Source organism: Hemitrygon akajei, chromosome 6 (genome assembly GCF_048418815.1).
Source record: "Hemitrygon akajei chromosome 6, sHemAka1.3, whole genome shotgun sequence".
Taxonomy (NCBI): Eukaryota; Metazoa; Chordata; class Chondrichthyes; order Myliobatiformes; family Dasyatidae; genus Hemitrygon; species Hemitrygon akajei.
The window spans coordinates 117,209,762-117,281,850 of NC_133129.1; the positions used below are offsets into that span (position 1 = coordinate 117,209,762).

At 49.8% G+C, this 72,089-nt stretch overlaps 1 protein-coding gene across 2 annotated transcripts; it reads right to left on the reverse strand.

The window, feature by feature from the left end:
- Positions 1 to 7,041: 7,041 nt before the first annotated feature.
- On the reverse strand, positions 7,042 to 51,937 carry LOC140729407 (CD151 antigen-like). Of its 2 annotated transcripts, none has more exons than XM_073049113.1 (8): positions 51,810 to 51,937; positions 27,888 to 27,992; positions 23,672 to 23,863; positions 16,299 to 16,373; positions 14,920 to 15,024; positions 13,727 to 13,885; positions 11,475 to 11,561; positions 7,042 to 7,903 (listed from the first exon to the last, which is right to left on the reverse strand). In XM_073049113.1, the coding sequence occupies exons 2-8, from the start codon at positions 27,969 to 27,971 to the stop codon at positions 7,841 to 7,843; spliced, it is 765 nt and encodes a 254-aa protein (XP_072905214.1). In that variant the 5' UTR covers positions 27,972 to 27,992; positions 51,810 to 51,937; the 3' UTR covers positions 7,042 to 7,840. The 2 variants fall into 2 exon arrangements, with proteins under 2 accessions (XP_072905214.1, XP_072905216.1); XM_073049115.1 differs by lacking the exon at positions 51,810 to 51,937 and adding an exon at positions 28,106 to 28,236.
- Positions 51,938 to 72,089: the final 20,152 nt, after the last annotated feature.

Genomic DNA, 72,089 nt, shown 5'->3' on the forward strand with positions numbered 1-72,089 from the left:
GTTTAAGGAGGAACACCAGAGGAGTGAGCTCCAACGATTTTTGTGCACGAACTGTTAACTTTAATAAGAGTGGCACCTTTGTCTTTTCTATTTTGTTTCTCTACTAACCACACAACAAAATAAGAGTTATAAAGTGTAATCATTTAATCGCTTATTGTGTGCTGTCTGACATTCGCGTTGTGAGTTTGTACTGGGGTACATTACACAGCCTCCACACAAACTGGAATGCCCGATTTGGTGGGACTGAAAGCTGATCCCCCTAGCCGAATGTGCGGGCAAGCCTATTGGGCTACAATTATGTTTATTTTTTTAAATCATGATTTCTCACAGAACCCTGGGTATCTGTGGAACACGGTAAAGGAAACCCAGCTCTAAGTGGCAGTGGAGGCTTGGCAGCCTAAGTGGCCTATTTCTTAGACCCAAGATAATTTAAGCAGAATTAGGCCATTCAGCCCGGAGTCTGCTCCGCCATTCCATCATGGCTGATTTTTTTTATCCCTCTCAACCCCATGCTCCTGCCTCCCTGCCTTAACAGTTGACACCCTGTCTAATCAACAACTTATCAGCCTCCACTTTAAATATACTCAATGACCTGGCCTCCACAGACATCTGTGGCAACGAATTGCACAGATTCACCACCCTCTAGCTAAAGGAATTCCAAAGGGATGTCCTTTATTTGGAGGTTGTGTCCTCTGGTCCTAGATTCCCCCACATGGAAAACATCCTCTCCACATCCACTCTATCTAGGCCTTTCAATATTCAATAGAGAGCCCCTCATTCTTCTAAACTCTATTGAGCACAGGCTCGGAGCCATCGAATGCTCCTCATACCTTAACCCTTTCATTCCTGGGATCATTCTTGTGTAACGCCTCTGGACCCTCTCCAAAGCCAGCATAACCCTTCTTAAAGGGCCCAAACCTGCTCACAATACTCGAAGTGTGGTCTGACCAGTGCCTTGTAGAGTCTCAACATTACATCCTTGCTTTTATGTTCTAGTCCTCTCAAAGTGAATGCCAACGTTGCATTTGCCCTGCTCACCACGACTCAACCTGCAAGTTGACCCTCGAAAGTCTCCCAGGTTTCTTTGCACCTCTGATTTCTGAATTTCTCCCCTTTTCAAAAAATAGTCTACGTCTTTATTCCTTCCACCAAAGTGCATGACCATACACTATATTCCATCTGCTACTTTCTTGCCCGTTCTAATTTGTCCAAGTCATGCTGCAGACTCCATTTTCTCAACACTACCTGCCCCTCCATCATTCGCAAACTTGGCCACAAAACCATCAATTCTGTCTTTCAAATCATTGATGTATAACGTGAAAAGAAATGGTTCCAACACCAGCCACTGTGGAACACCACTAGACCCCTGCAGCCAATCAGGAAAAAAACCATTTATTCCCATTCTTTGCCTCCTGCCAATCTTCTATTCAAGCCAGTATCTTTCCTGTAATACCATGGGCTCTTAACTCGTTAAGCAGTCTCACGTGCGGCACCTTATCAAAGTCTTTCTGAAAATCCAAGTAAACAACATCCACTGACTCTCTTTCGTCTACCCTGCCTGTTATTTTCTCAAAGAATTCCAACAGATTCGTCAGGCAAGATTTCCCCTTAAGTAAATCATACTGACTTTGCTTTATTTATCATTAGTCTCCAAGCATCCCAAAACCTCATCCTTAATAATGGACTCCAACATCTTCCCAGCCACTGAAGTCAGGATAACTGGCCTATAATTTTCTTTCTTCTGCCTTGCTCCCTTTCATAATTCTTGGAAGATCATTACTAATGCCTCCACAATCACTTTAGTTACCTCCTTTAGAACCCTGGGGTGTGGTCCATCTGGCCTGGGGTGACCTAACTAACCTCAGAGCTTTCAGCTTCCCAAGTACCTTTTCCTTAGCAACTGCACTCATTTCCACTCCCAATTCTCTCAAATTTTTGGCAGATTGTTAGTATCTTCCACGTTGAAGACTCATGCAAAATACTTAATAAGTTCATCCACCATTTTTCTTGTCCCCCATTACTACCTCTCCGGCATAGTCCAATATCCACTCTCACCTCTCTTTTACCTTTACTGATTCGAGTAAAGCTCACTTCCAGTGGAACTTGTTCTTTTTAAATGGCTCCTGTCTTGCCTCTCTCTCTCACTTACTACCAGCTCTGTCCAGGCTTTACACCAAGGGTCTGAACTACAAGAGATAAATAAAGAGTAAACCCATTGGAAAATGTTACTGAGAGTGCCTGTGATGAGTAAGTGTGTGGTGTCTCTGTGTGTGTCTATGTGCGAGGGAGCAAAAGTAGAAGATTGCATTTGTGCATAGAGTTGACGACATATACCTGTTATGTGATTTAGTAAGTGTGGAAATTATCTGGAGTATTTCCCAGAAAGCAGTTTTGAGAACTCAGTGGCCCTGCTCAAGCTGACCAGTATACGGTGTACAACACACACACAATGCTGGAGTGACTCAGCAGGCCAGGTGGCCATCTATGGAAAAGAGTAAAGAGTCGACATTTTGGGCCAAGATCCTTCATCCAGGGGCTGCCTGGCCTGCTGAGTTCCTCCAGCATTGTGTGTGTGTGTTGCTCTGGATTTCCAGCATCCTGCAGATTTTCTCGTGTGAGTATGCAGGGTGTCCTGAGGAAGGGTCTCAGCCTGAAACGTTTGCTGTTCTCCCTTTCTACAGATGCTGCCTGTCCTGCAGCTTTGTGTATGTGTTATTCTGGGTGTTCAGCACCTGAAGAATCTCCTGCGATTCACCCTCAATATCTTCATGTACAGAGTTTACTTAGACTCTGATACATCAGTAAGCATGGCCAGGAAAGCTGTCTCAGTCCCCTCCTCCTCCCCATAGGAGCAGTGTTGGTGATTCCCACAGATGACACACATCTCAGCTAAGCCTGATGATATAGCACCTGACCTTCTCTGACGTCTCGCGTTGGTGATTCCCACAGATGACACACATCTCAGCTAAGCCTGATGATATAGCACCTGACCTTCTCTGACGTCTCGCGTTGGTGATTCCCACAGATGACACACATCTCAGCTAAGCCTGATGATATAGCACCTGACCTTCTCTGACGTCTCGTCTGGCTGCAATAAGCAAATAGTTGTGCAACAATTTCCTAAAACTCAATGAAGATAAAACTGAAACATTTTTGGTTGGTCCCAAAGCCAAAAGAGAGATAAATGTCTTGATAAGCATAGGTATTTGGTTGCGCTTGTAAAATCTGCAGGAACAAGGCTGGGAGTTATCCCTGAGCCAAATTTGAATTTTAAATCCCATAGACTTGCATCGCAGAGCAGCACTTTTATACTTGAGAAATATTGCAAAGGTATGTCAGTTTCTGTCACATAACGATGCTGAGAAACTCATTCAGGTCTTTACATCAAATAGACTAGGTTACTGTAATGCACTTTGTACTGGCCTTCCAAAGTAATCAAAATTCAGCTCATTCAGAACACCATTGTTAGACTTTTAACTAAAACCAGGAATTCGACCATGTCTTCCTGTCACTTTTAGAATGATCTTTAAAGCTTCCGATGGTCTGGGACGGGAGTACATCACAGAGTCACTTTTGTCGAGCTCTCGGGTCTTGTTCCTTCAGTCTCTTAAGTTTAAACAATCTCCCTCAAAAGATAAATTGCAGGGCAGCTTTTCTGAACTATGCTCCTAAACTGTGGAATTGTATACCTAAAACTATAGGGGATACAGGCTCAGCTGACATGTTAAACGCCAGCTCAAAACCGATTTAAACCGTGTCCTGACGAAGGGTCTCGGCCCGAAACATCGATAGCGCTTCTCCCTACAGATGCTGCCTGGCCTGCTGTGTTCCACCAGCATTTTGTGTGTGTTGCTCAAAACAGATTTAACTTGTCTTTCAGTCTCATGTGCACTTTATGCCATTGTAAAGCCTCTTGAACTACACCGTCTGCACGAAAAGTGCTGGAGAAATCAGTTGTTACTGTTGGGAGAGGGGGAACGAGAATCAAAGCAGGGGAAGGAGAGGGGGAGGTAGAGGGTGGAGAAAGGGGGAGTGGAAAGTGGAGAAGGAACAGGAGGGGGAGGAGAGTGAACTCTGAAATAAGTGCAAAGTTTGGAAATCCTGGTAGGCTGGGTAGCATCCATGGAGAGAAGAAACAGGGAACTGTACAGAGTGATGCTCTTGTCTGTCTGTCATTCGGACAATGAACTCGTTATCAGTTGAAGTAACACTGAACTGAGCTTTGCCATCCACAAAACATTCCCAGGTGCTCTCCCTGCCCAAATCACAACTCCCCATTTTGTCTGCTGATTTCATGGGGCCTTTCTGGCAATGTGGAGAGAGCAACCGGAGGCATTTCACTGTTGTTGTCTGGTTGGCATGAGACGTTATCTCCCCGACTTGCGTTCACAGGTGGTGTCTCACAGGCCTCTTTGCACACGAGGATGGCAGCTCCAGGTGGAAGGCCTGTACTCTCCAACAGCTACCGAGACACCGGCACCCTGTGGTCCTTCCCCTCCATAATCCCGTTATCTGTGGAAGGCCTGTACTCTCCAACACCCACTGCTCAGCCACCGCGACACTGGCACCCTGTGGTCCATCCCCTCCATAATCCCGTTATCTGTGGAAGGCCTGTACTCTCCAACACCCACTGCTCAGCTACCGAGACACCGGCACCCTGTGGTCCATCCCTTCCATAATCCCGTTATCTGTGGAAGGCCTGTACTCTCCAACACCCACCGCGACACTGGCACCCTGTGGTCCATCCCCTCCATAATCCCGTTATCTGTGCAGATGTTTCATGCAGGGTTTGGAGAAGATTTGGTGTGGCCTCAACTGTGGGCAATTGCTAACCCTCGACAGAGAGTACAGCTCAGACACACAACAATGTGGAGGAAGCAGGCTGAGCCGCGGTAAATCCATGGTTTGAAAGAGGAGTCCAGCTCAGAAAAAGGCCCTTTAACCCACCATATCACTGACAACCGATGCACCCCTCTACACTGATCCCATTTATCCACGTTAGTTTGCCTTCAAGTGGTTGTCCAAATCCTTTAGGGATATTGTGAAAGCCTCCGTTGGCCCCTCAGGCAGAGCTTTCCTGAATACAACCATCCCGGATCCGGGTGGAAAACTCCCCTCGCATCACCCTAAACCGATGGAGGCACAAGGTGGTGGAACTGGTCCAACAAACCACCAGCTGGAGGAACTCAGCAGGCCAAACAGTGTCTGTGTGCGGGTGGCGGGGGGAGAGGAACAATCAAAGCCACCCTCTCCCCCACCCCCACACATACAGACACTGCCCGACCCTCTGTGTTCCTCCAGCTGGTTGTTACTTCGTCTTAAACCAATGCCTTGGACAAGATTGTTATCCACACCAGCTATCCCCTCAGAATTCTCCACTCCAACACTGTCCAATCTCTCAGAACAGAAAGAATCACAAAGTTACACAGCACAGAAACAGTCTTTCCTGTCCAATTCATCTATACCGACCAAGGGCTCTCCCTAAGCTGGGGCTATAGGCCCAGCGACCTTAAAAATTTCCTATCCAGGTACCTGTCTAAATGTCTTTTAATTGTACTCTGTTCACCACCCCCTCTGGCAGCTCACGTCACATACTCACCTCCCTGTACGAAAAGTTGCTCCATTAAATCTCTGTCCTTTTACCTTAAACCTATGCCCTCCAATTTGAGGCTCCCCTATCCTGGCAAAAGGACTGTGACCATTCACCTACGCTTACATGATTTTATACAAGGATCCCAGTTAGCCTCTCCAGCGCCAGGCAGCAATGACCAAAGAATTGATTGTGGACGTCAGGAAGGGGAAGTCAAGGGAGCACGCCAATCCTCAACGAGGGATCGGCAGTGGAAAGGGTGAGCAGTTCCGAGTTTCTGAAGACGCGTCCTAGGCCCAACATATCGATGCAGTTACAGAGAAGGTACGACAGTGAATACATTTCATTAGGAGTTTTGAGGTGATTTGGTATGTCAACAAAGGCTCTCGTAAATACAGATGTGTTGTGGATAGCATTCTAACTGGTTGCATCACCGCGAGGTACGGAGGGGCCACTGCGCAGGATCGGAAAAAGCTGCAGGAAGTTGACAACTCAGCCAGCTCCATCATGGGCACCAGCCTCCCCAGTGTCCAGGACATCTTGCGAAGGTGACACCTCAAAAGGCAGCATTCATCGTTCAGGACCCCCATCCCCGAACACCTATGCTCCATCCGGCAGAAAAAGCAGCATCTCCCGGCAGCCACCCACTCCAATTCCAACATGTCAGTCCATGGCCTCTCAGGCTGGAGCAGCAACAGTTTGTATTCAGTCTGGCTCGCCTCCAACCTGATGGCATGAACATCGGTTTCTCAAATGTCCGGTAATTTCACCCCCCCCCCCCCCCACACCATTCCCCATTCCCATTTCCCTCCCTCACCTTATCTCCTTCCCTGCCCACCACCTCCCTCTGGTGCTCCTCACCTTCCTTCCATGGTTTTCAACCCTCTCCTATCAGATTCCCCCTTCTCCAGTCTTTATCCCTTTCACCAATCAACTTCCCAGCTCTTTACTTCATCCCTCCCCCCTCCTGACTCCGTCTGTCACCTACCTGCCTCCCCTCACCCATCTCCTTACTCTGTCTTCCCCTCTTCCTTTCCTGAATTGCCAACTGTTGACCCTTTTCCACAGATGCTGTCTGGCCTGCTAAGATCCTCCAGCGTTTTGTGTGTGTCGCTCTGATTTCCAGCACCTGCCGATTTTCTCCTGTTTGCGATGCCCTCTGCTCATCAGGGAGGAGGAAGACACACACTCAATGATTCTTCCTGTCCGGTATCAGATTTCTGAACGGTCCACAAACCTGTGAGCATTTCCTCACCACTCTGACCTTCTTTCTGCACTAATTATCTATTTTATTTTTATTGTGATTTGGAGTTTTTATTACTGTGTGTTACAATGTATGAGTGCCGCGAAACAACACATCTCGGGCCACATGCCAGTGATGTTCAACCTGATTGGACTGTTGAACTCAGGCCGAGTCCTGTGTGCTGCAGCAAAAGGAGTGAGAGACAAGGCAGTGTTAGATCTGGTTTTATTCTCCTCAGTAAATATATATAAAAAAATACAAGGCGGGGGGCAGTGAGCTGTCCCTGTGGGCAACAGTGCTGTTACAGCTGGGTTACAGGCTCTCCACTGCCCATACTGTTCTCTGCTCCCACACTCCCAGCACAGGCAACTCGTGCTACAGCTAGGCTCTGTGTTAGTGACACACCGGTCTCTGCCAGCGTGGCCCCCACCCCCTATCCCCTCTGCCAGCCCACAGAGCAGCCTGGCACCCCTCTGCCCGCTGGCACGAGGGTTGCTACCCTGGCTGGGCTTCACCGGGAACGGCAAGCCTGAGCTGCCGCTTCTTCGCCCCCTCCCCACCCCCACTCGTCCAGGAGCTCCGAGACCACCCACCACCCACCACCCACCTGTGCTATCAACGGGAGTCAGTCCCGGGAGGGGCCGGGGATCGGCTGGTGGGGAGGGAGTGCCAGGCCCGTTCTGAGGGCATGGCCACTCCTCTTGGGTCAAGAGTTCATGGGTGAAGCGGTGTGACCCGAGGGAATCAGTAGCCTGGATCGCGGGGCCCGCTCTGGGAAGCTGTCCGGGAAGGCTGGGTTTGACCCCCAGGAGTTCAGAGCCCAGAAGAGGAGCCATCAGTTCATATCCTGGGTCCTGATCGTAACCGTGTCTTACGACTGCAGGGCAGAGGGCCGGCGCCAGGAAAGCAGAGGGAGAGTGTGGGGCCAGAAGTGGCAGGAGGAGAGCAAGGGGCTGGAGTGTGTTGGGTTTTAGGAAGGGAGGGACTTAGGAAGGTTTGCCTGGGCTTTAGTACGGAGTGTCTTCCTTGAGGCTGCGGTACAGACAGCAGGTGAAGATCATCCCGAAAATCTGCAGAGTGGACAGGAACAAGCAGTGAGAATGCACACTCCTGCCAATTCCCAATCCCTCCCCACACTCCCAATCCCTCTCTGCCAATTCCCAATCCCTCCCAACTAATTCCCAATCCCTCCCCGCCAATTCCCAATCCCTCCCCGCACTCCCAATCCCTCTCTGCCAATTCCCAATCCCTCCCAACTAATTCCCAATCCCTCCCCGCCAATTCCCAATCCCTCCCCGCCAATTCCCAATCTCTCCCCACACTCCCAATCCCTCTCTGCCAATTCCCAATCCCTCCCAACTAATTCCCAATCCCTCCCCGCCAATTCCCAATCCCTCCCCGCCAATTCCCAATCTCTCCCCGCCAATTCCCAATCCCTCCCCACACTCTCAATCCCTCTCTGCCAATTCCCAATCCCTCCCAACTAATTCCCAATCCCTCCCCGCCAATTCCCAATCCCTCCCCGCCAATTCCCAATCTCTCCCCGCCAATTCCCAATCCCTCCCCACACTCCCAATCCCCCCATCAAACCCCACCTCCACCCTTTCAGCTCCCACACATCGGGCACCATCTCCGCATGCTGCTCAGGTGCAAAGCTCTGAGTCCCAAATGACTCTCAACTCCCCATGGTTCTGCTGTGCCCACATCCCACAAACTCGTGAGACCGTGTCCGTTACACAGGGACAGACCTGTGAGACCGTGTCCGTCACACTCAGACAGACCCCTGAGATCGTGTCCGTCACACTCAGACAGACCCGTGAGACCGTGTCCGTCACAGAGACAGACCCGTAAGACCGTGTCCATCACAGAGACAGACCCCTGAGACCGTGTCCGTTACACTCAGACAGACCCGTGAGACCGCGTCCGTCACAGAGACAGACCCCTGAGACCGTGTCCGTCACACTCAGACAGACCCGGGAGACCGTGTCCGTTACACTCAGACAGACCCCTGAGACCGTGTCCGTCACAGAGACAGACCCGTGAGACCGTGTCCGTCACACTCAGACAGACCCGTGAGACCGTGTCCGTCACAGAGACAGACCCGTGAGACCGTGTCCGTTACACTCAGACAGACCCCTGAGACCGTGTCCGTCACAGAGACAGACCCGTGAGACCGTGTCCGTCACACTCAGACAGACCCCTGAGACCGTGTCCGTCACACCCAGACAGACCCGTGAGACCGTGTCCGTTACACTCAGACAGACCCGTGAGACCGTGTCCGTCACAGAGACAGACCCGTGAGACCGTGTCCGTCACACTCAGACAGACCCGTGAGACCGTGTCCGTCACAGAGACAGACTCGTGAGACCGTGTCCGTTACACTCAGACAGACCCGTGAGACCGTGTCCGTCACACCCAGACAGACCCGTGAGACCGTGTCCGTCACTCAGACAGACCCGTGAGACCGTGTCCGTCACAGAGACAGACCCGTGAGACCGTGTCCGTCACACTGAGACAGACCCGTGAGACCGTGTCCGTCACAGAGACAGACCCGTGAGACCGTGTCCGTCACACTCAGACAGACCCGTGAGACCGTGTCCGTCACAGAGACCGACCCGTGAGACCGTGTCCGTCACACCCAGACAGACCCGTGAGACCGTGTCCGTCACAGAGACAGACCCGTGAGACCGTGTCCGTCACACCCAGACAGACCCGTGAGACCGTGTCCGTCACAGAGACAGACTCGTGAGACCGTGTCCGTCACACTCAGACAGACCCGTGAGACCGTGTCCGTCACACCCAGACAGACCCGTGAGACCGTGTCCGTCACTCAGACAGACCCGTGAGACCGTGTCCGTCACAGAGACAGACCCGTGAGACCGTGTCCGTCACACTCAGACAGACCCGTGAGACCGTGTCCGTCACAGAGACAGACCCGTGAGACTGTGTCCGTCACACCCAGACAGACCCGTGAGACCGTGTCCGTCACACACAGACAGACCCGTGAGACCGTGTCCGTCACAGAGACCGACCCCTGAGACCGTGTCCGTCACAGAGACAGACCCGTGAGACCGTGTCCGTCACACTCAGACAGACCCGTGAGACCGTGTCCGTCACAGAGACAGACCCGTGAGACCGTGTCCGTCACACTCAGACAGACCCGGGAGACCGTGTCCGTCACAGAGACAGACCCGTGAGACCGTGTCCGTCACAGAGACCGACCCGTGAGACCGTGTCCGTCACACTCAGACAGACCCGTGAGACTGTGTCCGTCACAGACAGACCCCTGAGACCGTGTCCGTTACACTCAGACAGACCCGTGAGACCGTGTCCGTCACAGAGACAGACCCGTGAGACCGTGTCCGTCACACTCAGACAGACCCGTGAGACTGTGTCCGTCACAGAGACAGACCCGTGAGACCGTGTCCGTCACACTCAGACAGACCCGTGAGACCGTGTCCGTTACAGAGACAGACCCGTGAGACCGTGTCCGTTACACTCAGACAGACCCGTGAGACCGTGTCCGTCACAGAGACAGACCCGTGAGACCGTGTCCGTCACACTCAGACAGACCCGTGAGACCGTGTCCGTCACAGAGACAGACCCGTGAGACCGTGTCCGTCACACTCAGACAGACCCGTGAGACCGTGTCCGTCACAGAGACCGACCCCTGAGACCGTGTCCGTCACACTCAGACAGACCCGTGAGACCGTGTCCGTCACAGAGACAGACCCGTGAGACCGTGTCCATTACACTCAGACAGACCCGTGAGACCGTGTCCGTCACAGACAGACCCGTGAGACCGTGTCCGTCACACTCAGACAGACCCGTGAGACCGTGTCCGTCACAGAGACAGACCCGTGAGACCGTGTCCGTCACACTCAGACAGACCCGTGAGACCGTGTCCGTCACAGAGACAGACCCGTGAGACCGTGTCCGTCACACTCAGACAGACCCGTGAGACCGTGTCCGTTACAGAGACAGACCCGTGAGACCGTGTCCGTTACACTCAGACAGACCCGTGAGACCGTGTCCGTCACAGACAGACCCGTGAGACCGTGTCCGTCACACTCAGACAGACCCGTGAGACCGTGTCCGTCACACTCAGACAGACCCGTGAGACCGTGTCCGTTACAGAGACAGACCCGTGAGACCGTGTCCGTTACACTCAGACAGACCCGTGAGACCGTGTCCGTCACAGACAGACCCGTGAGACCGTGTACGTCACACTCAGACAGACCCGTGAGACCGTGTCCGTCACAGAGACAGACCCGTGAGACCGTGTCCGTCACACTCAGACAGACCCGTGAGACCGTGTCCGTCACAGAGACAGACCCGTGAGACCGTGTCCGTCACACTCAGACAGACCCGTGAGACCGTGTCCGTTACAGAGACAGACCCGTGAGACCGTGTCCGTTACACTCAGACAGACCCGTGAGACCGTGTCCGTCACAGAGACAGACCCGTGAGACCGTGTCCGTCACACTCAGTGCAGAACAAGCACAGACCCGTGCCATGCATGTCTGTAATCCTCAACTCCATAGTGTCAGACCCGTGCAGCACTGGTGCATCAGATGAGCCCCTGCAGGCACTCATGCATCACCTGCCCGCCCCCGTCACCAGCGCCAGCCGCGTCCCTACCTGGACACAGGCAATGCCGATTCCCACTGCCCCGATGATCTTCAGGTGAGCCATGATGAATCCCTCCAGCTTGGTGATACAGCCCCCCTGGAAGAGAACACAGCCCTGTGACAACATGTCCCAGTGAGGGTTCGGGGGGGAGCACTCTTATCAGAGCAGGGGCAAGGCTGTGTTGGGGAGAGCTGTCCTAGCCTCCCAAATCACAGGTCTCAAAGAAGCTCCCCTTCCAGGGACAGAAGAATGCTGGTCCACGAGCATGATGTGAGGCGGATTGTGAAAAACTGGTGGCAGAACAAGGGCAATGGGTTGTCAGCTCTGACCAGGGCCAGTGGAAGCCTATCTAAGAGATTCCAAGAGAAAATAAGGAATGATTCAGGGCCAGGTTGGGACATACACAGAGCGTTCATAGGCACGTATCTCCTCACCACAACGGGAGGCTTCTCCTGCAGTAACAGGGTAAAGTTGCAAGGGCAGGTTCGACAGAGAGAGTCCAACTGAAGCGAAGAGACTGTACAATCGACAGCTGTACAGCAGTCCACAGCCAACAGCTGGATGTCGGTAAACACCGAACAGCTGGGCACCAACCCATGGCGAGTGAGAGCTTCAACACTGCCTGCCTGCCTTCTGATTGCTGCAGGAGAGGAGTCTGTGAGTGGTCTATCACCGTGTGGCTTGCTGCGGTAGGCCGGAAGGAGTCTGTGAGTGGCCTATCACCGTGTGGCTTGCTGCGGTAGGCGGGAAGGAGTCTGTGAGTGGCCTATCACCGTGTGGCTTGCTGCGGTAGGCGGGAAGGAGTCTGTGAGTGGCCTATCACCGTGTGGCTTGCTGCGGTAGGCCGGAAGGAGTCTGTGAGTGGCCTATCACCATGTGGCTTGCTGCGGTAGGCGGGAAGGAGTCTGTGAGTGGCCTATCACCGTGTGGCTTGCTGCGGTAGGCCGGAGAGGAGTCTGTGAGTGGCCTATCACCGTGTGGCTTGCTGCGGTAGGCCGGAAGGAGTCTGTGAGTGGCCTATCACCGTGTGGCTTGCTGCGGTAGGCGGGAAGGAGTCTGTGAGTGGCCTATCACCGTGTGGCTTGCTGCGGTAGGCCGGAGAGGAGCCTGTGAGTGGCCTATCACCGTGTGGCTTGCTGCGGTAGGCCGGAGAGGAGCCTGTGAGTGGCCTATCACCATGTGGCTTGCTGCGGTAGGCCGGAGAGGAGCCTGTGAGTGGCCTATCACCGTGTGGCTTGCTGCGGTAGGCCGGAAGGAGTCTGTGAGTGGCCTATCACCGTGTGGCTTGCTGCGGTAGGCCGGAAGGAGTCTGTGAGTGGCCTATCACCATGTGGCTTGCTGCGGTAGGCCGGAAGGAGTCTGTGAGTGGCCTATCACCGTGTGGCTTGCTGCGGTAGGCCGGAAGGAGTCTGTGAGTGGCCTATCACCGTGTGGCTTGCTGCGGTAGGCCGGAAGGAGTCTGTGAGTGGCCTATCACCGTGTGGCTTGCTGCAGTAGGCCGGAAGGAGTCTGTGAGTGGCCTATCACCGTGTGGCTTGCTGCGGTAGGCGGGAAGGAGTCTGTGAGTGGCCTATCACCGTGTGGCTTGCTGCGGTAGGCCGGAAGGAGTCTGTGAGTGGCCTATCACCGTGTGGCTTGCTGCGGTAGGCCGGAGAGGAGTCTGTGAGTGGCCTATCACCGTGTGGCTTGCTGCGGTAGGCCGGAGAGGAGCCTGTGAGTGGCCTATCACCGTGTGGCTTGCTGCGGTAGGCCGGAAGGCCTCTCCGCCTCGTGTGGTGTCCCTCTCTTCTGATGAATGTCGGTGATGTTGTGGTTTTGTGTTAATGGATTGGACTATTGTGCTTTATGGACTGTGGAATTTCTTCAGACTTATGAGTTTTATATTCTGTGTTTCTTTAATCACCTGTTCTTTTTGTTTTGTTGTGTGAGGGGAGGGTGCTTGGGCTGTTCTGTTAGTTTTTTGTGTGAGGAGGGGTTGTTTTTTGGAGGAGTTTCAATGTTCCTGTTCCATTTTGTACGGGGGTGGGGTGGGTTTAGGTTTCCCTCCTAAGGTCTTTGTTTCGTGACTATCTGGAGAAGACGAATCTCAGAGTTGTGTGCGCACAGATGAAGCTTTGAACCAACAGCTGGACGCAATTGGGGGTTGATGCCAATCACCAGTGAAGACGCACTGTCGGTCGCCAGCAGCGTGTCCCGACGATGCTGAGCTCTGCCACGGACAGCGATGGGAGCCGTTGGATTCACGCTGCTGCAGTACTGACCTCCACCTTGTAGATATTGGACGGGTGGTCTCTCTTGCCACAGCCAGTGGTTCTCGTCTTGCAACAGCTGTCAGGAACGACACGACCCCCGGCGTTGGAAGATTTCACCCAAACGCTGTCATTCCAGTCCAGTGAGTTGTTGCTCCCACAGCAACGGAACTGAGGGGTAGAGGAGAGGGCAGTGAGAGGCAACGGCCTGTCTAATACCTCCTGGACCTAAACCACAGCCTTGGAATTGACACGTCACAACAGGAGGGGCTGCAACTCTCAGATACAGTGACAGGACAGATTTTATCAGGCTTACTTACAATAACCAGACCAGCAACCTGAACCACATATCTGGAGCTTCCCTCCTCCTCCCTCTCAAATCACAGCCCCTCTGCCCTCCAGCTCCTTCACTCCCACACCCACCCTCACTCTATTCCCTTCCACCCCAATCCCCTCGACTTCCAGCTGCTCTCTCCTCACCGGCCTCCCCCAACCCTTCCACAGACTGAGCAGACAAGGAGAAGCAGGTCTTTAAGGAAATATTTCATAACGTTCTACCAAGAAACAAATGGCAAAGTGATTAAGGTAAAAATAGTATCAGGCTGAAGGAGAAGTATACAGTTCTGCAAGAATTAGCGATGCCTCAGAAGAAATCAATAGAGAATTAAAAAAGAGAGGGTGTAAATAGGGAGAAGCAGCACAAGTCAGTATTCCTTCCTTAAGAGGATGAGTCTGGGGATTTAATATAAGGAAAGAAGGAAATGGAAAGATTTCCAACAAGTATTTTGTGTTTGCCCTCCTGATATAAGACTGCAAAATCATCCAAATAAAGTATAGACAATCCAGGAGCCAAAAGGGAGACATTTGAAACAATCAAGCAGGCAATAGTACTGGAAGCTGCCTGGAGGATGGTGGAAGTGAGACAGGGTGCCCCAGCTAAATGGAAAACTGGCAACCTCACATCCTAATTTGAGAAAGGAAGGAGACAGACAGTGGGAAACCACAGGCTGGTTAGTCTAACGTTAGCAAATAGGAAAATACTGGAATCCATGGTTAGGGAAGTTAGAAAACAGCAAAATTTCTAAATTTTGCTCCTATTCTCCTATTCTGCCGTGTTAAGACCCACCCTCACCCCACCCCGTGTGATGTTCAGTCCCACCCCTCACCCCACCCCACCCCATGTGATGTTCAGTCCCACCCCTCACCTCCTGCTGCAGTTTGTCGACGGCCTTGGTGATCTTCTCATTCCCTGCTACCCGGTACTTCTCAATCATCGTCACCCTCAGGTTTGTCTTCAGGTCATCACTCAGCTGTGTGGGGAAGTAGCAAGGGAGTGAGTGGGAGGTGGGCGAGGATGGGAGAGAAACAGCAATATTTGAAATTAATGCTGATCAGCAAGGCATGCCACAGTCTACTGAAACAGTAGAGTTTGTCACAAACCCAGCCTCCCCTCCATCGATCTGTCTACGTGTCCCATTGTCCCAGGAATGTAGCCATCAAGGACCCCTCCCACCCCAGAGATTCTCTCCTCTCCCCACACAAAAGATACAAAAGAACACAGACCACCAGGCTCGGGACAGCTTCTAACCCACTGTCATCAGATTCGTGAACAACCCTCTTGTACAGTAAGAAGGAATGCTGGCCTAACAATCTCACTTCGATCTTTATCATTTACCTGCACTGTACTTTTTCAATAGCTGTTACACTTTCTGTGCTGTTATTGTCTTACCATTACTCGCGTTCAATGCACTGCGTAATGATCTGATCTGCACACATGCTAAACAGGCTTCTCCCTGTACCTCAGTAAATGTGACAATAATAAACTAATACTTTGCACTTTATCCATCTTTCTGCATTGCAGTTCATAGTCTGTGCTCCCTGCGCCCCACTCTGTACCACCTCAGTGGAATGGTCTGTCTGTGACAATAAGCCTGCTCTATCAGTCCCCGCCACTAGGTGGCAGAGTGTACCGGCCCGCTCTGCCTGAGCCGGGCACTGGCTCGGAGATTCCACCTGTTGTCTGTGGTTGGGCAGTGTGCAGAAGGCAGTGGATGGGGGGGGAGAATAATGTTTTAATTTAAAATTATGTCATAAGCATGTATATAAAATTAGTTTTAAAACAAGAGAGTTAATGTTCCATGATAAAATCTGATCCAATGGACCGGTTCGGTGAACGTGACCGCGGTCAATGTGTGGAGCTGCAGGAGGCTGCTGTGTGCTGGTTGTCAGGTTCCTGCTTGAGCTTTGAGTTTTATTCCCTCTTTAGCTACCACACTGCCCTAGGAGAGTCTCGCTCAATGGGTTGGATACAAGCAAGTAAGGACATGTTGGGCACAGCACTGTGGGCCGAAGGGCCTGCATTGTGCTGTAGGGTTTCTATAAAGCAGCAGGTGCTCCTGTGAGGGCTGACATCGCGTCTCTACGCTGCTGCAGTGGGTAAGCACTATTCCTCTTGAAGCAGGGCAGAGGCATTGGGAGAGATGGAACCACTGTCACCAACTAGGTCTCTGCCCTTCTCCAGCTCCTCAGTCCTCAGGCCTTGAAGCACAGGGCCCCACGCTCCGGGAATGGGTACAGGGTTTACCTGCTGGTAATAGATGTACGCCAAGATGCCAGCCAGGATCTCCAGCAGGAAGATGAACAGCAGTAAAGCAAAATACTGGAAAGAGAGGAGAAACCGAGTTAGAGATACAGCCTCCGGTCAGAAAGACACACACCCGTGCTCCGGTGACGCACAGCTCCTACACCGTGTGGGGACAGCACACAGACTGAAACATCACACACAAATAACGCACCATACGGTACTCATCCCCGAGACCACACTGAGCACACACATCACACAGACCCGCTGAGGGAGACGTTGTACAAGCCCAACACTGGGAGTTTGCAGCACCCTTGCAACGGCACAGTGGACTGTATTGACCGTCAACACAAAGCTGGGCCGTCCGTCGATGGTTATGTTAGAAGTTATGGGGAAAATGCAGAGTCAGCCATGATCTAATTACACGGGGGGACAGGCTTGCCGTGCCGATGGCCGACACCAGCTCCTATTTCTTGAGCTCTTAAACGGATCCTCGATGAGGACAGGAATATTCTGATTCAGTTGGTGTTCGTTGCTGCTGCACACTATCGCCATGCCAATCCCGAAGCATCGCTCAATACAATGCCTATTTCCTTTTCTGACTATATTGATCGGTTAATCAGGGTGTGGGGAGCAGCAGGACAATGGGGTTGAGAGGGATGATAAAGCAGCCAATGGCAGACCAGGGTTTGATGGGCTGAATGGCCTATTTCTGTTCCTCTGCCTAATGATCTTACGGCATCAGTCATGGCGAGTGAAGCATCCTCTGGACACTGTGGGGGTTTGGGGAGAGATGGGGGCTGCAGAATCCCGGACGGGTGTCCTGCATGGACACTGCAGGGCGTTTCCTGCTTTAAATGGTCAGCGTGATGTAATTGCAGCTCGGGGCAGTCTAGAGCTGTTCTGTAAGGAGTTTGTACGTTCTCCCCGTGGGTTCCCGCCCACAGTCCAAAGACGTACCGGTGGGTTAACTGGTCATTTTAAATTGCCCTGTGATTAGGTTACGGTTAATCAGGGTTGTAGGGTTGCTGGGGTGGTGAAGTTCAAAGGACTGGTGGCCTACTCTGCTTTGTATTGCTAAATAAATAAACAAACACACAAATTAATCACCGGCCGGTTGTTGCTATGGTCACCATTCCTTCAGGTAGATATCTGCAGACAAGCCTGGCCAAAGCTGCAACTCAACCCCAGAGAGACCGAGCCCACCCTACAGTAATCACCTTCCCCCCAGCATTGTGTTTCCGACCTCTGAGTCACCGGACGGCACCGGGGGGAAATCCAGGGGGTCGAGCCTGTCTCCCGCAGAGCAAGCACTGGATGTGTCCGGCCAGTACAATTCCCAGGAATGGGAGAAGCTGCGGAGTAGCGGACGTCATGGTCAGACCCCTGCCCACCAGCAGCAGCATCTACACGAGACACTCCCTCCAGAAGCACACCTCCATCTTCAAAGCTCAGCACCATCTGGGCCAGGCTCCCATCGGACAGAGCCTGAAGCCCCACCACCAGGGTCGACAGCAGATACCCCCTTCAGCTGCTCAGCTCTTTAACCAGGCAGCACAACCCCAATCACCACCTCAGTACAGCAACACTTGGCACTCTGAAATTCGACCTCTTGTTTAACTGTGTCCCTGCTTGTATGATTTTAGATAATTTAACTGTCCCTGCCTGTAAGATTTTGGATAATTTACCTGTGCCCCTGCCTGTGAGATTTTGGATAATTCACCTGTGCCCCTGCCTGTGAGATTTTGGATAATTTACCTGTGTCCCTGCCTATGAGATTTTGAATAATTTAACTGTGTCCCTGCCTGTAAGATTTTGGATAATTTACCTGTGTCCCTGCCTGTGAGATTTTGGATAATTTACCTGTGCCCCTGCCTGTGAGATTTTGGATAATTTACCTGTGTCCCTGCCTATGAGATTTTGAATAATTTACCTGTGTCCCTGCCTGTAAGATTTTGGATAATTTACCTGTGTCCCTGCCTGTGAGATTTTGGATAATTTACCTGTGTCCCTGCCTGTGAGATTTTGGATAATTTACCTGTGCCCCTGCCTGTGAGATTTTGGATAACTTATGTTTCATTTGTGCTTTTCTTGTGAACTTTGTGTGTTGGATCTCTGTGCCCATGACACTGCAGCAAGTGATGTTTGTTCACGTGTGCGACAATCAACTCAACCAGGCTTCAGGCGTTCCCTTAGGCCGCAGAATCTTAAGCCAAGCCCAGGGCATGAATTTGAAACTGATCCCTGGTCTCTGAGAACAAACCCAGGCCTTTACCGTCAAACCCAAGGCGCCAGGCTTCAGGAACTGACTCAAGTCCTGAACAATGACGTGGTTTTCTGGCACAAACCCAGAGCTCAAGTTTCAGAAATAAATCAGACTACAGAACACAAAGATAGGCTGCCAGCCTCCTGTCGTGCCTGTTCACATTATCAAACCTCACTCTGGATCAGGTGTACAGTCCCACATGCCACACACCAGCCCACGCCCATGGTCTGAAAGGCCAGACAACAATGGCTGGGGCCATTTGAGACTGACCATGGTGGATGGGCACACGGCCAGCCCTCTCCATATCACAGCAGCGTTTCCATTTCCAAGGTAAACACACCCAGGCTGTGCAAACTTTCTCATCAGCTGGGAATGCAGCTGAGAAACTGATTCCAGAACATTCTGAATAAAACCAGGAGCACTGTACTACCCTTAGCCTGACAGGACTAATCCACAGACTGTGACCGTTCCCAAGCAGAGGGAGGTGGGGTCGGGGTGAATTAAATACATTCCCAGTGGTAGAAGATGACACTGAAGAATTTGACCGTCCCTGGCCAGGGGCCCACCGTTGTCAAGGGTGTTGCCGGGGGTTTGATGTCTGGGCTTCCAGGCAACGACAGGTCCTGCAGTGGCCAGGAAGCTCACCACCCAAATTTCAGGGCACACGGTGCTGGGGTTGCTTCGCCTGAGGTTGGCGGGGTGTTAGGGCCTGGGATTCAGAGCGCGCGGATGCCATGGCTGTTGGGCCCTGAGGATGCCAGAAGTGTTGGGGCCAGTGGGAGCTGCCGTGGCTGCGGGTGCCAGGGTCGTGGATTCCAGGGGCTTGCAGGTTCTAGGGTTTGAGCCCTGTGGATGCTGGAGGCGTCAGGGCTCGTGTCTGCTGTGCTGTAGTTGCCAAAGGCCCTCCGGTTGTCAGGACTGCTATGTGTCATGATTACCGAGTTTACAAAATCTGTCCTCACTGAGGCAGGTCCCGGCCTGTCCTACATTCCAACATCCTCCCTGCTGATTCGCGCTGTTCTCACTGACGGAACTGTGCACAATGAGGAGCAAGCACCTTGCACAACAGTCTGGCTGACAACAAACCAACCGTCTGGGTTGGAGGCTGAAGCTAGTCTCACATCCCTGACATAACCTCTGCTCCAGTCATTCCTGTCCTCACCCCTGGGTCAGAGCCAGGAGACAAAATGCAAAGCTATCCTGACCCTGAGGCCCAGCCCAAATTACCCTCATCTACAGCTTCACATCAAACTTGTCAGCATGCTTGTCCAGTTCCTCCTGCCCCATATTCACTCCGCTTCCCTTTAAATGGCCAGGACCCGCTGAGGGTTCTCCCGGTGTATTCAGAGTTCTCCAGCACCAACAGGGTTGTAGATGTAAAGCATGGAAACAGGCCTTTGGTCCGTCTAGTCCATGCCAACCATTTACACCAATCCAGTTGACCCTCATCAGCCCCTTGCAGACCCTACCCATTCACCTGCACCACGGCTCACTTACGTACTCAATGAGTACATCTTTGGGATGTGAGAGGAAACCAGAGTACGCAGGTCGTAACAGGAACGTGCAAACTCCACCCCACGTAGCGCCTGAAGTCAGGATCGAACCCGGGCCTCTGGTGCAGTGCTGGCCCCTAGGGACAGCATTAACCCAGAAGAGGGAACGTTCTCTCCCCAACAACACCAACTCTCTCTGCAGACACTTTCTCACTTGATGAACCTTTGCAACAGGTTTGGCTTTCTTATTTTAGCTTTTCCAAAAATCCTAACCTGTCACGCCGTTCATTCTCGGCCCATCTGCCTCACCCCGTGTTGTTATCTTCTCCCTAGCAGAACGTCAGTATCACTGAATTGCCCGTTAACCGAGGAGACAGGTAAGCATTAATCTTTTTAGTGTGCCTGCAGTTCTACAGACCAGACTGGATTTACCTCCCAAGGGACCAGGTGGGCTTTTAAACAATTCTGCAGCTTCAAGTTCACTTTTATCAGGCAAAGATTTCCCTTTTAGTTCCAAGTTTATTTCATTACTTGGATCCAAATTCCCCAGCTGCTGAGGTGGGATTCGAACTCAGACTGCCAGCCTATTAACCCGACCGCTACGCTCCTGTAACCTCAGGACATCGTGCCCGCAGGTTCTGCCTTAATCCCTCACTCAGCACGCCCGAGCCAAATGTGCCAACAATCAGGAGCTACAGCCTGGGCAGGCCAGTTTGCTTGTATCCCAGAACAAACATCGCCAAGAGCTGTGCCTTTGGGTCGCGGTCACTATTGCTGAGAGACACCCGTCCAAGGTGGGGCCAGCTTCCTGTCCGAGTCTGTTTCACCCACTTTCTGAGCACGAGACAGATCACCATTGGAGTGCAGGGAAGCACGGAGGGCCAGTGCGTGTGAGAACACGGGAAATCCGGGTCCTTTCAACCCCCATTCAGTAAGATCTTGTAGCTCACACCACACCCATTTCAGCCAAACTCTGCAGGATACGTTCTACTCCACGTACCCCCCGGATGGTGCACTCATGGGGTTCTGACAGCACCTCCCTGGGGCACACTGCCAAGGCTGAGTAAACAGGAAATGCTCTCACAATGAACAGCAGTGGGAGAAATGGGCAAGAGGGATGTGACCAACGGAACCCTCCCCCCCAGCCCCCAGATCGGTTCTTTTAATGTTTGTCGACCTGCTGGAGGGACATGAGATGCAAGGGTTGCCAGTGAAGACTGTACTGTACAGAAATGTCGCAGCTCTACAATGGGAAATGGAAAGGTTGAGTAATTTGACAAAACCCTGGCAAAGGAAGTTTAATGTCAGGAAGTGCATAACATCACACTTCCGTACCAGGAATCACAAGGCGGGTTCTTTTGATAGGCAGAGACGCAAGCAAGTGAAGGTCAGAGAGATCGAGGTGTTTAATGCCCGAACCACAGAAAGTGAGCAGGCAGGTCCAACAACTGATCAACATGACAAAGGATATATTGGCCTTTATTGCAAAGGGATTGGGATTTAAGAATGAGGTTTTGTTGTACAGGGTACTGGTGAGGTCACACTTAGAATATTAAACTGAATTTGGATACTCTTATCTATATAAACATTACAGTAACACTGGAAGCAGAACAGAGATGCTTCTCCAGATTCCCGGGATAAGAGGGTGTTCCTATCCAGAGAACCTAAACTTTGTTTGTCTCGCCTGGAGTTCAGAAGAATGAAGGGTGAATTTATTCATAAGATCCTAAGGGGACTTGACAAGGTAGAATGTGGAATGTTTCTATTGTGGGAGAGACATGAAGAAGGGGACATACAATAAGGTATTTAGCGCCGAGCTGCGTAGAGATCTCAGTGGGTAGTGAAACTCCGGAATTCCCAGCCTCAGGGCGGTGGGGGCCAGTTCATCAGGATATAGTCAAGCTTGGAGATACAAGTTTTGGAAGATCTAGGAATTGACAGGTATGGAAAACTGGCCCAGAGGAGTTAGCAGCAACATAGATCAGAAACGATCATTCTGAACGATGGGCAGGCCTGAGAACCTTGCTCCTGCACCTGTTCGGTTTTCTTCTTATTTTATACAAAAACTGTTTGCTCTTCTTGATAGGCCAACGTTCTAACGCCAGGAATTCACCAGGTAAATCTCAGTTCAACTGGCTCTGATATTACCTTTTCATATGTTCTCATAATACATATTAATAATTGCCCACTGAGCCTATGCCAGCCCTCATTTTGCCACACATCTACACACTAATGGGTCATTTAACCCTTTGTAGGTGGGCAGAAACCAGAGGTGCTGACGTGGTCACAGGGAGAAATGGCATACCCTCAGCGCGCCACTGAATCTGTGAGGCAGCAGCCCTTACAGTGTGCTGTCCTAAACTCTGATGCAGAGATTTGAAATGCTTATGTGGGGGAAATGAACAAACACATCGCTCAACACGTGGGCATGTTGCAGACTCGGGCTATGGATTCATCGGGGTGCAGGGGCACAGCTCAATGGCCAGACGACGAGAGGCTCAGGACGCAGTGTTGCTGTGTTGAAGGTTTCCCGACTTCCTAACATGGAGACAGCTGCAATGAGATTAGGCTATGAATAGAAGCACGCTGCTGCTTTTAGACAGAAGGGCCTTGGCAGTACACACGCTGTTTGATCTTCCCAGAGGAACTGAGACTCCGTCGTCCATGGGGAGACATCCCAGCCTCTGAGCATTCTCAGCACACACAACGGCTCCCAGGCACTGGGAAATGGACACACAAACCACAACCGCAGCGAGTGACAGTGAGAACGGGTACAGACATCTGGGCTGGATCATCGACAACACCACAGTCCACCGCGACATTTCCGTGGCCTGGTAAACCCCGGGAATAGAGAGGGGAGGAGAGACCCAGGGGCTAGGAGAGGGTGGGGAGAGTCCCATTGAGCTGTAAACTAGAACTTAGCAACTTGGAAAAGAACTGAGGAAACCAACACACTCTCCAAGTAACTCGTGTATAGCGGAGACACAAAGTGCAGACGCTGGAAACTGGATCAACAAGCAATCTGCGGGGGGGAGTCAGCAGGTCGAGCAGCATCTGTGGAAGGAATGAAATTATTGATGTTCTGGGTCAAAACCCTGCATCTGCTCCACCGCAGAGTTACTCCAGCAGATTGCATGCTCCAGATTCCAGCATCTGCAATGTCTTGTGTCAACCCTAGAGACAGGATTCTCAACCGGTTTGAGGTCTAACCCAGACCTGCTCTAGAAATGGTGACTGCTGAGCACATGCTTACTCACATACACACACAGTACCAGCTCTAGTACCCATCAGTTTAACCCCCGGTAACTCTCCACTCGCTGACACGTACGTGCTTCCTGCAGTGAGTTGCAGCCTTTCGTTGAAGTGTCTCTTTCAGGGGAGTACGGGATACCAAGAGACAGTGTTCGATACCAATGTACAGTGTCAAAGATTCCCTTGGTGGACCAGCAACGCACAATGTGAATTCACCACTGAAAACCGATCCCTAGTTTCACACTTCGGAATCCTCGCATCAGAACACCGCGCAAGGCTCAAGAAGTCCCAGACTTTCCACTTCCATTCGGGAGGAACTGGGAGCACAACCAGGCTAAAGGGCAAGAGAAGACCGAGCTCTTTACCCACTGAAGTAGGTTCTTCCTCTCCTTGAAGGTGGCGCAGCACCCGAGGATCCCAGTCAGCATGACAACTGCGCCGGCCACCACCAGGATGTAGGCGGTGGCTGCATAGATGCTGGAGGATAATAGGCTGATGTAGTCGCTCTTCTCCGCCAGGGTCCAAATGCCAACAGCCATCACCACACCCCCGGCCAGCTGCAGAGAGAGACAGAGGAATCATTCCCAACACCACCAGGGCCACCTGCCACTCTGCACCCCCTCCTTCACCACCCCAGCAGTGCAAGAACTGACGAACCCCCCCCCCCCCCCCAGAGAACAAACTCCTTGCGAAAGACCAAGGCCAGCAACAGGACCACCCTGACCGGACCAGCTCACCCCAACAGCACGATTTGCCCTTCTGTGTGGCCCGCTTAGCCCAGCAGGCAGGACCAGTGTCACCAGCAGGGTTTCAGCACAGGAGGAGCTTCCCGCCAAGACAAGACCATATGTCAAGGAGCTGGATTATTCTGCGGGTGTCCTAGACTCCCCCACTAAGGGAAACATCCTCCCCACATCCACTCTATCTGTGTCCTCTGCTCCTAGACTCCCCCACTATAGGAAACATCCTCTCCACGTCCACTCTATCTGTGCCCTCTGCTCCTAGACTCCCCCACTAAGGGAAACATCCTCCCCACATCCACTCTATCTGTGCCCTCTGCTCCTAGACTCCCCCACTATAGGAAACATCCTCTCCAAGTCCACTCTATCTGTGTCCTCTGGTCCTAGACTCCCCCACTATAGGAAACATCCTCTCCGCGTCCACTCTATCTGTGCCCTCTGCTCCTAGACTCCCCCACTAAGGGAAACATCCTCTCCACGTCCACTCTATCTGTGCCCTCTGCTCCTAGACTCCCCCACTATAGGAAACATCCTCTCCACGTCCACTCTATCTGTGCCCTCTGGTCCTAGACCCCCCCCCCACTATAGGAAACATCTTCTCCACGTCCACTCTATCTGTGCCCTCTGTTCCTAGACTCCCCCCGATATAGGAAACATCCTCTCCACGTCCACTCTCTCTGTGTCCTCTGGTCCTAGACTCCTCCACTATAGGAAACATCCTCTCCACGTCCACTCTATCTGTGTCCTCTGGTCCTAGACTCCCCCACTATAGGAAACATCCTCTCCACATCCACTCTATCTGTGTCCTCTGGTCCTAGACTCCCCCACTATAGGAAACATCCTCTCCAAGTCCACTTTATCTGTGTCCTCTGGTCCTAGACTCCCCCACTATAGGAAACATCCTCTCCACGTCCACTCTATCTGTGCCCTCTGCTCCTAGACTCCCCCACTAAGGGAAACATCCTCTCCACGTCCACTCTATCTGTGTCCTCTGGTCCTAGACTCCTCCACTATAGGAAACATCCTCTCCACGTCCACTCTATCTGTGTCCTCTGGTCCTAGACTCCCCCACTATAGGAAACATCCTCTCCGCGTCCACTCTATCTGTGTCCTCTGGTCCTAGACTCCCCCACTATAGGAAACATCCTCTCCGCGTCCACTCTATCTGTGCCCTCTGGTCCTAGACTCCCCCACTATAGGAAACATCCTCTCCACATCCACTCTATCTGTGCCCTCTGCTCCTAGACTCCCCCACTAAGGGAAACATCCTCTCCACGTTCACTCTATCTGTGCCCTCTGCTCCTAGACTCCCCCCAATATAGGAAACATCCTCTCCGCATCCACTCTATCTGTGCCCTCTGGTCCTAGACTCTCCCCAATATAGGAAACATCCTCTCCGCATCCACTCTATCTGGGCCCTCTGGTCCTAGACTCTCCCCAATATAGGAAGCATCCTCTCCGCATCCACTCTATCTGGGCCCTCTGGTCCTAGACTCCCCCCAATATAGGAAACATCCTCTCCACGTCCACTCTATCTGGGCCCTCTGGTCCTAGACTCCCCCACTATAGGAAACATCCTCTCCAAGTCCACTCTATCTGTGTCCTCTGGTCCTAGACTCCTCCACTATAGGAAACATCCTCTCCACGTCCACTCTATCTGTGTCCTCTGGTCCTAGACTCCCCCACTATAGGAAACATCCTCTCCAAGTCCACTCTATCTGTGTCCTCTGGTCCTAGACTCCCCCACTATAGGAAACATCCTCTCCACGTCCACTCTATCTGTGCCCTCTGCTCCTAGACTCCCCCCAATATAGGAAACATCCTCTCCGCGTCCACTCTATCTGTGTCCTCTGGTCCTAGACTCCCCCACTATAGGAAACATCCTCTCCACATCCACTCTATCTGTGCCCTCTGCTCCTAGACTCCCCCACTAAGGGAAACATCCTCTCCACGTTCACTCTATCTGTGCCCTCTGCTCCTAGACTCCCCCCAATATAGGAAACATCCTCTCCACACCCACTCTATCTGTGTCCTCTGGTCCTAGACTCCCCCACTATAGGAAACATCCTCTCCACATCCACTCTATCTGTGTCCTCTGGTCCTAGACTCCCCCACTATAGGAAACATCCTCTCCACGTCCACTCTATCTGTGCCCTCTGCTCCTAGACTCCCCCACTAAGGGAAACATCCTCTCCACGTCCACTCTATCTGTGTCCTCTGGTCCTAGACTCCCCCACTATAGGAAACATCCTCTCCACATCCACTCTATCTGTGCCCTCTGCTCCTAGACTCCCCCACTAAGGGAAACATCCTCTCCGCGTCCACTCTATCTGTGTCCTCTGGTCCTAGACTCCCCCACTATAGGAAACATCCTCTCCGCGTCCACTCTATCTGTGCCCTCTGCTCCTAGACTCCCCCACTATAGGAAACATCTTCTCCGCGTCCACTCTATCTGTGTCCTCTGGTCCTAGACTCTCCCCAATATAGGAAACATCCTCTCCGCATCCACTCTATCTGTGCCCTCTGGTCCTAGACTCCCCCACTATAGGAAACATCCTCTCCGCGTCCACTCTATCTGTGTCCTCTGGTCCTAGACTCTCCCCAATATAGGAAACATCCTCTCCATGTCCACTCTATTTGTGTCCTCTGGTCCTAGACTCTCCCCAATATAGGAAACATCCTCTCCACGTCCACTCTATCTGTGCCCTCTGCTCCTAGACTCCCCCCAATATAGGAAACATCCTCTCCGCATCCACTCTATCTGTGCCCTCTGGTCCTAGACTCTCCCCAATATAGGAAACATCCTCTCCACACCCACTCTATCTGTGTCCTCTGGTCCTAGACTCCCCCACTATAGGAAACATCCTCTCCACATCCACTCTATCTGTGCCCTCTCGTCCTAGACTCCCCCACTATAGGAAACATCCTCTCCACGTTCACTCTATCTGTGTCCTCTGGTCCTAGACTCCCCCATTACAGGAAACATCCTCTCCATATCTGCTCTATCTGTGGTCCTAGACTCCCCCACTATAGGAAACATCCTCTCCACACCCACTCTATCTGTGTCCTCTGGTCCTAGACTCTCCCCAATATAGGAAGCATCCTCTCCGCATCCACTCTACCTGGGCCCTCTGGTCCTAGACTCCCCCACTATAGGAAACATCCTCTCCACATCCACTCTATCTGTGTCCTCTGGTCCTAGACTCCCCCCAATATAGGAAACATCCTCCCCACATCCACTCCAATGGGTACAGGCCCAGAGCCATCAAATGCTGGTCAAATGTTAACCCTTTTGTCCCCAAACATTTCTCTCCCCTCCTCCACGTGCTCCAGCAGATCTCCCCACCTGTCCGACTGTGTTCTAGCAGGGGCCATTCCCAGACTGCCGGACTGGATCAGATCGGTGGGAGCATCTGGTGTGGATTTTGTGGAAAACCACCCCCCCACCCCCGTGCTGCCCCGGTCAGGCACGGCACAGCCTGGACCACACCGCTGAGGTCCAGGCTGACTGGCTCTCGGCAGGAGCCACTCTGGAACCCGGACATCCCCCATGTTTCACAGAATCTCTTCCCCTCCTTCCCCGCAGCCACAGTGCTCACCCCACCACCTGGTCACAGCACCCCGGGAGGGTGCCCAGGGGACAACTGGACACACCTCGACCTCACCTGCAGATTCAGAAATCAGAAGCAGTGTGAGGGACAGTGACAAACCCCTCCGGGACCCCCACCTGGGGAGAAATGACAGACCCCTTCCCAGAACCCCAGTGTGAGGAGCAGTGACAAACCCCCCCATTCCCCCAGTGAGGGGGAGTGACAGATCCCCAGCGAGATCCCAGACTTACCCAGAAGAAGAAGTTGAAGATGAAGAGCAGGTATTTGAGACAGATGGTCCCACAGGTGTCCCTCTTGTCCACGTACTCACCCATCCTCCCTCACCGATTGTTGATCTGTGGAGCGAACAAAGAAAATCAGGCACTGCTGAGCCGACAGATCTTCAGCCTCTCTCACTAGAGAGTTTACTGATATCAGCAAACAGCTTTCCACACCCCTCCTTCCGTACCGAGACGACGTGCATGGGAGAGAGAGAGGTGACGGACTCTCATCACCGATCAAAGCCTCCGTTAAGCAGCCTGAACCAAGGATTCCTTTTGCACATTTCCCGTTCTGTCTCAATGCCGTTCTGCCCCACCCACATTCCACACCACCTCCCTGCATCCACTAAACTCTCCTGCATTAAAGGGGCCATGTGACCTGCTCTGCAAACCTGAGCTAGCTGGTTAAAATAATAGGCCACCCAATTCGGACAGACACAGGCCCAGCTTCCCTCTTGGAGGGTGAGTCTTTGGAACTTTCTTCCCTCTAATCTGAATCTTTGAAGTGGAGGTAAAATCAGTTAAAAGTGAATGGATTACCAAAGCACATAAATACTACCCTGAACTCCAATTTCTTACATTGTAAATCAAAGCAACACAATAGACTCACTGAAAACCCGCACGCAAGACAAACGGCCAAAGTACAAAGAAATGTGCAAATACAGAATAATTATAATGGTAAATAAGCAATAAATGTGGAGGAGACGAGTCCATAGGTTGTGGGAACAGTTCAGTGTTGGGGTGAGTGAAGTTATTCCCTCTGGTTCAAAAGCCTGACGGTTGAGGGGTCATTCTTGAACCTGGTGGCGGGTCCTGAGCCTCTTGTATCTTCTTCCTGATGGCAGCAGTGAGAAGAGTTCACGGCCTGGGTGGTGAGGGTGCTTGCTTGCAACTGCCCTGCATGTAGTTATGCTCAGTGGTGTGGAGGCCTTCACCAGCGATGGGCTGGGCCATATGCACTGTGTTTTATGAGCTATTCCACTCAAGGGCATTGGTGTTCAATAACCAAGCAATGATACAACTTGTCAGCATACGCTCCACCGTGCATCTATAGAAGTTTATCAAAGTTTTAGATAAAATGCCAAATATTTACAAACTTTTATGGAAGCAGGGTACTGCCATGCTTTCTTTGTATGGCATTTTACGTGCTGGACCCAGGACAGATCCTTGGGAATCTAAGGTTGCTGACCCTCTCCATCTCTGATCCCCTGATGCATACTGGCCCATGGATCTCTGCTTTCCTCCTCATGAAGTCAAATATCAGATCCTTGGTCTTGCTGACATTGAGTGAGAGGTTGTTGTTATTACACCACTCAGCCAGATTTTCAATCTCCCTCCTAAATGCTCAATCATCACCACCTTTGATTCGGACAACGACAGTGATGTCATCAGCAAACAAATATGGCTTTGGAGCTGAGCCGAGCCTCACAGTCATAAGTATAAAGTGGAAGATCGGGAGCTAAGCACACTACCTTGTGGTGCACCTGTGCTGATGCCGATGGTGGAGGAGATGTTGTTGCCAATCCAGACTGACTGGGGTCTGCAAGTGAGGAAATCGAGGATCCAGTTGCACAAGGGGGTATTGAGGCCTAGGTCTTGAAATTCAGCTTAGTGATTAGATTTCAGGGGATGATGGTGTTGAATGCAGAGCTGCAGCCAATGAAATGGCACCGGCCGTTGATCTGTTATGATGGCAGGCAAATCGGAGCAGCTCCAAGTCGTTCCTCAGGCAGAAGTTGCTATGTTTCATCACCAACCTCTCAAAGCACTCTGTCCGAGTGGATGCAAGTGCTAGTGGACTATAAGAAATAGATTCTTGTCAGGCAAGGGGGTGAAGGATTACTATCAGAGGATACCAATGAGGGAGATCAGATTCCAACCAAATTAGCCGTGTTCCTACTGCATGGGAAAGCAGGGATGATGGGCCGAGTGGCCTACCCCTGGTGTTAATCCATATGTCAGATGAGCACCGTGTCAGAGCCAACCATCAGATCAACTGGGGCAAGGGGTGAGGTCAGAATTGGTTGTTGGTGTGGGGGATTGGTAATGTCACACGTTTCGAGCTCAGTGAAAAGCTTTTGTTCTGCATACCATTCAGTCAGATCGTCCCACAACACTGAGACAGTGCAAAAGGAAAAAACAGAATGCAGAAGTGTTACAGAGAGAAAGTACACTGCTGTTAGACAAGTGCAAGGGCCGTGATGAGATAACTGAGAGATCAAGAGCTCATCCTTGTTAAGTCTTATAATAACTGAGTGAACTGTCCTTGAGCCTAGTGGGGTAAATTTTCAAGCTTTTGCATTTTTTGTTTGACAGGAGAGGGGAGAAGAAAGAATGGCCAGGGTGGGAGAAGTCTGGCTGCTTTCCTGAGCTGGTAGGAAGCGTAGACGGAGTCCACGGCAGGGGGCTGGTCTACGCGGTATTCACAACTCAGTGCGACTCCTGGCCCCTCGGGCACGACAGTCGCCACACCAAACTGTGATGCATCCAGAAAGGACACTTTCTATTGAAAAGGAAACTGGGGAGAGTGATCACCAACATGCCAAATTTCCTTAGCCTTCTGAGGAAACAGAGGCACTAATTATCAAAGCACTGTACATACAGTACTGTGCAAAAGCCTTAGACACCCTAGATTTTTATCTAGTGTCAGATGGTTTTGCCTGCACAGATCTCAACGTCATCGAGGCTGTCTGGGATTAGAGAGACAGGAGCAAGCGAAACAGCCAAAGTCTGCTGAAGAACTGTGGCAAGTTCTCCAAGATGCTTGGAACAACCTACCAGTGAATTTTCTGATAAAACTGCATGACGGTGTACCTAAGAGAACTGATGCAAGTTTAAAGGCAAAGGATGGTCACAACAAATATTAATTTGATTTAGTTTTTTTTTTACTGTTTACTGCTCTTCATCGTAAATCTTTTGGTACATAAAAACTTTTCATTATAGAAAGCGTCTTTGGATTACAGAATTGTTTTTACACGTGCCTAAGTCTTTTTGCACAGTCCTGTATATGTTACCCAATGCTACATTGAAATTAATTTTCTTGTAGGCATTTGCTGAGCGAATGAAGAAATACAACAGAATTTATGAAAATACATAAACTAAAAACATCACAAGTAACTCATAACGCAAAAGACAGACGGTGTAAATAAAAAAAACACGAGACAATGAGATTTAAAGAGTCCTGCAAAGTGAGTCTGTAAGTTCAGAGTAATGATGAAAGAAATTAAGCACTCCAGTTCAGGAGCTGAGGGTTGTAGGGGATTAACTGAAGCCTGGCTGTGGCTGGGCCAAGACATCTTGCTGATGATACTGAGGTCTGAAGCAGTGCTGAAGAGACCACACCTGCAGGAAGGCAGACAGTGTCCGAGAGGCTCTACACCACACGGGTGGCCAGCAGACCTGAACTTCACGATGGGAACTTGGCCGAGCTGCAGCTGGAAGATGGGGGGTAGTGTATGGAAACCGGAGCTAGTCACTCTGTAACACAAGGAAGCACGCCCAGGTGGGCAGAGACAACAGCAAGGGAGCTAGTCACTCTGTAACACAAGGAAGCACGCCCAGGTGGGCAGAGACAACAGCAAGGGAGCTAGTCACTCTGTAACACAAGGAAGCACGCCCAGGTGGGCAGAGACAACAGCAAGGGAGCTAGTCACTCTGTAACACAAGGAAGCACGCCCAGGTGGGCAGAGACAACAGCAAGGGAGCTAGTCACTCTGTAACACAAGGAAGCACGCCCAGGTGGGCAGAGACAACAGCAAGGGAGCTAGTCACTCTGTAACACAAGGAAGCACGCCCAGGTGGGCAGAGACAACAGCAAGGGAGCTAGTCACTCTGTAACACAAGGAAGCACGCCCAGGTGGGCAGAGACAACAGCAAGGGCACTTGTAGCCTCAGCAGAGACAACAGCAAATCTTACCATCCCCGTCCCCTATGCCCACCACTGATCCCATATCCTCCCCAGCTCCCTGGTCCCACGATTTCCTAACTCCACATTCCTTTGTCCCAAAACACAGAAAACAGAAAATGCTGGAAAAATACCCAGCAACTGAGGCAACATCTGTGAGTACAGAAATGGAGTCAATGTCCAGTCAGAGAGCCTTTCTCAGAATGAAAAAGGAGCCAAACAACTTCTGGCCCTGGTGTTACCCTTTGCCTCCTTCCTCAGTTCTGACGGAGGGTCTCCAAACTGAAATGCTGACTGCTTTTCTTTCCATGGATCTGCCTGACCAGCATTTACTGCTTCGCTTTTAGATTTCCTTCACCTACATTTTTTCCGCACCCCAGTTTGTAAGGGCAAGTATTGCCCAAAGCATCAACAGTACAAAGTGCTATCTTCCTCTCGTCCATCCTGGAATTGTCTCTTTCTCCTCTTCCATTGGGCAGAAGATACTAAAACCTGAAAGCATTTACCACCAGGATAAAGGACAGTTTCCATTCTGCTGTCGTACAAATTGAATAGTTCTCTAGTACAATAAACTGAACTCAGGACCTTGCAATCTACCTTGTATGTAACGGTCCTGCATCTTACTGTCATCTGCACTGTACTTTCTCTGTAGCTGTTATACTTTATTCTGCAATCTGGTATTATTTTACCTTGGTCTCCCTCAAAGCACTGTGTAGTAATCTGATCTGTATGAACAGAACACAAAAAACGCACTTCCCACTCAGAAGAAAGGCCACCAACCGAAGATAGTGACTGGTTGCTCTGCCGATGACTTGTCCACTCGGTATTTCTGGGTTTCTATTAAACTGCACTTTGATTATTCATGGCATTTCACAAACAACTCTTATTTTAATGGAAATACAGCGTCTATAAAAAGTATTCAAACTCCTTGGAAGATTTCATGTTTTGTTGTTTTACAACATTATTACAACAGTGGATTTAATTTGGCTTTTTTGACACTGATCAACAGAAAAAAACTCATTTGCATCAAAGTGAAAACACCTTCTTCAAGTCAGTATTTAGTAGATGCACCTTTGGCAGCAATTACAGCCTTGAGTCTGTGTGGAGAGGTTTCTACCAGCTTTGCACATCTGGACACTGCATTTTCCTCCCATTCTTCTTTACAAAACTGCTCCAGCTCTGTCAGGTTGCATGGGAATCGTGAGTGAACAGCCCTTTTCAAGTCCAGCCACAAATTCTCAATTGGATTGAGGTCTGGACTCTGACTTGGCCACTCCAGGACATTAACTTTGTTATTTTTAAGCCATTCCTGTGTAGCTTTGGCTTTATGCTTGGATCACTGTTTTGCTGGAAAACAAATCTTTTCCCAAGTCGCAGTTCTCTTGCAGACGGTATGAAGTTTTCCTCCAGGATTTCCCTGTATTTTGCTGCATTCATTTTACCCTCTACCTTCACAAGCCTTCCAGGGCCTGCTGCAGTGAAGCATCCCCACAGCATGATGCAGCCACCACCAGGTTTCATGATAGGGATGGTGTGTTTTTGATGATGAGCAGTGTTTGCCTTAAGCCAAACATAGTGTTTAGTCTGATGGTCAAAAAGTTCAATTTTGGTTTCATCAGACCATAGAACCTTCTTCCAGCTGACTTCAGAGTCTCCCATATGCCTTCTGGCAATTTTCTAGCCAAGACTTCATGTGATTTTTTTCCCCCCCAACAGTGGCTTTCTCTTTGCCACTCTCCCATAAAGCTGCGACTGGTGAAGCACCTGGACAACAGTTGTTGTATGTGCAGTCTCTCTCATCTCAGCCACTGAAGCTTGTAACTCCTCCAGAGTTGTCATATGTCTCTTGGTGGCCTTCCTCATGAGTCCCCTTCTTGCACAGTCACTCAGTTTTTGAGGACGGCCTGGTCTAGGCAGATTTACAGCTGTGCCATATTCTTTTCATTTTTTGATAATTGGCTTAACTGTACTCCAAGGGATATTCAGTGACTTGGAAATTTACTTGTATCCATCTCCTGATTTGTGCTTTTCAATAACCTTTAACCTCTTCATGGTGTAGTTTTTGTCAGGATACTGACTCACCAGCAGTTGGAGCTTCCAGATCGGGGTGTATTTTTACTACAATCAATTGGAACACCTTGACTGCACACAGGTGATCTCCATTTGACTAATTATGTGACTTCTAAAACCAATTGGCTGCACCACTGATGATTTGGTGTGTCCTATTAAAGGGGGTGAATACTTATAGAACATAGAATAGTACAATATGCAATCAATTATATTGTGTTTTATATTTGTAATTTAGATCACTTTGTAGAGATCAGTTTTCACTTTGACACAAAAGAATCTTTTTATATTTAACAATGTCAAAAAAGCCAAACTAAATCCATTGTGATTCAGTGTTGTAAAACAATAAAACACGAAAACTTCCAAGGGCAGTGAGACATTTAAATCGGCAATGTAGCTAGATATCTCTGTGCAATGTAGGGGCTGTATCTGGCATGAGTAACTATGCACAGTTCCGCTGAACGAGGTGAACTTCACTCACCTTAAGAGAGGGTAAGTGTGCACATATTGTGTGTGTACAATATGTGCATATACATGCCATGTGAGAAGGCTGAGGCAGGATGCACGTGTGTAATGGTACATGCAAAGGTGTGTGTACACACGTGCCATGTGAGCAAGAGGGTCACTCACAAAGGAAAAGCTGCTAATTCACCATGTCCGCAGCTTCCAAGATACATCCATGTTGGTGACTGGAGCTTCTGTGGACCTACCACAAGCTCCCTTTAATCTTCGTCAAACTCTCAACTCTTGACAACCTTTAACCTCCAACCCCCTTTACAGAACTCCCTTGGTGACTGCTTCACCTCTTGCCCATAAGTACGAGATAGTTTCCTGCCACTCTATGCTCCCAAGCTGGGTCTCTCCTCCATGGTACAAGCCTCATAGCTTTCTGCCAGAGGGTACCTGCTCCTCACCCACAGACAAATCCATGCTTGTTTTTAAATTCTTGTACTGGCATTCACTGAGGACGGCTTCTCCCTCTCAACACCATGAGCCGTTCCAAGACAGACTATCCTGTGCAGAAACAGCCGGGCCTGCTCGGTAAGACAGACTATCCTGTGCAGAAACAGCCGGGCCTGCTCGGTAAGACAGACTATCCTGTGCAGAAACAGCCAGGCCTGCTCGGTAAGGCAGACTATCCTGTGCAGAAACAGCCGGGCCTGCTCGGTAAGGCAGACTATCCTGTGCAGAAACAGCCGGGCCTGCTCGGTAAGACAGACTATCCTGTGCAGAAACAGCCGGGCCTGCTCGGTAAGGCAGACTATCCTGTGCAGAAACAGCCAGGCCTGCTCGGTAAGGCAGACTATCCTGTGCAGAAACAGCCAGGCCTGCTCGGTAAGGCAGACTATCCTGTGCAGAAACAGCCGGGCCTGCTCGGTAAGGCAGACTATCCTGTGCAGAAACAGCCGGGCTTGCTCGGTAAGGCAGACTATCCTGTGCAGAAACAGCCGGGCCTGCTCGGTAAGGCAGACTATCCTGTGCAGAAACAGCCGGGCCTGCTCGGTAAGGCAGACTATCCTGTGCAGAAACAGCCGGGCCTGCTCGGTAAGACAGACTATCCTGTGCAGAAACAGCCGGGCCTGCTTGGTAAGGCAGACTATCCTGTGCAGAAACAGCCGGGCCTGCTCGGTAAGGCAGACTATCCTGTGCAGAAACAGCCAGGCCTGCTCGGTAAGGCAGACTATCCTGTGCAGAAACAGCCGGGCCTGCTCGGTAAGACAGGTCCACACAACGTAGCAGCAGCCTGAGAACACCAGTACTGTCACTGTAGAGGTGGAAGGATGGGTGAGTAAGTTTGCGAATGACATGAAGATTGGAGGAGTTGTGGATGGAGCTGTAGGTTCTCGAAGGTTATTAAAGGATATAGACAGGCTGCAGAGTTGGGCAGAAAAATGGCAGATGGAGTTCAATCCAGACAAGTGTGAGGTGATGCATTTTGGAAGGACAAACCAGAAGAGTGAGTACAGGATTAATGGTCAGCTACTTAAAAGTGTGGATGAACAAAGAGACCTTGGGGTTCAAATTCATACATCCCTCAAGGTTTACTAGGATTTACACGATTTACTAAGATGTTACCTGGGTTTCAGCACTTAAGTTACAGAGAAAGATTGAACAAGTTAGGTCTCTATTCATTGGAGCGTAGAAGGTTGAGGGGGGATTTGATCAAGGTATTTAAAATTTTGAGAGGGATAGATAGAGTTGACGTGAATAGGCTGTTTCCATTGAGAGTAGGGGAGATTCAAACGAGAGGACATGATTTGAGAGTTAGGGGGCAAAAGTTTAAGGGAAACATGAGGGGGTATTTCTTTACTCAGAGAGTGATAGCTGTGTGGAATGAGCTTCCTGTAGAAGTAGTAGAGGCCAGTTCAGTTGTGTCACTTAAGGTAAAATTGGATAGGTATATGGACAGGAAAGGAGTGGAGGGTTATGGGCTGAGTGCGGGAAGGTGGGACTAGGTGAGATTAAGAGTTCGGCACGGATTAGGAGGGCCGGAATGGCCTGTTTCCATGCTGTGATTGTTATATGGTTATATGGTTGCTGCACAGGTTGATAGGGTAGTTAAGAAGGCCTATGGGATGCTAGGCTTCATTAACAGGGAGATTGAGTTCAAGAGCAGAGAGGTCATGTTGCAACTCTACAAATATCTGGTGAGATCTTACTTTTGTGTTCAATTCTGGTCACCTCATTATAGGAAGGATGTAGAAGCTATGGAGAGGGTGCAGAGGAGATTTACCAGGATGTTGCCTGGATTGGAGAACAAGTCATTTGAAGCAAGGTTAGCAGAGGTGGGACTTTTCTCTTTGGAGCGTAGAAGAATGAGAGGGGACTTGATAGAGGTCTACAAGATTATGAGAGGCATAGATAGGGTGGATAGTCAGTACCTGTTTCCCAGGGCACCAATAGCAAACACCAGAGGGCATATGTACAAAATTAAGGGAGGGAAGTTTAGGGGAGACACCAGGGGTAAGTTTTTTTACACAGAGGGTTGGGAGTGCCTGGAATGACTTACCAGGGATGGTGGTGGAGGCTAAAACATTAGGGGTATTTAAGAGCCTCTTGGACAGACACATGGATGAAAGAAAACTGGAGGATTATGGGATAGTGTGGGTTTAGTGCTTTTTTAAGGATTATATGGGTCGGCACAACATGGAGGGCTGAAGGGCCTGTACTGAGCTGTCGTGTTCGATGGTTCTATGGTCACCACCACACATACAGTCATAGCTCCGACCCCACACACTGTATGTTCATTTTCTCCCTCTCGCTCCCTCCCCCCCCATCCCAGGTGGAAAACATCCTATCTGGATGCACCAATGTTGAAGTAAGTTTATGATCATAGTACGTGTACATTATGCCACCTTGGGATTCGCCTCCTTACAGGCAGCCACAAGAAACCCAAAAGAACCCATTAAAAGGACCAAACACCCAATGGAGGGAGAGGGGAACAACAGATCATGCAAACATGATCACGGGTTGGTATGGAAACTGCTGCCACACACTACAATAAACTGCAGAGAGTCGTGGACACAGGCCAGCAAATCACAGACACCAGCCTCTCCTCCATACTTCTCACTGCCCCAGAAAAACAGCCAGTACCAAAGACCCCACCCACTCCAGATTCTCTCTCCAACCCCCCCCCCCCCAATCAGGCAGGAAATGGAAAAAACCTGAAAGCACGTACCAACAGGCTCAAGGACAGCTTCTACCCCATTAAAACTATTGAACAGTTCCCTATTGTGGGCACTGGACCCCACAATCTACCTCATAAGATCCTGAACCTTATTACATCCTCCCTTACTTTCCCACCAGTAAGTCACTCATTTGGTGTGGACATCTGAGCTACCGCACTTTCTCCGTAGCTGTTACACTTTATTCTGTATTCTGTTACTGTTCTACTGTGTTCTACCTCAACACACTGTGTAATTAATTCACCTGTATCAACAGTATGTAAGTCGTGTCAATTCCAATTCACACACACTTAGCGCACCACTACTGTACCACTCTGTGTTAAAACCATTAGCCATTGGAAATGGGCTGGGCACTGCTTCTGTCCAGGAGGTCAGGGTCCCCTCTGCTAAAGGGACAACCCCACACCTTCCCCCCCCCCCCACTGACCACGCACTTTCCTCCCCCCCCCCCCCCCATTTGGACAGGCGAGCCTGGAGATCACTCTGCCTCTCGAGCCTGCTATCCAACAAGATGATGGCAGATGTGCCTGTAAACCCATCCCCGGTCCCTGGGTTATCAAAAAGCCCCATGCCTGCTCTAAAGACTCTATTCCAATGCCCTTTGAGGAAAAGGGTTAGAAAGACTCGAACACAGAGAATATTTCTCTTTGCCTCACAGTTAAATGAGTATTTTTTTTAAACATTGGCCTTCGAGTTCTAGACCAGGAGTTCCACCATCGATTCCCCCCATCTTCCTATTCTGATCCATACAACTAATCACCTGTGTCCAAGAACCAGCTTTTATTATATAGTTATCCTTACACTTTAAACTTTCTTCACAAATCGCATACAAGGTCTCTCTGTCTGTCTGCCTCCCACTTGCGTGTTTACTTTCATCGGGTGTGGTCAGACGTTCAAAACTTAGATTCTCTGTTATGGGAGGACTTGACCCTTGTTCCGTCTGAGGGTGATAAGTGGGCCAGTCACACAGTCTAACTCGAGCCCAGCGTTTCCACAGGCTGCCTGTACACAGACACAGAGTCACTTGTCGGAAGCACCAGCTGTGGTCCTATCCACCTGGGAGCAAAGCCTACCTCTTCAGTCAGCTCCCTCACCATGACTCGGTCATCCAGTTGTGGGAGGGTTATCTTTTCTTTTTCTGGTTCTCTCTGATCAGCAACGTGATGCTCAGTCCCTCAACCCTTTCAGCCAGTTACAGACGCCCTTTACGTACTGGGTTATTTTATCCCTACAAGTTCCAGGCTCACTGCACCCCATGTGGAATCACACTACTTGCCGGTCAGTAATTCACAGGGGCTCAGATCTAGCGTACGGTTTGGGATCATTCACAACCTCATCACGATTCCTAGCAATACATCAAGCCATCGTTCCCATCTCTGTTATCACCCTGTCTGCCATTCCTGAAAAGTCAAATGACAGCCTGCACATCTCCTTTGTGACTTTCCCTGTGAAATGTGCTCTCTGATCAGACAGAGTCCACCTGAGCTGGCGTCCCCCCGCCCAGCCAGGGTTTCCTGTCTGCTCTGCTGCAAAACAATCTCCTGGTTCAGAAAGCCTCTGCTTTCTGGCAGGGGTCCTATGGACATCTTTCCAGGGCTCCCTCAGTCGTGGCTGGTTTGCCAACTGCATCTCTATGCCCTTACTGGGGTTATGCTGGGCACAAATAATAAAACAGCAACAGAATTTCTCAACATCCCTGGCCAGCACCAGTCCTGTTGGATGGCTGTGATCGTGCCCTGATTTCCTTCATGCATCACCCCATGATATAACCCCGTTGTATGTCTAGTACACAGTGGTTCTACTGCCTCCCTGTGGGCCCAATTCCATTCCAGTCCCACCTCTGCTCCCTCTCTCCCTCTCCTCTGCCTCTGCTTCTGCATCTAATTTTACGAAATTGGCTCTAATAGTCCTTCCTGCACACTTGCCTCTTTGCTGCCCTTTGCTATGATCTCTGCCCACTCGTTCCCCTTTCTTTAATCACAGCAATGTCTATCATTTCCTCCACCAGCCAACATTCTGCATTGCCGCACACAACTCTGGGTGTGTTGGGGTAGATTGCTCTGCTTTTCCCCTGGGTGAAGGGCTTGCAGAGGGTGATGAGGGCAAGTGACTGGCTGGGATCACCGGGTTTCCGAGTCTGTTGTCTATGGGTGCCACTCTGACAGGCAGTTCTCCTGTTTGTGGGTACTTCCCCGCTTGATCAACTCGCTGGTCCAGTGCCTCTCATTTAACCTCATCGTCTTCCTTGACAGTTATTCCCAAAGTTGCTACCCAGTGTGTACCCACCTGCAGGGCCTTATCCCATTTACCTCTCAGCCTGCCCAGACCGCTCCCTGATTCAAGCCTGATTTTCACCCACGTCTCTCTCTGCCCGTAACTGCTCCTTCAGTCTGTCCAGTTCTGCTTGTAACACTGTCTCTCTGTTCCCTGCAGTCATCCCTTCCCCTGTAGCTCTACTATCTACACACTGTACCATTCAGATTCAGTTTATTGTCATTTAGAAACCACAAATGCAATGCAGTTAAAAAATGAGACAACGTTCCCCCAGAATGATATCACAAAAGCATATGACAAAACAGACTACACCAGAAAATCCACGTAACGTGTGGCAATCCCCAATCCAGAGTCCGGAGAGGCTGCCGCGTATTAATATTGTGCTACTGTCTTAGCGTGTTCCCCAGAAAGGAGCTCCAAATCCACCAGACAAAACAAGACTAAAAACTAAAGCTACAAGACCCGCACAAAACCACATAGTTACAACAGTGCAAACAATAGCATAATTGATAAAAAAAAGACCATGGGCACAGTAAAAATAGTCCAAGATGTTAAAGGACTGTAAGTTCAAAAGAAATCACGACAGTTTCCACAAGTCCCCAGGGTCCCGACAGACTCGTCATCCCACGCCGGCGGCAGAAGGGAGTATCCCCGCTATGGACTTCCACGGCGCCGCCCGACTCAGCCTCGCAGACGCAGCACACACCGAAAGCGACCTGAGTCCGTCGAACTTCCGAGCCGACGACCATCCCCTCCGGCACAGCTTCTCCGAGCACCATCCTCTGCCGAGCGTATTAAGACGGCCCCGCCAACGGCCATCGGCAACGCGACCCCGAGGACTGGGGGCCTGTTCTTCCCAGCAGAGTCCCGGACCTCACAGCAGCAGCAGCAATGAAGAAGGTCTTCCTGGAGATTTCCCGATGTTCCACCGTGCTCCCACGTCCGTTTTCAATCGATTATGATTGCCCACGGCACCCCACTTCACAAATAACAGATAATCAGTTCCGGAGTTCTGACATGATGTTTTTTCTCACAAGAACACATGACATAAAAGGACTGCTGAGACATCTCCCTTCCTCTCTGATAGTCAGTGTTCCTCTGGGCTCGAGCTCTTCACCCACCCGGCTTTATCCATTCCCTTCCCAAGACTACAGAGTATACACTTTGCGAATTCTCCCCTCTTCATTACTGAACCACTGACGTTGCCGTGTCCCTTTTATACAGAGAGTTAAATGTTTCTGCACTATCGCCCATCTTAGGCTTTGATTCTGAGATTTTCCCACACACAGGCACGCACAAACAATTCCCCAAACGGTTATACATGCATCTTCTGGCGCCCCAAACAGCATCTCCCACATAACCCAAAAGTTCTCACCAGTCACACTATACTTAATCCACCGAACGAGCATCCTGACAGGTCAGTAACCAGCTTTTGCAACTGTCTCGACAAACTATCCACAGCTGTCTGGTAGTTGGTCCTTTACAACACACAAAAACACACTTTTATATCTACCAGTTCAGCTTTCTGTCATGTCCTTTGATACTCCATGATCCCATGGTCATTGATCTAAACAAGCTCTAAGCTGGGTGCTACTCTCAAAAAAATAATCCCTTCCTTAGAATGCTGAAGTCCCGGCCACACTGTGGATCACAAACATCTTGCACAAGTGCCCAAACATTGTGACTGTGATCACAGCCACCAGAGAGACACTGAAGCTGGTGATCCAGGTGTCCTTATTTGGCACAACACACAGGCATCATTATCATTGTAAGACCCCTCTGAAGGCCCGAATGCCTTTGGGGGAAACTAATTAACAAAAATGTTCTAAAACCAGAGAACCAGACACCAAAACTCAATGTTGTCAGGGCTGTCTGTGAGTACACAAACACTAGATTGTCTATATGTGTGACCATGTTTGATATGCTAAATGACAACATCCATCTGGTATGCTAACTTGCACTCAAGTCACAATGGTACAAATAACTTAACCATGATAACTGGTTTGATGCAAGCTAATTAACACAACCCCACTGCCTTGCAGCATGCAGCAGCTTATGGTTTAACTTTAATCTACTGCTTGCAACTTACAAAAAACTGAAGGCTAATTGCAAGCTTCCTGAAATTATATACGTTTACAGTACCTGCTATATTCACTTAACTCCAGAACACTCGCTATCAATGCCCATTACATTTCAGACGCAGGGTAGCAATCCCACCCATCCCTCACCCTCTCGCTCAGACCTCTCTGTCCCTCTTTCTTGGCCACTCGTTTGGTGCAGTTTTCAGTGGACAACTGAGCTAACGATGAGGAATGCTATCAGAGAGTCGGGGGTGAACATTTGGCCCACTCAGTCCGTGCTGACCCCCCCCCCCACACACACACACACACCAATTTCATTTTATTCTCCCCACATTCTTCTACTCCCTCATACACTCGGGGCAATCACAGGGACCAGCAAACCTACCGACTGCACACCTTTGGAAATTGAGGAGGAGCCAGCGCCTCTGTCAGAGACACAGCACCGGAGGCTCGGACCAAACCCAGGTCTCTGGAGATGTACCAGCTGTGCGACTGGGCTGCCCTACCCAAGTAGGCCCATTTCAATGGGTAGCAGGACTCAGCAAGGCCCCTGCTATTGCAGACACCATGCTGTCACTGAGAAGTCCTACACCAGGCGAGACAGACTGGACCCACTGTGTCATTACTACAGCCATCAGCCCATGATACTGTCACCAATAGCATTGCAGCTGAAGGCTAGACCTGCCATTCCATTACTGCCAGGCGGGGAATGGAAGGAGAGAGCACTGAAGGTCTGGAGTGCACGTGAAAATGGTACTGTTACAGGCAGCACGGTGACAGCACAGTACCATTACAATGTGGCGTCAGGGTCAAGGGATGGGGCAGTGGGCTGGAACAGGTGTTGACTGCCCAGCTCCAGCCTGCTCACACCAGAGGGTAACCCGTACAGCCGGGCCATGCTGCCATGGACAGGCCCACTTCGCTTTCCCGCGAGCAGCAATCTGTGTACCAGCTTCCTGCACCGCTGGGCTGCGAGTGAGTGCAGCCTGGGGAACTACCCCCAATCCAAGCACTCCTCCAGTACAGAGAGACAGGCCGGAATGGTGGGCTGCAGTAAGTCAGGCATATTAAAGGACCACACCCCTGACTAACACTGGGAGGAGGTGACTCCCCACAAGATAAGAGCACAAGACATAGGAGCAGAATTAGGCCATTCAGCCCATCATCTTCTCCACCATCCCATCATGGCTAATCCCGGTTCCCACTCAACCTCATACACCTTCCTTCTCATCATATCCTTTGATGCTCTGACCGATCAGGAAACTATCAATTTTCACCGTAAATATACCCACGGACTTGGCCTCCACTGCAGTCTGTGGCAGAGCATTCCACAGATTCACTACTCTCTGGGTAAAAATAATTCCTCCTGACCTCTGTTCTAAAGGGTCACCCCTCAATTTTTGAGGCTGTGCCCTCCAGTTCTGGATACCCCACCACAGGAAACATCCTCTCCACATCCACCCTATCAAGTCCTTTCAACATTCAGTAGGTTTCAATGAGATCCCCCCGCCCACATTCTTCTAAATTCCAGTGAGTACAGGCCCAAAGCTGCCAAGAGCTCCTCATATGTTAACCCCTTCATTCCCAGAATCATCCTTGTGAACCTCCTCTGGAATCTCTCCAATGACAACACATCCTTTCTGAGGTATAGAGCCCAAAACTGTTGGCAATTCTCCAAGTGTGGCCTGATCAGTGTCTTATTAAAGCTCAGCATTATCTCTTTGCTTTTATATCCTATTCCTCTTGAAATAAATGCCAACATTGCATTTGCCTTCTTTATCACAGATTCAACCTGTGAATTAACACTCGGGGAGTCTTGCACGAGGACTCCTAAGTCCCTCTGCACCTCTGATGTTTGAATTTTCTTCCCATTTAGATAACAGTCCACACTGTTGTTCCTTTTATCAAAATGCATTATCAGACATTTCCCAATATTGTATTCCATCTGCCACTATTTTGCCCATTTGTTTAAGTCCTGCTCCAATCACATTGCTTCCTCAGCACGACCTACCCCTCCACCTGTCTTCGTATCATCTGCAAACTTTGCCACAAAGCCATCAATTCCATTATCCACATCACTGACAAAGCAATGTGAAAAGCAGCAGTCCCAATACTGACCCCTGAGGAACAGCACTAGTCACTGGTAACCAACCAGAAAAGGGCTCCTTTTATTCCCACTCGCTGTCTCCTGCCTGTCAGCCATTCTGCTATCCATGCCAGTATCTTTCATGTAACGCCATAGGATTTTATCTTGTTAAGCAGCCTCGTGTGTGGCACCTTATCAAATGCCTTCTGAAAATCCAAGTAAATGACATCCACTGCCTCTCCTTTGTCCATCCTGCTTCTTACTTACTCAAAGAACTCTAACAGATTTGTCGGGCAAAATTTCCCTTTGCAGAAACCGTGCTGACTTTGATTTATTTTATCATTAGTCTCCAAGCACCCCAAAACCTCATCCTTAATAATAGACTCCAACACTTTCCCAACCACTGAGGTGAGGTTAAATAGCCTATAATTTCCTTCCTCTGTTCTTATACAGTGGAGTGACATTTGCAATCTTCCATACCTTTGGAACCATGCAGTGAGTCTTGAAAGATCATGACCAATGAGTCCGTTATCTCTTCAGCAACTTCTCTCAGGACTCTGGTATGCAGTCTTATCCACCTTAAGACCTCACTCTTTTTCCTTTGTAATAGCATTGGCACTCACTCCTGCTCCCTGACACTCATGGACCTCTGACACACTGCCCGTGTCTTCCACAGTGAAGACTGATGCAAAGAACTTAATAAATTTGTCTGCCAATTTTGTCCCCCAGCATCATATCCAGTGGTCCAATATCTACTCTCACCTTCCTTTCACTCTGTATGTAACTGAAAAAACTTTTGGTACCCTGCTTTATATTATTGGCTAGTCTGCCCTCATATTTCATCTTTTCCCTCCTCATGGTTTTTTAGCTGCCTTTTGTTGGATTTTTAAAACTTCCCAAACATCCAAATTCACATTCATTTTTGCTACATTTTATGCCCTTTCCTTGGCTCTTATGCAGTCCTTAACTTCCCTTGTCATTGTCAACCACAGTTGCCTACACCAGCAACTTCTTCTGAGGGACATATCTATCCTGCGCCTTGTGAATTACTCCCAGAATCTTATGCCCTGCCATCATCCCCACTAGCATCCCCCTCCAATCCACCTGGGCAAGCTCCTCTCTCATGCCTCTGTAATTCTTTTATTCCATTGCAATACTGATACACCTGACTTATATTTCTCCCTCTCAAATTGCAGTACGAGTTCAATCATATTATGATCACTGCCTCCTGAGGGCTCTTTCACCTTAAGCTCCCTAATGAGACCTGGGTTATTACACAACACCCAATCTCAGACAGCCTTTCCCCAAGTAGGCTCAAGCACAAGCTGCTCTAAAAAGCCATCTCGTAGGCATTCAACAAATTCCCTCTCTTGTGATCCAACTCCAATCTGATTTTCCCAATCCCCTTGCATATTGAAATCCCCCATTACAATTACGACATTATCCTTACATGCCCTTTCCAGCACCTTTGCAATCTCAACCCAACATCTTGACTACTATTTGGAGGCCTCTATATAATTTGCATTTTTAACCCTTTCAGTTTCTAACTCCACCCACAAAGATTCAACATTCTCTGACCCTGTGTCAGATAGTCTATCATCTGGTCACCAAGGTGTAGGAGGGATGTGAAAGCACTGGAAAGGGGACTGAGGAGGTTCACCGGCGTGTTCTCTAGGGTGCAGTGTTTCTGTTATGAGGAAAGATCAGACAGGCTGAGACTGTTCCCTCTGGAGTGGAGCTGGTTAAGAGAGGATATGACTGAAGTGCACAGAAATAGAAGATTGCTGGAGACTTCTCTCCCTCTCAGAGAGAGAGGACAAGGATGTAGGATAAGGGGGAAGGAGTTCAGAGAGGGACCCCTTTCACTCAGAGAATGATGACTATCTGCTGGACTGGACAGTGATGGAAGCAAGGATCGGATGAGCACCAGGCACAGGCGACAATGCATGACAGGGTTAAAATGGAAGGTCACAACAGACCAGTTGGACCGAACGGCCTGTTTCCATGCTGGATTATTCTAAACTTCACTTAGCAAGGAGCAGCAGGGATACACACTGTACCTCTGGAAGATATGAGTCACCCAATCACTGCACGGCAAGGCCTCTGGCCAAGAAACTATCTGCTGGAGGAAGCATCTTAGGCAAGTGTGGGAGAGAAATTGTTACAGCAGACACTAGCGAGTGAGAGATGGTCTCACAGAACTCCTGTAGAGTTGATATATCGTGCACCGGTAAATTGGAGACACAGCCTGCTGCTGTGAGGAGAGATCAGAGAGGGGTCGGGAAGCGTGCCAGCAGAAAGTTATGGAGCACAGATTTGCTGTGCCAGTCTTGCTTTTGGCTGTTTACATCCACTTAAACTGAGGTTAAGCAGGACTTGGCAAGAAAAGGGCAACTCCAGAGATTCCAGTCGACTCCCTATACTCCCTGAGTCGCAGTCTGAATGCTCCATCTCCACAGACAGGTGATTATCGACTCAGTGGCTGCATCAGACAGCCAGACGGAGAGTTCTGGTTTCCCCGCACCCCATGCATCAGACAGCCAGACACCCCTGTCGCAAGGTAACACCAACATCGATCCACACACAGAACGAGTGTCTCCCAGGCCTGCAAACCTGGGGATGGGCAGGCCAGGCTGGGCCAAGCCGAGTGAGAGAGGGCTTGATCGAAACAAAAAGGATTTTAAAGATGTTGACTGGGTGAATGTGGAATGGGTGTTTCCTGGGGTGGGGGGGGGGGGCATAGAGAAGTGCAGCACAGAAACAAGCCCTTCCACAAGTCTAGTCCATGCTGAAACCATTTAAACTACCTCCTCCCATCGCCCTCTGTATCCATACCATTCATGTACCTATCCAAACCTCTCTTAAACATCGAAATAGAGTTTATGTTAGCAGCTCATTCCACACGCTCACAACCCTCTGCATTCTCCTTAAGCTCCTCACCTTTCACCCTTAACCCATGACCTGTGTGTAGTCCCAACCAACCTCAGTGGAAAAAGCCTGCTTGCATTTACCCTATCTATAACTCTCATCATTTTGCATACCTCTATTAAAACTCCTCTCAATCTTCTACATTCTAAAAATACAGTCCTAACCAATTCAATTGTTCCCTATAACTCAGGTCCTCCAGACCCGGTGACATCCTTGTAAATTTTCTCTACACTCTTTCAAGCGTTTTTGTGTTACAGAGCACTGGAACGTGATGGCTCGTTACATACTGCTCCCTACAGATCCACTCATTTCTTCTGTTAAGACAGTTTTACACTTTATTCTGCATCGTAATTATTTTATCTTGTTCTGCCTCAATGCACTGTCTAACGATTTGTTCTGTATGAACAGTATTTCACTGTAAGCAAGAGAAATTCTGGAGTTGCTGGAAATCCAAGGAACACACACAAAGTGCTGGAGGAACTCAGCAGGGCAGGCAGCATTGATGGAAAAGAGTAAATTGTCAACGTATCGAGCCGAGACCCTTCACCAGGACTGGAGAAGAAAAGATGAGAAGTCAGGACTAGCAGGTGGGGGCGGGGGGGGGGGGGGGAAGAAACACGAGGTGATGGGTGAAACCGGGAGGGGGAGCGGTGAAGTAAAGAGTTGGGAAGTTGATTGGTCTGGAGAAGGGGAGTCTGATAGGAGAGGACAGAAAGCCATGGGGAAAAGATTACAGGGTGAGGAGCACAAGAGGAAGGTGATGGGCTGGTGAGGAGATGAGGTGACAGAGGGAAATGGGGAGAGGGAGGGGAGCTGTGAGTCTCTTGGAATAATCTACTGTAGTGTGACCTCCTGCATATTGGTGAGACATGTCGTAGATTGGGAGACCGCTTCGCCGAGTACCCATGGTCCTGCCGCGGAAAAAGCAGGATCTCCCAGTGGCCACCCATTTTAATTCCACGTCCCAGTCCCATGGGCCAGCCTATAGCTTCCTCTATTTTCACCATGGTCCACACTCAGGTTGGAGGAGCAACACCTTGTATTCCATTTGGGTAGCCTCCAACCTGATGGCATGAACATTGATTTCTCAAACTTCTGGTAATGCCCCCCCCCCCCCTTCACCATTTCCCTCTCTCACTTATCTCCTTCCCCACCCATCACCTCCCTATGGTGCTCTTCCCCCTTTTCTTTCATCCATGGTGTCCTGTCCTCCCCTATCAGACTCCTCCTTCTCCAGCTCTGTATCTCTTTCACCAATCACTTTCCCAGCTCTCTACTTCACCCCTCCCACTTTCACCCATCGCCTGCCACCTTGTACTTCCACCCCACCCCCACCTTCTTACTCTGATTTCTCATCATTTTCCTCCAGTCCTGATGAAGGGTCTCGGCCTGAAACTCTTTTCCATAGATGCTGCCTGACCTGTTGAGTCCCTCCAGCATTTTGTGAGTTATTTTGGATTTCCAGCATCTGCAGAATTTATTGTGTTTGTGATACCCTCAGATGATACAACATGTATCTGAACATTTGAATCAAGGAATACAAGGCTATAGACCAAGTGCTGGCAACTGGGACAGGTTCTTGATGGCTGCTGTAGACAGCGTGGGCAAAAGGCCTGTTTCTGTGCTGAATACTCCGACTTCATCTAAAACTAGACAAAACTGTTAAAAATAAGGTGTATCCTATTCAACACTGAGGTGAGGTGTTCTTATTTCCCTCAAAGGGTAGAGGAAACCATCCCCCTGTGTACTCTTTAAAGTGGACCAACATCGTTTCTTGATGAGCAATGGCTGTAAAATATTACCCAGGATAGACAGGAATTTAGATTTCACCTTTACGAAAGATCAGTCATGATCTTATTGAGAGGTGGAGCAGGCTTGAGGGGTTGACTCAGGCAAGTTTTTTTCTGTTCCAGAGCAGCAGGCAAATTGACATAACGCCGGTCCATTGGACTGAGTGGAGTTCCAAATCGCTTTGTGAGAAGCAGTAAGATATTGCTTCACAGATCAGAGATTATACAAACCTACACTCACTGAAGTTCTTCACCAGAAACTGAAATCTGAACTAAAATAGAACGCAACGTCTCACTCAGTGTGTTTGAACACAGTATCGTACAGTACAGGAAGTGGCCTTTCAGATCATAATGTCTGCACCAACTATGATGCCGATTTAAACCTCGTTCCGGACAGGAACAAGACAGGCCCTTCAGAACGTAACAGTGCATCAAACTAATTCATCCAATCACACTGAGCCCCTGGTCCATACCCCTTCATTTCTCCGAAGTGCCTCTCTGAGCTTCTTAAACACGTCCATTGTACCTGTCTCCAGCACATCCCTAGCAACACATTCGAAACACCCACCACTTGGTGTAAGAACTTCCCTTTCACGTTTCCCCCCTCTGACTTTAAATGAATGCCCTCTAGTATTGGACAGTTATACGTACACCCCTTGACTCCCTGCATATCTAGGTGTCTATCACATGCCCCAACTGTGCCTGCTTTCACAATACTCCTGGCAACACGTTCAAAGCTGAGACACAGGACAGACCAACCAAACCCTAAACACACCTCTCCATACCGACAATCTCCATGTGGACGGAGCCAAGTGTGGAAGAGGACACAAATTCTTCCTGGGAAAAACATAACAATGTTTAATGGGCCCTCAGTGCTTGCTGTAATTCCCATCAGATGAGGGGGCACTTAAACCATCACAGGAACAACAGAACGACGACTGTACCGACGGTAATGGGACACGTGCACTCTTTCAGTCTTGCAACAAGGCATGAGATGTAGCATGGCATCCCTTCTACACCAGCATCTCCACTGACACACCACCCAATGGGATCTGCTGGTACTACGAAGCTGTGGATGGGCCTCAACACAAATCTGGTCGAGGGTAATTGCCCATCAGAAGCTGCTGAGTAAGTATGTGAAAGAGGCTCAGGGGCGGGGAAGAAACCAGGTAAAGAGAGCCCGTGTTGACCTGATGGGTCGAATGGCCTCCCTCAACACTGTGGGTGAGGAAGGAGCACGGGATCACCCTGGGATGGTTGGGTCAGAAGATCAGAGGCAGACCTTCTGCCATCTGTACCGTGGCTAGGGAAGAGTGGGTTGTGAAAGACCCACATTCCCCCCACCCCCAGTCTCAGACTCACTGGGCTTCGTCCAGAACAGCCCAGAGCAACACTCGGACAGAATGTGAACTCCCCAGGGTCACACACACACTGGTCAGGGAACAGATCTCCCCGGGGTCACACACACACTGGTCATGGAGCAGATCTCCCCGGGGTCACACACACTGGTCTGGGAGCAGATCTCCCCAGGGTCACACACACACTGGTCAGGGAACAGATCTCCCTGGGGTCACACACACACTGGTCAGGGAACAGATCTCCCCGGGGTCACACACACACTGGTCAGGGAGCAGATCTCCCCGGGGTCACACACACTGGTCAGGGAGCAGATCTCCCCGGGGTCACACACACACTGGTCAGGGAACAGATCTCCCCGGGGTCACACACACACTGGTCAGGGAGCAGATCTCCCCGGGGTCACACACACACTGGTCAGGGAACAGATCTCCCCGGGGTCACACACACACTGGTCATGGAGCAGATCTCCCCGGGGTCACACACACTGGTCTGGGAGCAGATCTCCCCAGGGTCACACACACACTGGTCATGGAGCAGATCTCCCCGGGGTCACACACACTGGTCAGGGAGCAGATCTCCCCAGGGTCACACACACACTGGTCTGGGAGCAGATCTCCCCGGGGTCACACACACTGGTCAGGGAGCAGATCTCCCCGGGGTCACACACACACTGGTCAGGGAGCAGATCTCCCCGGGGTCACACACACACTGGTCTGGGAGCAGATCTCCCCGGGGTCACACACACACTGGTCAGGAAGCAGATCTCCCCAGGGTCACACACACACTGGCCAGGGAGCAGATCTCCCCAGGGTCACACACACACTGGTCAGGGAGCAGATCTCCCCGGGGTCACACACACTGGTCAGGGAGCAGATCTCCCCGGGGTCACACACACTGGCCAGGGAGCAGATCTCCCCGGGGTCACACACACACTGATCAGGGAGCAGATCTCCCCGGGGTCACACACACTGGTCAGGGAGCAGATCTCCCCGGGGTCACACACACTGGTCAGGGAGCAGATCTCCCCGGGGTCACACACACTGGTCTGGGAGCAGATCTCCCCGGGGTCACACACACTGGTCAGGGAGCAGATCTCCCCGGGGTCACACACACTGGTCTGGGAGCAGATCTCCCCGGGGTCACACACACACTGGTCAGGGAGCAGATCTCCCCGGGGTCACACACACACTGGTCAGGGAGCAGATCTCCCCGGGGTCACACACACTGGTCTGGGAGCAGATCTCCCCGGGGTCACACACACTGGTCAGGGAGCAGATCTCCCCGGGGTCACACACACACTGATCAGGGAGCAGATCTCCCCGGGGTCACACACACACTGGTCAGGGAGCAGATCTCCCCGGGGTCACACACACTGGTCTGGGAGCAGATCTCCCCGGGGTCATACACACACTGATCAGGGAGCAGATCTCCCCGGGGTCACACACACACTGGTCATGGCTCAGATCTCTCCAGGGTCACACACACACTGGTCAGGGAGCAGATCTCCCCGGGGTCACACACACCAATACACCGGCTGGTTTAATACATCCACGGAGGATCCCGAATGCCAGGCATTGCACGAAACGATCCGAGCGCCAGACCCGACGAAACAAAACCGCACGCAGCGCAGCAACAGATGGGAGCCCGGAGTTTGGCGTCGCCCAGCCAAAGTTCCGATCGCCGGCGGGGGCCCACCCCCGCTCCCCACGGCGCTTACCCGAGTTCTTCGTCCGGTCCGGGGCCGCAGCGAAACTGACTGGCTGGAAAGCGAGGCGGCTGACAAAGGAGACGAGGAAGCCCAGCCCCCGGAGCCGAGCGCAGCAGGGCGGGGCAGGGAGGGGAGGGACCGGCCGCTCCGGGGCTGGCCCATCGCTGGACCCGGCCCACGGCGCCGATCCGGCCCGCCCGCCCGCCCGTGCGGAGAGGGGGCACGCTGGGGAGAAGTAGAAAAGTGGTGGAGAAAGAACATGGGGCGAGGGGGGAGGATGTTAATCGCCATTCGGGTCTTGGTCACCACCCGGCAGCCTTACAGATTGTGGATAAACTCTATTCATTCAAGTTATCTGCAAGACATACAGAATAGCACACGACTCTGGAAATGTTGTCCGGTCTGTACACAGTGTACACTCTGCGTACACAACATCACTTCCACTCTTTGAACAATGTACGTTTGCTGGGTCCCGACCCCTGAGTGTACGGGGGCCGGAGGGCCTTGGGTTCCAGTCCTTCCCCAGAGTGCCGATCTGAGTGGGAGAGGGGCCGTGTACCTGGCTCTGACTTGCCCCTCTTGGAACTGCTGTCAGTACATTATAAACAGGGCTTGAGGTTTTTTTTGGAAGCAGTTATGGTAAAATTATGAAAATGCCAACCCAAATTCAATCAATATCATCGATAAAAATCCCCACCAACAAAAAAAGATACATTTCTGTCGGAGCTGAAAATCCAGGGCAACAAACACACAATGCTGGAGGAACTTGGCAAGTCAGGCAGCATCTTTGGAAGGAAATAAACAACGTTTTGGGCTGAGTCTCTTCAACAAGACTAGCAAACTGTTTTGTTTGCCCTTTCAACCTATTACAGTATACACAAGCTGCCAATGGAAACCTTGGACAGTAGTGTCACAGGGGCGAGTAACCTTCAAAAATATGCACAGCTGTCTGACGGTAAGAAATAAACACGTTCACCCTGGTATTTTATACAATTTGGGTTTCTAGTCTGAAAGTTCGAGCCTACCCTCTGAGAAACATTGTCTTGAACAGTCAAGCAGCCTGCAGATTGCAATCACAGACAAAACTAAATTACACTGTATAAAGATCAAAAATTGAAATATCCCGAGTCCTCCTTTCAATAAAACAAAGCTGTGAAGAGTGGGAAGTTTAATTGGGATCTGTGACCGGTTCCCCCTTTACCCTGGGGATCTGTGACCAGTTCCCCCTTTACCCTGGGGATCTGCGACCGGTTCCCCCTTTACCCTGGGGATCTGCGACCAGTTCCCCCTTTACCCTGGGGATCGGTGACACTAATCCCCCTTTACCCTGGGGATCTGTGACCGGTTCCCCCTTTACCCTGGGGATCTGTGACCAGTTCCCCCTTTACCCTGGGGATCTGTGAACGTAATCCCCCTTTACCCTGGGGATCTGCGACCAGTTCCCCCTTTACCCTGGGGATCTGTGAACGTAATCCCCCTTTACCCTGGGGATCTGTGACACTAATCCCCCTTTACCCTGGGGATCGGTGACACTAATCCCCCTTTACCCTGGGGATCTGTGAACGTAATCCCCCTTTACCCTGGGGATCTGTGACCGGTTCCCCCTTTACCCTGGGGATCTGTGACCAGTTCCCCCTTTACCCTGGGGATCTGCGACCAGTTCCCCCTTTCCCATGGGGATCTGCGACCAGTTCCCCCTTTACCCTGGGGATCTGTGACCGTAATCCCCCTTTACCCTGCGGATCTGTGACACTAATCCCCCTTTACCCTGGGGATCGGTGAACGTAATCCCCCTTTACCCTGGGGATCTGTGACCGGTTCCCCCTTTACCCTGGGGATCTGTGACCGTAATCCCCCTTTACCCTGGGGATCTGTGACACTAATCCCCCTTTACCCTGGGGATCGGTGAACGTCATCCCCCTTTACCCTGGGGATCTGTGACACTAATCCCCCTTTACCCTGGGGATCGGTGAACGTAATCCCCCTTTACCCTGGAGATCTGTGACCGGTTCCCCCTTTACCCTGGGGATCTGTGACACTAATCCCCCTTTACCCTGGGGATCGGTGAACGTAATCCCCCTTTACCCTGGGGATCTGTGACCGGTTCCCCCTTTACCCTGGGGATCTGTGACACTAATCCCCCTTTACCCTGGGGATCGGTGAACGTAATCCCCCTTTACCCTGGAGATCTGTGACCGGTTCCCCCTTTACCCTGGGGATCTGTGACCAGTTCCCCCTTTCCCATGGGGATCTGTGACAGTAATCCCCCTTTACCCTGGGGATCTGTGATACTAATCCCCCTTTACGCTGGGGATCTGTGACCGGTTCCCCCTTTCCCCTGGGGATCTGCGACCGGTTCCCCCTTTCCCATGGGGATCTGTGACAGTAATCCCCTTTTACCCTGGGGATCTGTGACACTAATCCCCCTTTACCCTGGGGATCTCTGACCAGTTCCCCCTTTCCCCTGGGGATCTGCGACCGGTTCCCACTTTACCCTGGGGATCTGTGACCGGTTCCCCCTTTACCCTGGGGATCTGTGACACTAATCCCCCTTTACCCTGGGGATCTGTGACCGGTTCCCCCTTTCCCCTGGGGATCTGCGACCGGTTCCCCCTTTCCCATGGGGATCTGTGACAGTAATCCCCCTTTACCCTGGGGATCTGTGACACTAATCCCCCTTTACCCTGGGGATCTGCGACCGGTTCCCCCTTTCCCATGGGGATCTGTGACAGTAATCCCCTTTTACCCTGGGGATCTGTGACCAGTTCCCCCTTTCCCCTGGGGATCTGCGACCGGTTCCCCCTTTCCCATGGGGATCTGTGACAGTAATCCCACTTTACCCTGGGGATCTGTGACACTAATCCCCCTTTACCCTGGGGATCTGTGACCGGTTCCCCCTTTACCCTGGGGATCTGTGACACTAATCCCCCTTTACCCTGGGGATCTGTGACCGGTTCCCCCTTTCCCCTGGGGATCTGTGACCGTAATCCCCCTTTACCCTGGGGATCTGTGACCGGTTCCCCCTTTACCCTGGGGATCTGTGACCGTAATCCCCCTTTACCCTGGGGATCTGTGACACTAATCCCCCTTTACCCTGGGGATCAGTGAACGTAATCCCCCTTTACCCTGGGGATCTGTGACCGGTTCCCCCTTTACCCTGGGGATCTGTGACCGTAATCCCCCTTTACCCTGGGGATCTGTGACACTAATCCCCCTTTACCCTGGGGATCTGTGACCGGTTCCCCCTTTACCCTGGGGATCTGTGACACTAATCCCCCTTTACCCTGGGGATCTGTGACCGGTTCCCCCTTTCCCCTATGGATCTGTGACCGTAATCCCCCTTTACCCTGGGGATCTGTGACCGGTTCCCCCTTTACCCTGGGGATCGGTGACACTAATCCCCCTTTCCCCTGGGGATCTGTGACCGGTTCCCCCTTTACCCTGGGGATCTGTGACACTAATCCCCCTTTACCCTGGGGATCGGTGACCGGTTCCCCCTTTACCCTGGGGATCTGTGACCAGTTCCCCCTTTCCCCTGGGGATCTGTGACAGTAATCCCCCTTTACCCTGGGGATCTGTGACCGGTTCCCCCTTTACCCTGGGGATCTGTGACCGTAATCCCCCTTTACCCTGGGGATCTGTGACACTAATCCCCCTTTACCCTGGGGATCGGTGAACGTAATCCCCCTTTACCCTGGAGATCTGTGACCGGTTCCCCCTTTACCCTGGGGATCTGTGACCAGTTCCCCCTTTCCCATGGGGATCTGTGACAGTAATCCCCCTTTAACCTGGGGATCTGTGATACTAATCCCCCTTTACCCTGGGGATCTGTGACCGGTTCCCCCTTTCCCCTGGGGATCTGCGACCGGTTCCCCCTTTCCCATGGGGATCTGTGACAGTAATCCCCTTTTACCCTGGGGATCTGTGACACTAATCCCCCTTTACCCTGGGGATCTCTGACCAGTTCCCCCTTTCCCCTGGGGATCTGCGACCGGTTCCCCCCTTTACCCTGGGGATCTGTGACCGGTTCCCCCTTTACCCTGGGGATCTGTGACACTAATCCCCCTTTACCCTGGGGATCTGTGACCGGTTCCCCCTTTCCCCTGGGGATCTGCGACCGGTTCCCCCTTTCCCATGGGGATCTGTGACAGTAATCCCCCTTTACCCTGGGGATCTGTGACACTAATCCCCCTTTACCCTGGGGATCTGTGACCAGTTCCCCCTTTCCCCTGGGGATCTGCGACCGGTTCCCCCTTTCCCATGGGGATCTGTGACAGTAATCCCACTTTACCCTGGGGATCTGTGACACTAATCCCCCTTTACCCTGGGGATCTGTGACCGGTTCCCCCTTTACCCTGGGGATCTGTGACACTAATCCCCCTTTACCCTGGGGATCTGTGACCGGTTCCCCCTTTCCCCTGGGGATCTGTGACCGTAATCCCCCTTTACCCTGGGGATCTGTGACCGGTTCCCCCTTTACCCTGGGGATCTGTGACCGTAATCCCCCTTTACCCTGGGGATCTGTGACACTAATCCCCCTTTACCCTGGGGATCAGTGAACGTAATCCCCCTTTACCCTGGGGATCTGTGACCGGTTCCCCCTTTACCCTGGGGATCTGTGACCGTAATCCCCCTTTACCCTGGGGATCTGTGACACTAATCCCCCTTTACCCTGGGGATCGGTGAACGTAATCCCCCTTTACCCTGGGGATCTGTGACCGGTTCCCCCTTTACCCTGGGGATCTGTGAACGTAATCCCCCTTTACCCTGGGGATCTGTGACCGGTTCCCCCTTTACCCTGGGGATCGGTGACACTAATCCCCCTTTACCCTGGGGATCGGTGAACGTAATCCCCCTTTACCCTGGGGATCTGTGACCGGTTCCCCCTTTACCCTGGGGATCTGTGCAGAGCTGTGGCTGCTTTTTTGAGTCACTTTACGGACTCTGCCATTGCTGCTGTTGGATTGAATCAGTGGTGAGTGCGGGAGATCACTCTCTATCTGGGTGTATGTAAGAGCTGGATCTGAGATTCTGGTCGCACTAGCTGCCTTTGGTCACGTAGTGCAGAGCGAGGAGGGTGTAGGTGGGTCAGGAGATCTGGGCTGTTTGTTCCCGTACCTGGCCAAAGTGCCCATTCTTGGGTTTAGCGGCCTGCCCCTTCTGGGATCACAGCCGTGCCTGTCTGTCCCTGGAGAAAGAATACGCAGTACAGTATCCACAATACCGAGGGGTCTCCAGGACTGGTGGGTCTACAGGAGCACGTTCTGGATAGAGGTGACTGTGGTGTAATTGACACTGTAAATAGTGTGAATCATGAATTATTTAATAAGGCAGTGCTGTAATCACTGAATAAACATGCCTGATGTAAGGGGGAAAGAATCTGTTGCATTTTAATGTTGTTTTTACTTATGAGTGCATCTGTTGGGTTTGTTTTCCTTTGCTAAGTACAGTATCAGGGACCTATTCCCCACCCAATTTCATCAACCCAACCCACAAACTCTTCCAGCTGTTACCATCCGGGAAACGGTACCGCAGCATAAAAGCCAGGACCAACAGGCTCCTTCCACCAGGCCATCAGACGGGGATGAATTCATGCTGATATAATTGTATTTCTATGTTATATTGAGTGTTGTGTTGTTTATCTTACTGTATTTACTACAAATTACTATAATTTGCACATTGAGATGGAAACATAAAGATTTTTACTCCTCATGTATGTGAAGGATGTAAGAAATAAAGTCAATTCAGTTCACTGATTCCCCAGTGTCCATTTTAGCTGGGAATTCAATTCCATGCGAAGCAATGGGGAGGAGGTGGGAAGTGCTTGGCCAGATACAAAACTACTCTACCTAGGGGGGACCTGCTTCCAAGAGTAGCCACTGGGCACGCACCGACACCAAAGAAAGGAACTTCTCTCTGCAAAGAGCAAGCAGAACAGAATTCAGCTGAGGAATGTGTGGATGGAGAATGCGTGGTCTATGATAGAGTCGGCATGGAATGCTGAGTCTGTAGGAAGGGACAGGGTGTCGATTTGATGAAAGCTCAGCAGAAATGAGAAGACAACCATTTCATATTTTCTTATGAAATAGAGGGAAGCCATTTGGCCATCTCTAGCTCTCAGAGTATTCGCACCCCACATTAATTTTCTGTTTAACTATTTGCCTCGCATTTCCATCCGTTCTGCACTATTTGTAGCTCACTGCGCCCCGTTAACCTGCCAGCACACACGTCTTTAGGAAGTGCGGAGAAAGCAACATTGTTACAGGGAGACTGCAAACTCCACACAGTCAGCTGGCAAGGTTAGGATCGAACAGGGTCTTTGGATCCGTGCTAACCACTGGACAGCTGTGTTCACCTGTACGAGAGGCTTTGTTGTGTAATAACACGACTAGTCTTGTCTGCTGCTTTGGAGTTACATTGTTTTCCAAGAACGTCCTGGGTTTTATAGAGTTATATTAGCAGGATACATCGCAGGAGTTTGTTTTCTATTCGCCAGAGCAAGTGAGGTGGGGGGGGGGGTGGATTTGACAAGGTGCTGAAGGTAACAGACACAACTGATTCTGCAGTTGCTGGAAATCCTGAGCAACACACATGAAATCTGTAGGATCTCAGCAGGTCAGGCAGCATCCACAGAAACATCAGTCGGTGTTTTGGGTCATCAGGACCACCTGAAATGTTAACTGTCCATTTCACTCCACAGAGGCTGCTGACCGAGTAACTCCAGCATTTTGTGTGTGTGTTGTTCACACTGTGAAGCAGTTTTCTCTGGTAGGGAACCATGAACAGTGGAAGGGGTGAACCACCTTGCTATCAGAGCTGGGGAGGAGCCACTGACATTGACATATTATAATGACAGCATGATCCACATTACAAGAAGCCTGTGGATGAGAACATTTCTTCCTCAGGTCCACCTCCAAGATTCCCAGACAGTGATCAGGACTTTTGTTAGAAAGGGCATTGGGAGCTGGAATCTGCACTGCAGATAAAACCTAATCAGGTCATGGAGGACAAATTACTTCCTCTTCTTATCCTCCACAGCTCAGCCGCTTGGAGAGTCGTTCACCTCTAATCAAAGAGGCTCAAAACTAGACGTGGCTGACAGTGAACAGGGTAGGGCAGCCTGTGAAGAAACACTTGTTTGTTGGTTACTAAAACCCCATTGAAGTTGTGTGCTCAAACCCCCCCAGCACCTCCTTGCTCTGCTGTTCCCCTGCAGTATTGGAGAGTCAAACAAACACTGCCCTTACAGGAGCCATCCCTGCTGCTCACCACAGGAACAAAACCATCAGTGTGTAGATTGCTTCTTCAAGAAATCACAATGATGTCCTTTGTTTGCATCTCAATAGTTTAACTAATGTACAAACTACACTGGGGGCATGGAGCCCAAATGAGATAGAGGACGGAGGGAGGGACTGAGAAATCAAGGGGGGTGGGGTGGAGAATAGAGACAAATAGAAAGAGGCACCAGGGAGATAGAAAGAGGCAAAGAGAGATGGAGAAAAATGTAAGGGCAGGTGAACAATAAAGAGAAAGATGGAGCGGGGAGGAAGGAGAGACAGAGAGGTAGAGGTAGATGGAAAGTTCCAGACAGACAGAAATTGAGATTGATAGATTAGAAACACATTTTATATCACTCAGAATAAACCTTGCTGTTGACAGCTCCCCCCCCCTCCTTAATAACTATGTACACAGTCCTTTTAAAGTGACTAATGCCTTAGGGCAGTTCACAGAAGAATTCAACAACAATAGATCCCAACCAGATAGGGGGAAATTCAGAAGGCACAGCCAGGAGCAAGGGTTGCCCATCCTGGTTCCACCTCTCAACAGCCCACAGCTGATTGTCTCTCTCAGCACCCTTATCCCTGGATTTCCTTATTATCCAGAAATCTATTAACCTCTTTACGCAGACACAACTGTTGAGCCCCTACAGTGCTCTGAGTGAAGAAATCTCTTCTTCTCACAGTTACTCCTTGTTCAGAGATTTCTACCCTGCTGTAATTAGACTTTTAAATGGTCCCTAGTACGATAAGATGGACTCTCTACCTCATTATGATCTTGCAGTTCACTGTTCACCTGAACTACATTTTCTCTGTCACTGTTACACTTTTATTCTGCATTGTTATTGTTCTAACTTGTTCTACCTCAACCCATTGTGCAAGTGGAACAAGTGCCACACCTGCCCCTACACCCCCTCCCTCACTATTATTCAGGGCCCCAAACAGTCCTTCCAGGTGAGGTGACACTTCACTTCACGGAGTCCGTCGTGGTCATCCATAGTGTGCAGTGCTGCTGGTGTGGCCTCCTGCATAGCAGTGAATCCTGACGTACATTGGGAGGCCACTTTGCCGAGCCCTACAATCCATCCGTCAGGAAAATAGGGATCTCCCTGTTTCAATTCTACTTCCTATACCTATTACGATATGTCAATTCACGGCTTCCTCAACTGCCACGATGGGCCCACACTCAGGTTGGAGGACCAACACCCTGTATTCCGTCTGGGTAGCCTCCAACCTGATGACATTGACATCGATTTCTCAAACTTCTGGTAACTGCTTGCCCCCCACTTATCCTTCACCATTCCTCATTCCCATTTCCCTCTCTCACCTTATCTCCTTACCTGCTCATCACCTCCCTCTGGTGCACCTCCTCCTTCCCTTTCTCCCATGGCCTTCTGTCCTCTCCTACCATTCCCCCTTCTCCAGCCCTTTCTCTCTTTCACCAATCAACTTCCCAGCTCTTTACTTCACCCCTCCCCCCTCCCGGTTTCATCCATCACCTGCCACCTGGTACTTCTTCCTCCCTTCCCCCCATCTTCTTACTCTGACTACTCACCTTCCTTTCCAGTCCTGAAGAAGGGTCTCGGCCCAAAAAGTCAACCGTTCACTCTTTTCCATAGCTGCTGCCTGGCTTGCTGAGTTCCTCCAGCATTTTGTGTGTGTGTTGCTTTGGATTTCCAGCATCTGCAGATTTTCTCTTGTTTGTGACACTATGTAATGACCTGATCTGTATGAACAATATGCAAAGACAAGCTTTTCCCTGTATCTCAGTACATGTGACAATCATAAACCAATTCCATTTCTGATTTCAATACCCACTGGTTTGAGACTCCTTGACCTGGTCAAACATCCTCCCTGAATCAAACCTTTCAAACCTGTTTCAATGAGATCTCTGTTCTTCTAAACTCTGCGGAACATGGCCCCAGTTTATGTCTCACACGCCAGACCCATTACTGGGACCCATCCGGTGAACTTTCATTGTGCTCCATCTGTAGCAAGTATATCCCTTCATAGTTAACAAGACCAAAACTGCACCCAATACTCCAGGCACGGCCTCACTAATACAACTGTATTAGACTTCCCTACCCCTGTATTCAAATCATCTCTTAATAAAGGCTAACTCACCACTTGCTCTCTTAATCACCTAGTACGTGTGCATTGACCTTCCATGACGTGTGTAGGTGTGGTGGTGTTACAATTTTCCACGCTCTACCGTGCCCTCACCCACTCTGCTTATCTCCGTTCCCTTGAAGCCTCTTTGCATCTTGTCCATCCATACTTAACACAAAGTATAGTATAGTACAAAGTATAGTATCCTGAGCAAACTTGGAACTATGTAATTTGGTTCCCTCAGCCAAAGTATTAATACAGTTTGTGAATAACTGGTCCAAGCACCAGAGCCTGTGATACTTTATTAGTTTCAACCTGCCAGCCTGACTCACAAAGACGAAAAGAATGGAAACAGGCCCTCTGTTCCAACTTGCCTGACTGAGCCCTTTCCGTCTATCTGCATTTGGCCCACAAACCTCTTCTATCTTTTGTAAGTCTCCAGATACATTTACAGTGCCAGTTTTACTTACCACTGCCACTTCCTCAGGCAGTTCATTCCACATACTCACCACCTTCTGTGTGAAAAATAATTCTCCTCTCAGCACTTTTAAATCTTGCCCTCCTCACTCTAAACACGCCCCCACCCTGAAGAAAAGGCTTTGGTAGTCCCTTTTTCTATCCTTTCATGATTTTATAAACCTCTGTACGCCTTCTACACTTGAAGGGATAAAAAGCCTAAGCAGCTTTTCTTTATAACCCAAGCCCTCTAGTTCCAGTAACATCCTCATAAATCTTTGTTACTTTCCATCTTATTGAAACACTTTATATAGCAGGCAATCCAAATGTGAATCAACCAACATCTTGTACAGCTGTAACAGCAAGTTCAATGCCCTGACCGATGCAGGCCAACACCAAACTTACCACCCCGTCTACGTGCATCTCCACTTTCAGGGAACTATGTACCTGCACTACTAGATGCTGGCTAGGGCCCTGTGATTGACTGTGTAATCCAGCCCTGGTTCACCTTACCAAAATACAACTCCTAACAGTTACCTGAATTAAACTGCATCTGCCATTCCTTGGCCAACTGGCCTATTTGATCAAGATCCTTTAGTAATGGTATAACTTTTAAATTTTGTAATGAGTTGGCCGGTCAAGATGGAGCCAGCATACAATGCTTCCTCAGTCAATATCTTCCAGATAATCCTTGAAGCTATTAATTTAATTTCTCGTAAGTCTGCTTTTTATCTTGAGTGTGTTTCTGGAACTGTCAGAGCCTCCAGTTTACAGTTTGGATATTGGTTGAGCGACCTTGTGCTCTGCTGTCTCTGAGAAGGTTCCAGGAAGTGAGAGCAAATGGTCTCAAAGCAAAGAAGCTCAGAGCCAGTGATCGACTCCAGTTCCCGATTAAAGCGTTCGTTAGTCGTCCATTAAAATGTTGAGGAAGACTGAAACATTGAGGTGAATGCGGAAGATGAGTGAGGGTTCAACACCAAATACCTGCCTCGTGATCGATGCTGTAACGGATCTCCCGGCTGCCAGAGAGGGAGACAGTGTGGCAGACTGTCGCTCACTATGGCAGAGGGAAAGCCTCTGCACTTAATTGGTATCTCCCTCTCTCTCTCTCTCTCCCTCTCTTTCTCCCTCCCTGTCTCTCCCTCTCTCTCCCTCCCTGTCTCTCTCACTCTCTCTCTCTCTCTCCCTCCCTGTCTCTCTCTCTCTCTCTCCCTCCCTGTCTCTCTCCCTTCCTCTCTCTCTCTCTCTCTCCCTCCCTGTCTCTCTCACTCTCTCTCTCTCTCTCCCTCCCTGTCTCTCTCCCTCTCTCTCTCTCCCTCTCTGTCTCTCTCTCCCTTCCTCTCTCTGTCCCTCTCTCTCTCTCTCCCTCTCTCTCTCTCCCTCTCTCTCTCTCCCTGTCTCTCTCCCTGTCTCTCCCTCCCTGTCTCTCTCTCTCTCCCTCCCTGTCTCTCTCCCTCTCTCTCCCTCCCTGTCTCTCTCCCTCTCTCTCTCTCCCTCCCTGTCTCTCTCTCCCTTCCTCTCTCTCTCCCTCTCTCTCCCTTCCTCTCTCTCTCCCTCTCTCTCTCTCCCTCTCTCTCTCTCTCCCTGTCTCTCTCCCTCTCTCTCCCTCCCTGTCTCTCTCTCTCCCTCTCCCCGTCCCTCTCTCCTCTCCCTTCCCCCTTCTCTCTCTCTCTCCCTCCCTCTCTCCCTCTCCCTCTCTCCCTCTCTTTCACTCTCTCACTCTCTCCCTCTCTCTCCCTCTCTTTCACTCTCTCTCTCTCCCCTCCCTCTCTCCCTCTCTTTCAGTCTCTCTCCCCCTTTCTCACTCTCTCTCTCTTTCTCTCCCTCCCTCTCTCCCTCTAAACCCCTCTCCCTCTCTCCCCCCCCACCTTTCTCTCTCTGTGCTGTCAGATGTTGTTACTGAAGTTCTGTGATTTATTGTCCATGGACTCTTTCAGCTATTTGGTTTTTATATTTTGTGCTCCCACTCATTCTTTCTTGTTGCTGTTTGGTGAGCCTGTTAGTTTTTCATACGGGGGTGCGGTTGTTCTTGTTGCTGTTTGGTGAGCCTGTTAGTTTTTCATACGGGGGTGCGGTTGTTCTTGTTGCTGTTTGGTGAGCCTGTTAGTTTTTCATACGGGGGTGCGGTTGTTCTTGTTGCTGTTTGGTGAGCCTGTTAGTTTTTCATACGGGGGTGCGGTTGTTCTTGTTGCTGTTTGGTGAGCCTGTTAGTTTTTCATACGGGCTTCCAGTCTGTCTCCTACTGTAAGGCCAACTTTGTATCCAGTTGGCCAGCTCATCATGGATCCCCTGTATCTAACTTTATGAACTCACCTATCGTGTCATACCTCGTCAAAGGCCTTATTGAAGACAATTACTCATGAAATTCCACATTCCACCCTTTCCTCAGCTATCTTTTTTGCCACCTCTTCCCAATATGTAACTAAATTCATGAGAGATGATTTCTCATGCACAAAGCCTTGCTGTCTATCCCTAATCAGTCCTTGCTTTTCCAAATGACTGTAGATCCTGTCTCTCAGAATCTCATCCACCAAAGAGGGAGGTCTTAAGCATTGCCTTAAAGATGGAAAGAAGAGTTGAGGCTTTGTGGTATGTCAGAGATTGGGGGGGGGGGGGGGGCGGATTTACAACGGGAATACCTCAGAGCACAGAAACCTGCCAGTTGATGATGGCAGCAATGAAAAACTGGAGGGTCCAGAAGTTTAGATTTGGAGAAGCACAGGGATCTCAGGGAATGTGAGCGGGTTGCAGAGGCAGAGACATCAACCGCGTGAAGGGAAATCAGAACAAGGATGTTAATTTTAAAGGTAAGGCTTACCACAAGCCAGTTCAGAATCAGGTTTAATATCACTGGGGTACTGTATGTCATGAAATTTGTTGTTCTGTGGCAGCAGTACATAAAAACTATATTTACTGCATGTAGATCAAATAAGTAGTGCAGAAAAAGAGCCAGGAATAGTGAGGCAGTGTTTCATGGGCAGAGGGGAAGAAGCTGTTGAGTGTGTGTCTTCAGGCTCCTGTACCTCCTCCTGGGTGTTAGCCATAGGCAGAGAGCATGTCCTGGGTGACGGATGCACCTTTTGAAGGGGCCCCGGATGCTGGGGAGGCGAGTGCCCATGATGAGTTTGCAACTCTCTGCAGCTTTTTGTTGATATTGTGCAGTGGCCCTCTGTATCAGATGGTGATGCAGCCCGTTAACATTTTCTACACGGTATATCTGTAGAAATTTGCTAGAGTCTCTGGTGACGTGTCCTAGGGGGAGCGTCTGCTACTGCTGTTCAGGAGGATTTAAACTAATGTGGCAGGGGAATGGGAACAAGTGCAGAGAGACAGAGGGGTGTAAAATGAGGGTAGAAGCAAAAAGTAGTAAGGTGAAAAGTAAAAGTGGCAGGCAGGCAAATCAAGGGCAAAAATGAAAAAGGGCCACTTTTCAACATAATTGTATAAGGGCTAAGAGTGTTGTAAAAACAAGCCTGAAGGCTTTGTGTGTCAATGCGAGGAGCATTCGTAACAAGGTGGATGAATTGAATGTGCAGATAGTTATTAATGAATATGATAGAGTTGGGATCACAGAGACATGGCTCCAGGGTGACCAAGGATGGGAGCTCAGCATCCAGGGATATTCAATATTCAGGAGGGATAGACAGGAAAGAAAAGGAGGTGGGGTAGCATTGCTGGTTAGAGAGGAGATTAACACAATAGAAAGGAAGCACATTAGCCTGGAGGATGTGGAATCGATATGGGTAGAGCTGCATAACACTAAGGGGCAGAAAACGCTGGTGGGAGTTGTGTACAGGCCACATAAAGTAGTAGTGAGGTTGGGGATGGCATTAAACAGGAAATTAGAAATGTGTGCAATAAAGGAACAGTAGTTATAATGGGTGACTTCAATCTACATATAGATTGGGTGAACCACATTGGTAAGGGTGCTGAGGAAGAGGATTTCTTGGAATGTATGCGGGATGGTTTTCTGAACCAACATGTCGAGGAACCAACTAGAGAGCAGGCCATTCTAGATTAGGTATTGAGCAATGAGGAAGTGTTAGTTAGCAATCTTGTCGTGCGAGGCCCCTTGGGTAAGAGTGACCATAATATGGCAGAATTCTTCATTTAGATGGAGAGTGACATAACTAATTCAGAAACAAAGGTTCTGAATTTAAAGAAGGGTAACTTTGAAGGTATGAGACGTGAATTAGCTAAGATAGACTGGCAAATGATACTTAAAGGGTTGACGGTGGATATGCAATGGCAAGCATTTAAAGATCGCATGGATGAACTACGAAAAGTGTTCATCCCAGTTAGGCAAAAGAATAAACCAGGGAAGGTAGTGCACCCGTGGCTGACAAGGGAAATTAGGGATAGTATCAAGTCCAAGGAAGAAACATGCAGATTAGCCAGAAAAAGCAGCACACCTGAGGACTGGGAGAAATTCAGAGTCCAGCAGAGGAGGGCAAAGGGCTTAATTAGGGAAGGGAAAAAAGATTATGAGAGAAAGCTGGCAGGGAACATAAAAACTGACTGTAAAAGCTTTTATAGATATGTGAAAAGAATAAGATTGGTTAAGACAAATGTAGGTCCCTTACAGTCAGAAACAGGTGAATTAATCATGGGGAACAAGGACATGGCAGACCAATTGAATAACTACTTTGGTTCTGTCTTCACTAAAGAGGACATAAATAATCTTTCGGAAATAGTAGGGGACTGAGGGTCTAGTGAGATGGAGGAACTGAGGGAAATATATGTTAGTAGGGAAGTGGTGTTGGGTAAATTGAAGGGATTAAAGGCAGATAAATCCCCAGGGCCAGATGGTCTGCATCCCAGAGTGCTTAAGGAAGTAGCCCAAGGAATAGTGGATGCATTAGTGATAATTTTTCAAAACTCCTTAGATTCTGGATTAGTTCCTGAGGATTGGAGGGTGGCTAATGTAACCCCACCTTTTAAAAAAGGAGGGAGAGAGAAACTGGGGAATTATAGACCGGTTAGTCTGACATCAGTGGTGGGGAAAATGCTAGAGTCGGTTATCAAAGATGTGATAACAGCACATTTGGAAAGCGGTGAAATCATCAAAGTCAGCATGGATTTGTGAAAGGAAAATTATGTCTGACGAATCTTATAGAATTTTTTGAGGATGTAACTAGTAGAGTGGATAGGGGAGAGCCAGTGGATGTGGTATATTTGGATTTTCAAAAGGCTTTTGACAAGGTCCCACACAGGAGATTAGTGTGCAAACTTAAAGCACATGGTATTGGGGGTATGGTATTGATGTGGATAGAGAATTGGTTGGCAAACAGGAAGCAAAGAGTGGGAATAAACGGGACCTTTTCAGATTGGCAGACAGTGACTAGTGGGGTACTGCAAGGCTCAGTGCTGGGACCCCAGTTATTTACAATATATATTAATGATTTAGACGAGGGAATTAAATGCAGCATCTCCAAGTCTGCAGATGACATGAAGCTGGGCGGCGGTGTTAGCTGTGTGGAGGATGCTAAGAGGATGCAGGGTGACTTGGATAAATTAGGTGAGTGGGCAAATTCATGGCAGATGCAATTTAATGTGGATAAATGTGAGGTTATCCACTTTGGTTGTAAGAGCAGGAAAACAGATTATTATCTGAATGGTGGCCGATTAGGAAAAGGGGAGGTGCAACGAGACCTGGGTGTCATTGTACACTAGTCATTGAAAGTGGGCATGCAGGTACAGCAGGCGGTGAAAAAGGCAAATGGTATGTTGGCATTCATAGCAACAGGATTTGAGTACAGGAGCAGGGAGGTTCTACTACAGTTGTACAAGGCCTTGGTGAGACCGCACCTAGAATATTGTGTGCAGTTTTGGTTCCCTAATCTGAGGAAAGACTTTCTTGCCATAAAGGGAGTACAAAGAAAGTTCACCAGATTGATTCCTGGGATGGCAGGACTTTCATATGAAGAAAGACTGGATCAACTAGGCTTATACTCGCTGGAATTTAGAAGATTGAGGGGGGATCTTATTGAAACGTTTAAAATTCTAAAGGGATTGGACAGGCTAGATGCAGGAAGATTGTTTCTGATGTTGGGGGAGTCCAGAACGAGGGGTCACAGTTTAAGGATAAAGGGGAAGCCTTTTAGGACCGAGATGAGGAAAAACTTCTTCACACAGAGAGTGGTGAATCTGTGGAATTCTCTGCCACAGGAAACAGTTGAGGCCAGTTCATTGGCTATATTTAAGAGGGAGTTAGATATGGCCCTTGTGGCTAAAGGAATCAGGGGGTATGGAGAGAAAGCAGGTACAGGGCTCTGAGTTGGATGATCAGCCATGAACATACTGAATGGCGGTGCAGGCTCGAAGGGCCGAATGGCCTACTCCTGCACCTATTTTCTATATTTCTATGTCAAATCTCCTCAAACTCCAAATAAAATTCAACCACTGCAATGCCTTCTTTGTAATTGCGTCAATATGTTGTGTCCAGGATAGATATTCAGAGATGTTGACACCCAGAAATTTGGAACTGCTCACCCTTTCCACTGCTGATCCCTCGTTGAGAACTGATGTGTGCTCCCTTGACTTCCCCTTCCTGACGTCCACAATCAATTCCTTGGTCTTACTGACATTGAGTTCAAGGTTGTTGTTGTGACACCACTCAACCAGCAGATTTATCTCGCTCCTGTACGCCTCTTTGTCACCAACTGAAGTTCTGCCGACAATGGTTGTATCATTGGCAAACTTGTAGAGGGTGTTTGAGCTGTGCCTGGCCACACAATAGCGGGTGTAGAGAGAGAGTGCATGCATTGCATAGGAGTTGATCAGCTGCAAGAAGATGTCATTTCAAATCCACACTGACTCCAATCTCCTGATGAGGAAGTCAAGGATCTGGTCGCAGAGGGAGGTACAGAGGCCCAGGTTTTGCAGCTTTTTGATTAGTACTGAGTATATGATGGTGTTGAACACTGAGCTGAAATTGATAAGCAGCACCCCTTGATCTTTCCCCTTACTGGTTTTTCACCTGGCACCTTCCCCTCCCCCCACCTTCTTTATAGGGCCCCTGCCCCCTCCTTCTTCAGTCCTGACGAAGGGTCTTGGCCCGAAACGTTGACTGCTCGTTTCAACAGATGCTGAGTTCCTCCAGCATGTTGTGCATGTCGCTTTGACCCCAGTATCTGCAGAGTATTTTGTGTTTTGATAAGCAGCAGCCTGATGTAGGTATTGCTGTTGCTCAGGCAGCCTAAGGCCAATTAGAGAGCCAATGAGATTGCACCTGCTGTACACCTGTTGTGGCAATAGGCAAACTGTAGTGGGCCCAGGTCCTGGCTTAGGCAGGGGGTGATTCTGGCCATGACCAAGCTCTCAAACACTTCATCACAAGCACACGTGAGCACAACTCGGTGATGGTCATTGAGGAAGCTCACCCTGCTCTTCTTGGGCACTGGTATGATTGACGCCTCTTTGAAGCAGGTGGGAACCTCCAACTGCAGTATTGAGAGACTGAAGATGTTCCAACCAGCTGGTTGGCATAGGTTTGTAGTGGCCTACCGGGTACCCGATTGGGTCCTGATGCCTTGCGAGGTTCACCCTCCTGAAAGACGTTCTGCCAACGGCCTCTGAGACAGAGATAACAGGGTGACCAGCTGCTGCAGGGATTCCCACAGCTGTAGTTTTACCCTCCCTTTCAAAGCCTGCAGAAAAAGCATTGAATTCATCTGGGAGTGAAGCATCACAGCCATTTGTGATATTAGGTTTTGCCTTGCAGACAAAAAGCAAGAAAAACATATTATGCATACATTATACAAAATGATACAAGAAAGAACATTCTATAACCTGCCCTGGGCCCAGCACATCGAAGCAATCATGAGGACTGCAGGCTTTACTTTCTTAGGAGGTTAAGGAGGTTCAGCTTGTCACCCAACACTCTAACAAACTTGTACAGATGTACTGTTGGAAGTATCCTGTCGGGTTGCATCATGGTCTGCTACAGAATTTCAAATACACTGGAACGTAGTGGACTCAACGTAATACATCACGCACACCCCTCCCCTCCATCGGTAGTATCTACAGGAGGCACTGCCTCAAAAGAGCAGCACCCATCTTCAAAGATCCTCACCATCCAGGCCAAGCCATCTTCTCAGCTACCATCAAGCAGGAGGTACAGAAGCCTGAAGCCCCACACCACCGGGTGAAAGAACAGCTACTTTCTCAACCATTCAGTCCTTGGGCCAACTAGCAGAACCCCAATCACAATAGTTTAGTAACACTATGTCCGCTTTTCACTAAAATGTTTTCTGTTCCAATCATGTTCTTTCTTGTAAAAATTATGCATAGTTTACATTTAATTAGTTTTTACTTGCGCCAGTGATGCTGCTACTACTGTTTTTCATTGCACCTCCACATACGTGTACTCGAGCATGTGACAATAAACCTGACTTGGACTTTGAGAATTGTAGTGCAAAGTGGTCACAGTGTTAAACTGTAGTGATCAGGGTCATGCAGGGTGACTCAAGATCTGAATGACTGAAGGAAGTAGCTGGTCCTGAACCTGGTGATATGGGGCTTCAGCCTTCAGTATCTCCAGCCTGACCTGATGGCAGCAGAGAAGATGTCATGCACTGGATTTGATGATAGATGTTGCCTCCTGTAGATATTTCTCTTGTATTCACACTAATCCTTTTCAGTTTGACATCTCCTGGGCACTTGCTTCTCCCAGCATCTTCGATTAGATCTCTGCCATTGTTTCCATTCTCCTGCTTCCTTCTGCATCCGCTCACTTGGCCAAATCTTTGCTGATATATCCACAACAGTCCATATAACCATATAACAATTACAGCACAGAAACAGGCCATCTCAGCCCTTCTAGTCCGTGCCGAACGCTTACTCTCACCTAGTCCCACTGACCTGCACTCAGCCCATAACCCTCCATTCCTTTCCTGTCCATATACCTATCCAATTTTGCTTTAAATGACAATACTGAACCTGCCTCTACCACTTCTACTGGAAGCTCGTTCCACACATTTACTCATTCTTTCAGTAAAGAAGTTCCCCCTCGTGTTACCCCTAAACTTTTGCCCCTTAACTCTCAACTTATGTCCTCTTGTTTGAATCTCCCCTACTCTCAATGGAAAAAGCCTATCCATGTCAACTCTATCTATCCCCCTCATAATTTTAAATAGCTCTATCAAGTCCCCCCTCAATCTTCTACGCTCCAAAGAATAAAGACCTAACTTGTTCAATCTTTCCCTGTAACTTAGGTGCTGAAACCCAGGTAACATTCTAGTAAACCTTCTCTATACTCTCTCTATTTTGTTGACGTCTTTCCTATAATTCGGTGACCAGAACTGTACACAATACTCCAAATTCGGCCTTACTAATGCCTTGTACAATTTTAACATTACATCCCAACTCCTATACTCAATGCTCTGATTTATAAAGGCCGGCATATCAAAAGCTTTCTTCACCACCCTATCCACATGAGATTCAACCTTCAGGGAACTATGCACCATTATTCCTAGATCACTCTGTTCTACTGCATTCTTCAATGCCCTACCATTTACCATGTATGTCCTATTTGGATTATTCCTACCAAAATGAAGCACCTCACACTTATCAGCATTAAACTCTATCTGCCATCGTTCAGCCCACTCTTCTAACTGGCCTAAATCTCTCTGCAAACTTTGAAAACCTACTTCATTATCCACAACACAATCTATCTTAGTATCATCTGCATACTTACTAATCCAATTTACCACCCCATCATCCAGATCATTAATGATAATCCAGATCACGATAAACAACATTGGAGTCAGTACAGATCCCTGAGGCACACCACTAGTCACCGCCCTCCAACCTGACAAACAGTTATCCACTGTTACGTATCCCGTAACTGGATCACTTACCAGCAAAGATAGAGAGGTCCGCTGAAGTCTGATGGTACCATTTTTAAACGTTTTTATTTATAAAGGGGCACAAAAGTAAGGTTAATACAAACATTCAGATAACATACGTCATCAATACTCAATCTAAAGCGCAGGTATAGTAATAATCAATAAGAAATAAGCTCTATCGTTGTCTAGGGGTAAGGTATATATTGTCCGCTGTATATCTGAAAGTCTCTTGCGGTCACTGCAGTTCCACCAGCTGCCATCGTTTGGGGTGTCGCGGTGGTGCACTTTTGTTAGAGAGCGAGAGATAGAGATTGAATGAAACAGTTACCCAGCGGGTTTTTTCCAACCTTTAGGAGGTCGATTCGTCGGAGTCTCGTTGGGGAATGGACGCTCACTTGTGGCCTCCCCTGTAGCTAAGCCGTTCTTTCCTGGGGAGGTCGCCAATCCCAGGCAAGGAAAAGACGCACACGAACCCCACCACCGGCTGTCACTATTAAACGCTGTCACAGGATTTCTAGCGTGTCTTCTGGTGCATCTGGGGGACCGTCTTTACAACCCCTCTTTTATCTGAACTCACGGGGTCTCAGATGTCAATCAGG

What these genes read in the sequence shown, in the direction of transcription:
- LOC140729407 (XM_073049113.1), bottom strand. Translation starts at nt 27,971, where the DNA reads ATGGGTGAGTACGTGGACAAGAGGGACACCTGTGGGACCATCTGTCTC. An exon ending in TCTTCAACTTCTTCTTCTGG is followed by an intron (nt 23,864 to 27,887) that starts GTAAGTCTGGGA and finishes CTCTCTCTGCAG; the next exon opens with CTGGCCGGGGGTGTGGTGAT. An exon ending in CGTACATCTATTACCAGCAG is followed by an intron (nt 15,025 to 16,298) that starts GTAAACCCTGTA and finishes TTCCCCACACAG; the next exon opens with CTGAGTGATGACCTGAAGAC.